General features: G+C 46.4%; 2 protein-coding genes and 1 long non-coding RNA gene across 4 annotated transcripts; 1 reads left to right on the forward strand and 2 right to left on the reverse strand.

Moving 5' to 3' along the window:
* Positions 1-1,574: 1,574 nt before the first annotated feature.
* Positions 1,575-4,954, reverse strand: LOC127301689 (uncharacterized). Its single transcript, XM_051331959.2, has 10 exons — positions 4,644-4,954; positions 4,425-4,513; positions 4,142-4,249; positions 3,936-4,018; positions 3,574-3,707; positions 2,733-2,782; positions 2,541-2,633; positions 2,310-2,401; positions 1,990-2,096; positions 1,575-1,708 (listed from the first exon to the last, which is right to left on the reverse strand). Exons 1-10 carry the CDS (start codon positions 4,911-4,913, stop codon positions 1,667-1,669), a joined length of 1,068 nt encoding a protein of 355 aa, XP_051187919.1. The 5' UTR covers positions 4,914-4,954; the 3' UTR covers positions 1,575-1,666.
* A 19,881-nt stretch (positions 4,955-24,835) lies between these two features.
* On the forward strand, positions 24,836-28,193 carry LOC127301690 (uncharacterized). 2 transcript variants are annotated; one of them, XR_007852333.1, is made up of 4 exons: positions 24,836-25,230; positions 25,340-25,569; positions 25,881-27,749; positions 27,829-28,193. It is a non-coding gene; the product is annotated as an uncharacterized lncRNA (long non-coding RNA). The 2 variants fall into 2 exon arrangements; XR_007852332.1 differs by having other exon boundaries at positions 25,340-27,749.
* A 1,923-nt stretch (positions 28,194-30,116) lies between these two features.
* On the reverse strand, positions 30,117-30,950 carry LOC127298181 (zinc finger A20 and AN1 domain-containing stress-associated protein 6). The gene has a single exon (XM_051328110.2). It carries the CDS (start codon positions 30,848-30,850, stop codon positions 30,293-30,295), a length of 558 nt encoding a protein of 185 aa, XP_051184070.1. The 5' UTR covers positions 30,851-30,950; the 3' UTR covers positions 30,117-30,292.
* Positions 30,951-72,089: the final 41,139 nt, after the last annotated feature.

The following is a 72,089-nucleotide window of genomic DNA, read 5'->3' on the forward strand; positions in this document are numbered from 1 at the left end:
TTATAGCGATAGAAAAGGGATCGCTAAGAAAGCAACACCTAACATCCAAAGATAGCATCACAAGCATTATTTTTCATTACCAATAGCGTTACCAGGTAAGACACCAGCTACAGCTGCTGATTAAATAATAATACAGTAATCAAGCCTCCCTGAGATTGAATCTTGATGTCACTGTCGCTTCAATTCTTTGCATCGATATTTGAAAGATTGACAGCCGGATAACTCCAAACAGTGCTCTTTTACATCAGCTCGCAAACATGTTGGTGTAATTCTGATATTTTAAGGAAATTTATAGCTATTAATCAGTAGACTTTCACCAGCAGCCCATCTTTTGATTACAAATTCCCTTTCGAGCATATAACAATCTCACAACTTGCAAGGCACTCTTACATATCATGTTCTTTATTTAGTGTTAGTTTGGATTCACACAAGCATGAAGGGTCAATGTCAGTGACAATATCACTGTCTAAGGAAAGAAGAGAACCTGAGTTCATATACTCATGGATAGACCATGCTAGACAAAATGTTGTAAAGTAGTTTATTTTCAAGTTTTGAGTTGATTAAAAGGAATTGAGTGATCCAAATTCTGAATTAAGTTCAGCAAACATCTCTCAAACTATTCTTTTTACACGATAGGAAAATTGTTATGGTATTCCTTTGACACAGTTCAAAATTATTTGTCTCAAATTAAACTTCGCTTGTAGCCCATCCAATATTTTCGTTTTTGAGATACCACATTTTTTGAACGATCACTATTTTCAGATATGCACCATATTTTAGGTTCCATACTAGCATGCAACCAAGAAACTCCAACATATTTTTTTCTCTAGTGTTACTTTAAATAGTTTTCTTTTTGCGTTTCTGTTTACCAAGTAGCCATGTTGTGCAATTCAAATATAGATATGGTATAATATTTGCTTTTTGCAAGCCATGAGTCAGGTGGGAGGGTTATATATTTTTGTATGAGCGTATAGAAAGATGGATGTTTTTTTTTTTTTTTGGAATAAAACACATTTTATTAAAGCATCAAGATGATACACATAATACCCAGCCTCTACAACAAGAAGGATGGATGTGCTAGGTTGATAATGTCCTATTTTTAGTGCAGTTAATTAGTGGCTAGATAGTTCCCTTAGCAAGCTTTCCAAAAATAGCCTTGTTGAATCGACGCCTCAGATTTAGACTTCCTCTCACCTCTAGAGAGGTTAGTTGGAGAATCTTAAAGGTGCTCAAAAGAAAAAAAAATCTGCCAGAATTACGGTTAAGATACTTGTAAGCCAGGCAAACATAGGACTATAGGCATCGATTAGAACAAATTGAGACCCCCATTTTTTAAATGTATGCTTTCTTGAACTAGCAACGTAACCTGCTATAAAATTCAAGTGCGGAATTAGTTATCTGAGTTTCCTTGTTTGCATTGCTTTGAAATAAGTCATCATATATAGTTCTGCTGCAAATTTATCTTTGACTTCATAGCCATAGGAGAGAAAAAAAAATGCAAATTGCTTGTTTGAAAAACAAAAAGGAAGCAACCAGATGGAATGGCACGTCAACTCTGAATGGTTAGAAGGGGATAATCTAAAACGTGCATTGTTCTTCTAAATATTTATTTATTTTATAATATTATACAAAATTTAGCGCGAGATAAGCTGACCAAATAAAACATTTAAGATGCCTGCAACAGCTCCTTGATATTGTATCCCTGCAGCTGAAACACAGTAACAAAGAACTTAAATTAGTATAAGTACTTTTATGGGTATTTTTTCCAAAAAAGGTAGGAGCACTACCAATCAGTATAAGATGACACGATTTTTGTACAAAAAAGTATCAAGAATCTGCAGGGGAAGGGGGAGGAAAAAATGTGCGACCCCAAAAAGCACCCTGAACGACAGAGCACAGTAGACTGGTGCACTGCATCTGGGTAATAAAGGACCAACTGCATATAACATATAAAATACAACAAAATGGTGATAGAAATATAATATATACCTGAAGAAAGGTTAGCAGCAATATTACTCCACTGTTCCATACAGCATGAATTGTGATAGGAGTAAGAAGATTGCGAGTTTGAGAATACGAGAATCCTAGTGCCACACCTGTGCACATTAGTTAGTGGAGAAGATAGTCATGTACACGCTGTTCAATCATGTACCATAACAATTCTACATGTCAATATATACTTCGCAATTGTGTTTGATTATGTTCGATTCTAGGAAACAATTAAATATTTACCATGCTGAGACCGATAGTAGGTTGCACACTGCAGCTTTTGTGCAGTGTCCTGCCTTATTATCAGTGTAGTCACTTACCAAGCACAAACAGTTGTGGAAACTCTCCTGGTGTAAGATGAGCCAAGGCAAACACCGCAGCAGTGATCAAAATAGATACTGGAGTAGAAAACCTGTATAATAAAGAGATTATATACTCCTTTATGGTACACATAGCAGAAGCACCAACCTATATTGCTACACTTCTGGGATAAGCACAAGAAGTCCATCAAAAGGGAGTTTATGGACTAACAAAATGGTATGCATATTTACCACATAGTCAATGATACCAGTAGAAATCCTCTAAACACAGTTTCCTCCAAAATTGGTGCAAGAACCCCAGTGATGCCCAGGAGACAGGCAGTGCTACAAATAAAGATAAATAATTAATTAGTCAAATAACTTTGTCAACTCTTGCCTTACCTATATCAAATGTAACTTGTGAGAAAAACACACAAGCTATACCTGATATTTGATGATCCAATCAGTGGCAATAGAAGGACTAGCGAGTCAGTCTGAAAGAAGATGTCACAGAAGTAGATCACTGCAGGTGAGATGTAAGATTTTTGTCCTTTGAGAAAAAGGTAAAAGTAAGACAACACCGTAAAATGGGAAATCGTCATCTGAACCTAGGTACATCGAAACCCAATTTGCAACTTAGATACAAATCATCTCTACAAGTTCCAAAATATTATGAAAAATTCCGTGCATGTAGATGTGGTGGAAATATATACATGTGAATTTCGCTAAAAATATATGATCCCTGTGCTTACTGTAAATTTCAGATGTAGCCATATTCAGAAAATGTGCTCTAGTACTACCATTCTAGGCGTTCACATTTATCTGAGACATAAACTAATTTAATCTACTCTGAAAGTTTATTTATCATGGATAGCATATTTCAATATACACATCATCTGATTCTTCTTAAGCTTCTTCAGTTATCCGTGTGAGTTGACATCGTTTCATCCAACAGATAGGGCTAAGCAGGAACATCAAACATATAATAACTAAGCACGAAATTCCCAGTTGTGGAATGGTGGATCCACAGTGCAAGAACTAAACACAGGAAACTAAGAGATGCCAAAACATGGCTAGTGTAACCATTTAGAAAATTGCAGTAACTTATTGTTGATAAGTTATATAAATTACTAAGAAAATCCAAGATAAAAAAACCAATAAACCTCTTATCTTTTCATAATAAAGTTGAAATAGAAAGGATGCAGGGATCAATTGTTAACTTATAAAGGTGCTCGATAAGACAACAGACGACTAGTTCCTTAAGCATAAAATAGTCTAGATCGACCTCTCTCTGTGTGTTTTCACCATTCAGAAAGGTCATTGCAGATCCAGCTAAAGCAATGGAGATTAGAGCAAAGAAGAGGCCAATTCCAGCCCACAGAAGCCAACCGTTTTGCAGCTTAAATGGTTCCTTAAAATCTGAAAAATTACAAATACAGTTGCATTTGCATCAATAGACAACCGGAGCAAGAAACCTAACGTCCAGAAAGCAGCACAATATTAGCTACTAGATAACTTCCATGCCATCATGATGTCACATAACAGTCCTAGTATTTATCAAGGTAATCTTTGAAAAGAAAGTAAACACGGTCTTATCATGGAAACACGAAATTCACTGAAAGGGGAATAACACGATCAGTCTCTGACCATAACGAAGTATGTCATCCGAGAATGGCCGAAAAGTATTGGTGATGCCAAATATAACTGCAATGGCTACGGTTGTCACATTACTGCATTTGCACACAAGAAAAGGCAAAGTAAATCACATGCCGATATATAGTCTTCACTATAAGCAGATGATCTATGAATTGAGTTGCAGAATCCATACGCAGGAGAAGAAGTTAGATCCATACAGTTGTTCCAAGAAGAGTACCCCGGCCTTCTCATCAATAGTGGCCTCTCCGGCTTGATAGCCTACATACTCCAAAACTGATTGCCCAACCTTTCCTGTCACAAGCGAACTGTCCAAAGAACATTCAGCAGATGTTTTCTAGCCATTTACGGCAACTCAAAAATCAAAGCTGCTGGCATTCACGTGCAATCGATAGAGTCAGGATTACATAAATGAAATTATTTTTTCAGAATGCTGTGGCTAGAGTGTTGAGTGCACAACACTAATCGACAAAAGTACAGTACCTAACTGCACAGGCCACCATTGTGAGGGACACGGTTGGCCACTGCCATGGCACATCCCATCGGCCAAGAACAGGCCACTCATCCACGCTCTGCCCTTACCAAAAATCAACACAACATCATCGCAAGGGAGCTAAATAAAATTAATCGCAGTTCACAACTGAACTCTTACTGACAAAGTGACACGCTCACAAGTTGGAAAGAATTTCTTGAGGCGCTCACCTCACCAGGAGGAGAAGGAGGAGGAGGAGGCCCGGGCAGCCCGTTTCCTGGATCGTAGGAGCAGCGGCACGCCAATCCGTCCGTCCACCCCAGACGGCCTGCCTCTGGCCGCCGCGTCGCGAGCTTGCTCACCACCGCGGCTCCTGGCGAACGTAATCGTTGCTGCAGCCTCTGCTTCGAGAGGAGGCGGATGGACCTTCTGCTGCTGCCGCCGCAGGGCAGCGCGCGGAGGCTGAGGAGGAGAGAGGGCGGAGCCGACGGCGAATCCATCGGAACAAACCGAGGCGCGGGGATAATGTCCAACAGCTATGTGTACTATACGAGGGTACAGTTGTAAATTTTGTATTTTTGCGAATATTTTTGTGTATTCGAAATTATAGCGCGTATCAGGATTTTTTTTGAAACTTTGGTGGACAGCAATACGGCAGGAAATTCGATGCAACCAACCAGAGTGCACTACTGTGGCAACAACCCTTTGCCCCGTCCTCAATATGACTTTTTTTTAAGGAAAATGCTTTGGATCTAGCAATCGGTCGTCCTGGCTCGCTCTCGCGTCGGCTTATATGAGTTGTATTTTTCGGTCCAACAATGATTTCACTGCAAAACACATGAGTTAGATGGTGAACTATTGTTGTAAACAACCAGTAATTTTTGTATAATTTGTGGTTAACAATTGTTGTAAAGAGACAACATTTTTTTATTTTTTGTTGATGCTAATAACCAAGTGACTTTTTATTTGTTGTAACCATTTGTGACTTTGGATAAAATAGTAGGTGATTTTTGTTGTAATTCAATCTGTAGCATACCATTTGTTGCTTGACCACTTTGCACTTTTTGTAAACATACATATTTTGTTGTAATAGACTACAACTTTTGATAAAACCGTTGGGGACTTTTGTTGCAAATAAATATGGAGCAAAAAAATATTTGTTTAACCACTTTATTGTAATTTTACATTTTAATAAATGTTCAATCATTTTTGTTGTAATGGTATATTTTTTTGTATACCGGGTGATTATTTTTGTTGTAATACCTTCAGGCATATTTGTTGTAAATATCGGGAAAGACATGGCCTAAAAGGTACACCCCTTGTTGAACCTTATCTTGTGTTTTATATTGTTTAAAACTCGGTTCTATGTGTGGTGGGCAAGACCATTTAGTGAGTGGCTTATTGCTATGGTTTTTCGGTATTCTATATGGTTGAGAGTATTGTCATGAAATGGTATGATCATCTTATATATCTCAACTTGTCTATGTATTTATCTCAAATTGATACTTGATATGATTATGGGACTCTGTTCATGAAATTGAGATTATTGTAATGAATTGTTGAGGATGTCATTCTGAAAGGGTATGATCTTCACATCTCAACTTTTATCATCTTCCATACATTATCTGTCATTTTTGTCTTATAAGCATTGTACTCTCTACCTTGAAAGTTAAAGTTGCTCTGTACCTAATGTGTGCATATATATTCAAGCACTAAATTTCTTGTATGTACACATCTAGGGGGAGTTTCTCTCTTATGTCAAACACAATGCTATTCTTGCTCCGTACTTTGCAAAATCCCGGTATTGTCATCAAACATCAAAAAGGGGGAGATTGAAAGAACATTTCATGATCTCTGAGGTTTTGTGTGTTTGTTAACAACACCGGTGACAATTTAACTATGTGCTAAGTGGATTATAGATAGAGAAAAGATACCACGGGTAAATCTCGACCCACTCAAAAAGGAAGAAAAGAAGAAGAAGCTGAAGGCTGTCCTTGGCCGGCACTGCCGGCGATACTGGGCCAGCACTGCCGGTGGGTGCACCCCGGCACTGCCGGTGGTTTCAGGCCGGCACTGCCGGTGGCTGCACCACGGCACTGCCGACGATTCTGGCCCGGCACTGCCGGCCTGCCTGTCGACCTGATGATTCAGAAAGTTGGTCGGCACTGCCGGCGTCTCAAGGCCGGCACTGCTGGCGATTCTCCTCCAACGGGCAGAAAAGTTGGTGGGGTATAAATACCCCCTTCCCCTACCTTGGAAAGGTGCTCAAACCCTAAGATCTTCATCCACCATTGCTGAGCCACCAAGAACACCAAAATAGCCAGATCTCCTCCCTCAACCACCCAAATCCCTTGTGCTTTGGAGAATCAAAGGAGAAGACCCCGATCTACATCCTCACCGAAGCGTTTTTCATTTCCCCCTCATATGCTTGAGGGCCCTCTTGCCAGTGTTCCTCTTTGGATCTCTAGTTGTTTGTTGTTGATGTATTGTTGTTGATTGTTGTGTTGTTACAGATTTGGGAGCCTCCAATTTGGTTGTGGATGTGTGCCCCAAGAACCTTGTAAAGGCCCGGTTTCCGCCTCGAGGAAATCCCTTAGTGGAAGTGGGCTAGGCCTTTGTGGCGTTGCTCACAGGAGACCTGAGTGAAGCCTTCATGGCTGTTGGTCTGGCTTTCGTAGCGACCACACTCCTCCGAACGTAGACGTACCTTCTTGCAAAGGAAGGGAACTACGGGAATCAACTCCGTGTCTCCGTGTGCTCCACTCTCGGTTACCTCTATCATTTATCTCCTCTATATATTGCGTAGCCATATCTTGCTTAGTCGTTGACCTTGTCATATAGGTAAATTCACATAGTTGCATATCTAGAGACTTTACCTTTGTGTCAAGCCTAAATTGAAAAAGAACTAAAAATTGGTTAGCACCTATTCACCCCCCTCTAGGTGCGGCATACGATCCTTTCAGCGATGCTCCTCGCAATCCAGAAAACGGCTGGCGCTCCGTCGACATCCACATCAGCCTCTAGTTCATGGCGACCCTAACCGATGAACTACATCGCCTTGTTCAAGGGCCCGACGGACTAGCATGCACCACATGGGCTCGTCTGCATCGTTTCTTACTCGACAACTAGTTCTCGTGGTACCTCTTCCTCAGGAAAGCCTTCTGCAACCCACCGCGGGGCGACATGTCCATCACCATGTACGCCATCGAACTGCAGTGCATCGCGGATGATCTGGATGCCATCGGGCGTCCTGTCGATGACCGTGACCTCGCCTGCAGTTTGTTGATGGGCTAGGTGATCGGTAGAAGCTCTAGGCGGAGATTCTAAAGAGGGTCATGGCATCTTTCACGGATGTGCGCTCACGCCTGCAGCTGGCGGAGATCTCCAGCGACATGGCGATGGTCGGGCCTTTGCCGTGCGCGGCGGAGGCCCATCTCACGCACCCGACATCAGCCCAAACTACCGTGTTCCAGCACGGGGGTAGGCAGGGCGGCCATCACCACAACGGCTTCCCCAGCGGGCAACAACAGGGTGGACGTGGCCATGGCAATGGCCCGTCAGGAGGCCACAACGGTGACTGCGGGGGCGCGAGGTGGTGACAGCGCCTCCCAACAGCCCTGGCTAGGCTATTTCGCGCACATGTGTGTTCTCTTCCCTCTAGCACGCTCATCCTGGGTGCTACTTAACGCCGCCGGCGTGCTCGGCCCATGGCCAGGCCCGCACTCCTAGGCCTACCCCGTCATGTACCCGGAGCACACGTTGCCAGCGGCATATCCATACTTTGCGCCTCCACATCATCCTTCGACCATGCCACCATGATCCAAGCTGCCATGAGTAATAGACAGTACCAGCCGCAGCCTGAATGGATCGTGGACTCGGGGGCCTCATCGCACATTACTGGTAAGACGGGTAACTTGACCACTTTTCACTCCAATTTAGGTAGTCATTCTTGTTGTAGGGCCTGACCAAATTTCTTCTCTTCCTTTTTTCTTACAAAATTTCCTAGTCTCCCCTAAAATAGTGAAAAGTTTTATTTTCAGTCCATAGCCACCCAGCCACTTCTTTTTCAGTCCAACGTCGATGATGATCTTTATCCCTTCTTCACCACCAGGGCACCCCACACATTGCTTTCATCACCAACTGGAGACCTATGGATTCAAAGGCTCGGGCACCCTAGCAAATCATCCTTGTCGCATTTACCATTTGATTTTCTTCCAACACATGTAATAATGTAGCCACCAGGAGTTCTCCCCTATGTGAGGCCTTCCAACTTGGCCGCCAACATAGAATTCCCTTTCCCACCTCCATGTCTCGCACTTCCGCTGCCTTTGGACTTCTTCAATGCGACTTGTGGACATCTGATGTTCTTAGTTTTTCAGGTTACAAATACTATTTGGTTGTATTAGATGATTTTACTCATTATTCAAGGACCTTTCCTTTGCGAAAAAAAATCTTATACTTGTGCCACTATTCAACGTTTCTTCCAATTTGTACTCACTCAATTTCATATTACAATCCAATGTATGCTATGTGATAATGGTGGTTACTTCCTTACTAGCTTCTTACGTGACCTTTTTGCGAACCAAACAGAGAGATATATCAAGCTACCATCAACAAATCGTAGTTCAGAGGTGGAATACTCCCTTCGCATCATAGTGATGATAAAAACATCGCAAGCCGAAGGAGCAACCGGGGATGGCTCCCATAGCGTTCCTCCCTCCAATTTTTTATGGTGCTGCATGTCTTTATTTTAGTGTTTCTGTCGTGGTGCCACCTCCCTTAGGAAGTCATGAAGGGGTCATATATATAATCGATTTCAGGAAAATCCCGAGGTGTAGAAGAAAGAATGAATGCAAACAAATCGTCGAGGTGGCAAGATGACATGTTCGCACGCCGAGGATTGGTCTCACCACCTTGAGCATTGTCTGATCTTCTGTTTGGTGTTCAAGTCCTTGTCCTTCCAAAATAACGATGTGGAATATATCCGGTGTTCATTTGAGTATGGAAAGGATCTTGAAAGTCAAAGTACACAAAATAATAATTTTTATTCTCTGAGTTATAACCCAAATAAAAGGATTTCTTGGAAAACCTCATAAACCGTTAAAATTCATGGTAGAAATTATTGTTACAATGAAAATATATGAGATAATGTTTGTTGCGGTCAGAAACCCACCGGCGAGCAGCGACGGGCAACACAGTAGAGCCGGGAGGCTCCCAGGACTGCGGCTGGCCCTGGTCCCTCCGAGCGACGGCCCGCAAAGACTCGGCACGCACGTCCGATGCTGGTGCAAGGGCGTGCCACCTGACCTATACCTGGTCAGGAAGGTGATGGATGTGCCTCGCTTAATTTCCTGCATGGCATACACGTAAACATTAAATACGAGCCTCGATCGGCTCTCAGGTTGTCCTGTGAATCGGCTCTTGTACGGGGTGTACGAATATATGGTGGTCCTGCTTGATCAAAATAAAGCTAAAACGACCTACTACGATTTAGGGTTTTCACCACATAATCGGAACATCCTACTCGTGATTGAGCCTGGCGGCCACGCACGGTGATCGTAAGCCGTCCCTAGACAAGGCCTAAAAACCAACACAAGGTTGATCCCCGGAACATCCTGTCTAGGGCTAGCAAACTACACCCTACGCGCCACTGGATCCTTCAACCCGTTTGTAAGGCCTAACTATGCAGATATCAAACTAATCCTTGGAGAACAAGGAGCAATCGTGACGGATCGGATCTACTAAATAATGATCAAGCGGGGTGCCGCCCTTACACCTAAGATAGGTGTAAGGGCGGCTAGACGTCTCAGGGTTGCACGACGACAGCATATGACACGAAGAACAATGCTAACCCTAACACATCTAAGATAACTACGTCGCTCGCCATCAAAAAGGCTTCAGTACGAGCAACGCATGAACAGCGAATAAACGTGTACTGCCTAGATCGCAAGATGCGATCTAGGCAGCATGATGCTTACCCGGAAGAAACCCTCGAGACAAGGGAGTTGGCGATGCGCCTAGATTGGTTTGTGGTGAACGTGATTGTTGTTTATTTCATAAACCCTAGATACATATTTATAGTCCGTAGACTTTCTAACGTGGGAATAATCCCAACCGTGCACGAGCCAAACTCTAACTAACCGACACGCATCCTACTATATTACAGATACACGGGCGAACTAGCCCAAACTTTGCATATAAGGCCGATTCATGTATTCCTTCCATGTATATTCTTCAAGCCCATCTTGATCGCGGCCCACCTCTGACTTGGTCAAATTCTGGTGATAACACATGCCCCCCTGGTTTTGGAATTGATAATTCCAAAATCACTCTGCTTTTTCTTCGTCGGGTCATGTCGTGGCAGAGCAGAACCGTCACAGTATTCTTCATCATGATGCCCTGCCTTCTCAACTTCTCTGCAAGATTTGATAGCTTTAGCATCACTTCCTCGGAAACTGCAATGGCATTAAATCTCCACTAGGCTCCCCCTTATTTAACTGTGCCGAACGGTTCGCCACTTCATCCCCTTGCTCTGCTCAGACCATCGGCACCTAAAAAACCCTCTTTCCCTGTAGCAATGTCTTCTTCTTCTTCCTCCATCTCCTCAGGCCTCTCTCTCCAATCTTCCTCCTCGAGCGAGCAGGAGTGGAACTTTGATCTCGTGCCAGATGGCCCACCCGAAGCACTCGTCGGGTCAGATGGTGACTTACCCCTGACCGATGGGGAAGACGACCTCGAGTTCCTCATCGAAGGGGAACTGAAGAGCGGGAGCGAAGACGACCTCCACTCCTGGGCGAACTCCACGTCCTCCGACGAGGAGGAGGAAGAAGAAGAAGCAGAGGAAGAAGAGGAAGAGGAGGAGGATGATTCCTCCTCCTCCGCTGGGTATCCGCCGGCGAAGCGCTTCCGCGCTTGGGCGGACAGCGAGGATGATGATGATGACGAGGAAGAAGAGGCTCCGGCCGAGGGCTGGGGCAGCAGCGACGAGGAACTCTCTGGAAGCAGCGCCGGCGGTAGCTACAATGGCGACGATGAGGACAGCGACGACCCCTAGAACAGGGGCCAACTAGTGTAGGACTAGTAGTAGCAGTGCACTAGGCATCGGATGACCCTTTTGAGAGCCATCGGCTCTTTCTTGTAAAGCCGTTCCTTTGAATCAATAAGAATTGTTCTTCTAATTTGACTCTCAATTAGTCCAATTTCAAGTCTTCCGTTTGCCGCACCAAGACCGATAACAACGTATCGGACTTTTCACCTCCGACGCCCATGAAGCCAGACTCTGATACCAATTAGACCGTCAGTCAAGCACTTCTCAAATTCAGACTGTAATTTGATGTCTGACCATAATACTTTGCAATCCTATAGCCGATGGCTGTTCATCGGTTGTTTTGAGAATCCACCAGACCCTGTAGATGACGACGGCTTCCCTTTCAGGCTCCTTTCCGCAGCTCTAGTAGTCTTCTTCTGCAACAACTCACCGCTTTCGAAGAAGGTTATGATGCAGGGTCAGCCGATGACACTCCAATCGGCTTCCAAAAACAGAGTGTCTACCAAATCAGCTGCCCCCCGAGCCTCAGTTAAGGTGAGAACAGTGGCGAGGACACACAGTTCAGTCCAAGGGCCTTGAACTCAGGCAATTGAGACAGCCACCATGCAGAAGTCCTAGCCATTCCTACGAGCGTAGCTGAGAAGGTGGCCAACTTAGCCAGGCCGACGGTAGATACACCGGAGCCGATCACCTTTTCTTCCTTTGAAAACCGATATTGCAGATGAAACACCAACGGCCTAATGAGTAAAAGGTTGGAGGTTGGCCTTGAGGCTGAACTGAAAACCGACTTGGTCGAAATCCGTGTCTTGAACACGCAGCTGGTAGATCTTGTGTAATTTGCACTAGAGTCGATGGCTGTGCATCGGCTTTGTTTCTTAGCTCTAAAGTCGATGTCCGTGCATCGGCTGTATACTATGAATTTTTTTTTTACTGGCCGATTTTTCTATCGGCCCCCACTATTTCACTGCACATGTATCGCACATGTTCCTCTGATTAGGTGCCCCCCCGAGCCGAATCTGTCAGGTAACTGCAGATATCGGCTCTGTAGTTAGCCAAGGCACTGTATTTGAACGTCGGCTCCGTTAGGACTAATGTTGACTCTCATCAGCCGACGTAACCGCTGCCCATTAGATCGACGTTGAACACAGGCAGAATGTGTGGTGAAGATAATTTTGGCCGATTGCTGGAATCGGCCTCCATGTTGATTGAATCGCTCAATGAAGGTTTTGCAACGTTCCTCCATAGATCTTTGGGGCCGATCCCAAGGATCGGCCTCGCCACGTTTGTCCATAGGTTTGGTTCTTGCTATACGGTCAGGCCGGTGGATAAGACCAGCCTAACCCCATCCTTTGTCACGTCGATGCGCTCGCAGTCGTCCAAATTGATGCCTGAGAGTGGCTCTTGGCCTGTTGTCTCCCAAGCGTTCATGCCAGCTGTCGAAATCTCGGCTGAGTCATCTGCATGGACAACCTCTACTTCATCTCCATCTCACTGTATTACGCATTGGTGCATCGTGGATGGAATGCAACAGTTGGCGTGGATCCAATCTCTTCCTAGCAGGACAGCATAGGTGCTCTTGCTATCGACAATAAAGAACGTCGTAGGGATGGTTTTCCTTCCTACGGTCAGATCCACGTTCAGAACACCTTGTGCGTCAGACGCTTGGCCGTTGAAATCGCTCAATGTCACGTTGGTCTTGATCAGATCCGAGCTAGAGCGTCCCAACCGACGTAGCATGGAGTATGGCATAATGTTGACTGCCGCTCCGGTGTCCACCAGCATCTTGTTGACATGCTGCTCATTGATATACCCTCGCAAGTACAGGGCCTTCAGATGTCTGTAGCTTCTTTCTCGTGGCTTCTCAAAGATAACTGGCCGTGGGCCGCAGTCAAGTTGTGCCACAGGTGCTTCGTCTACTCCTGGAGCACTAAACTCCGTCGGAAGGATGAACACCATGTTTGTGCCAGCCGATGTTTCATCATCGGCTTTCCTTTGTCTGGGGCGCCACTCTTTCCTTTGTGGCCGACCCTCTTCGTCCGGGGTTCGCTGAATTTTAGCGGCCAGATCAGGCCGCGCCTTCCTCAACGTGTGCAGGTATAACCTTTCGGCTTCCTCCAAACCACGTAGCCGCTGAACCCTACGCTTTTGGGAACGGCTGAGTCCATCAGGGCACCACCTTGGCCGGTGGTACTTATCTTCTTCTTCTTCATCGTCTTCCACTTCCTCGAGATCTTCCACCCGAGAGGACTCAGCGTGCTTGTTCCGAGGCGGGAGAGGCCCTAGACGTTTGAACACGGACACGTTAGCTGCATCCTTCCTCTTCTATCTACATTTTGGGCAGTTGCCGATTGTAGGCAATCGGCTCATTCCTGAATCCCAGCAGTGTCTGAAGAAGGGGCAGTCCCAGTGCCTATCCTCGTCGTCTTGCTCTCTTGACTTTCCCTTGGCGTGGCGCTCATATCTCTCCTCGTCGCGATCATGCCGACGATGTCTCCTGGCGTCCCTAGCCAGACGATCTCTTTCATCATCGTCGTTGGGTCGCCGGCGTTGGTCATATTGACTCACATACTTGTTGAGGAGGTGATCAGAGAGAGGTCGCTGATATCTCACGTTCCTCACTTCTCCCTCTGTGATGTAGCGCTTGCCATCGTGACGGAGCCGATCGCGTGGAACGGCTTCCTCTGTGTCCTTGCTACGAGAGCAGCTGCCCTCGTCTCCGTCCTTACCAGAGTGGTGTCCAGGTGCTACCATGTTGATGTTGAACGAGAATCCTGGCTGGCACCCTCCAGGGTAAGTGCACTCCACCATGTTAACGGCGGGGAAGGGGTGAGTGTCGACTTTCATGGCGTACTGGTTGAAAATTAGACGTCCTTGTTCTATCGCCATTTGGACCTGCTGACGCCACACCCTACAGTCGTTGGTGGTATGGGAGAACGAGTTATGCCATTTGCAGTATGGCTTTCCGTTCAGCTCCTGTACCGTGGGGATTTTGAGGCCTTCGGGTAACTTCAACTGCTTCTCCTTAAGTAAGAGGTCAAAAATTTGCTCAGTTTTAGTTACGTCAAAATCAAACCCTCTGGGCGGACCTGGTGGCTTAACCCATTTGAGGATACGGGGCTTGCCCCCCGAGTCCATTCAGCCACTGCTACCTCTTGATCTCCCGCAGAGCTTTCGTCTTCATCTGCCTCAACCAGGACCACCGCACGCTTGAATTTATCCTGGTATACATCTGGGTGGCGCCGTTTCATATGCGACAGCTCTTCGCACCATGTGCGCCAGTGAAGGGTAGTCTGCTTGGGAGGCCACGTCCTTGATCGGTGATGCGAGACCCACCACCGCCAACTCGACTGCTTCTTTTTCAGTCACACGAGCCGAATAGCATCGGTTCCTAACGGTCCTGAAGCGCTGGACGTATTCTGACACCGTTTCTCCGCGCTTCTGACGTACTTGTGCTAACTCGGCAATGCCAGCCTCGGAAGCCTCTGAGTGATACTGCATGTGGAACTGCTCTTCCAACTGCTTCCAAGTCCGGATTGAGTCTGGTGGCAGCGATGTGTACCACCCGAAAGCCGATCCTGTGAGGGACTGTGCGAAGAACCTCACATGCAGCTCATCTGATGCTGAGATCGTGCCCAGCTGTGCCAAATATCGGCTCACATGCTCGATGGAGCTGGAACCATCTGATCCATTAAACTTGGAGAAATCAGGGAGCCGATATTTGGGTGGCAGCGGGATCAACTCGTACTCGTTGGGGTACGGCTTGGAATAGCCGATTGTCCTTCTTTTCGGCACCATGCCGAACTGGTCTCTCAGGATGGTACTGATCTGATCCGCGGTGCTGGCTGCAGGAGTCGAACCACGAAGATTCGCCGGAGTGGCATACTTAGCCAGCCATGCTTGCTTTTCCAGCTCTGAGCCAAGCTGCAGGAGCTGAGCTCGGAGGTTTGTCGGAGTGGCATACTTAGCTAGCCACGTCGCTTCTCGAGATCTGTTCCCGAAGTTCCTCCTGTTGTTCCAAGTCCCTGCTGTTGCGATCTGGTTTTGTGAGTACCCGATTCTTGCTGCGATGCAGCACGTATGTGCACGTGTATCCGTGAGGGATCTCCTTAGGCGCCTCATGCAAGAACTGGTAGTCACTAGGGTCACCACCGATCTTGTAGACGACGTATGCCGGTGAATTCGGCACTTCTGGTGCTGCCAATGCGAATGGCAGCGGTGGACGGGACTGGAGTGGCATCTCTCCTTGGTAAGTCCCGAGAGCTGGTCCTGACGGAGAGTACTGGTGCCTCATGATTTCCTGGATCACCCGAAGAGCGACACGCTCCAAAGTGTTCACCAGGCTCTCAGAATGGCGGTGTAGCGAATGAGCTACCATGAAGTTAATCTCCTGACGCAGAGACCTGGTGCGTTCTTCGACGGGCGGACAGGTCCACTCCATCGAGCGCCTTCGGTGAGAACCCTTTCCACCTGACGCCATGTGAGCGGGTTCTGTGAAAAGAGCCGATGAGGTCGGCTTCGAGGATTGCTTTGACCTCGTCATGCTTCTTCTTGAGCTCCTCGGTCAGTTCCTCGCACGTGACTGGAGTGCCTTCCGCCATCTCAGATGTAGATGGCGATGCGGTTGATGTCGAAGATTGTCCCACCGGGCGTGCCAGAATGTGTTGCGGTCAGAAACCCACCGGCGAGCAGCGACGGGCAACACAGTAGAGCCGGGAGGCTCCCAGGACTGCGGCTGGCCCTGGTCCCTCCGAGCGATGGCCCGCAAAGACTCGGCACGCACGTCCGATGCTGGTGCAAGGGCGTGCCACCTGACCTATACCTGGTCAGGAAGGTGATGGATGTGCCTCGCTTAGTTTCCTGCATGGCATACACGTAAACATTAAATACGAGCCTCGATCGGCTCTCAGGTTGTCCTGTGAATCGGCTCAAAGAGCCGATCCACCCATGATCCGTACGGGGTGTACGAATATATGGTGGTCCTGCTTGATCAAAATAAAGCTAAAACGACCTACTACGATTTAGGGTTTTCACCACATAATCGGAACATCCTACTCGTGATTGAGCCTGGCGGCCACGCACGGTGATCGTAAGCCGTCCCTAGACAAGGCCTAAAAACCAACACAAGGTTGATCCCCGGAACATCCTGTCTAGGGCTAGCAAACTACACCCTACGCGCCACTGGATCCTTCAACCCGTTTGTAAGGCCTAACTATGCAGATATCAAACTAATCCTTGGAGAACAAGGAGCAATCGTGACGGATCGGATCTACTAAATAATGATCAAGCGGGGTGCCGCCCTTACACCTAAGATAGGTGTAAGGGCGGCTAGACGTCTCAGGGTTGCACGACGACAGCATATGACACGAAGAACAATGCTAACCCTAACACATCTAAGATAACTACGTCGCTCGCCATCAAAAAGGCTTCAGTACGAGCAACGCATGAACAGCGAATAAACGTGTACTGCCTAGATCGCAAGATGCGATCTAGGCAGCATGATGCTTACCCTGAAGAAACCCTCGAGACAAGGGAGTTGGCGATGCGCCTAGATTGGTTTGTGGTGAACATGATTGTTGTTTATTTCATAAACCCTAGATACATATTTATAGTCCGTAGACTTTCTAACGTGGGAATAATCCCAACCGTGCACGAGCCAAACTCTAACTAACCGACACGCATCCTACTATATTACAGATACACGGGCGAACTAGCCCAAACTTTGCATATAAGGCCGATTCATGTATTCCTTCCATGTATATTCTTCAAGCCCATCTTGATCGCGGCCCACCTCTGACTTGGTCAAATTCTGGTGATAACACATGCCCCCCTGGTTTTGGAATTGATAATTCCAAAATCACTCTGCTTTTTCTTCGTCGGGTCATGTCGTGGCAGAGCAGAACCGTCACAGTATTCTTCATCATGATGCCCTGCCTTCTCAACTTCTCTGCAAGATTTGATAGCTTTAGCATCACTTCCTCGGAAACTGCAATGGCATTAAATCTCCACTAGGCTCCCCCTTATTTAACTGTGCCGAACGGTTCGCCACTTCATCCGCTTGCTCTGCTCAGACCATCGGCACCTAAAAAACCCTCTTTCCCTGTAGCAATGTCTTCTTCTTCCTCCATCTCCTCAGGCCTCTCTCTCCAATCTTCCTCCTCGAGCGAGCAGGAGTGGAACTTTGATCCCGTGCCAGATGGCCCACCCGAAGCACTCGTCGGGTCAGATGGTGACTTACCCCTGACCGATGGGGAAGACGACCTCGAGTTCCTCATCGAAGGGGAACTGAAGAGCGAGAGCGAAGACGACCTCCACTCCTGGGCGAACTCCACCTCCTCCGACGAGGAGGAGGAAGAAGAAGAAGCAGAGGAAGAAGAGGAAGAGGAGGAGGATGATTCCTCCTCCTCCGCTGGGTATCCGCCGGCGAAGCGCTTCCGCGCTTGGGCGGACAGCAAGGATGATGATGATGACGAGGAAGAAGAGGCTCCGGCCGAGGGCTGGGGCAGCAGCGACGAGGAACTCTCTGGAAGCAGCGCCGGCGGCAGCTACAATGGCGACGATGAGGACAGCGACGACCCCTAGAACAGGGGCCAACTAGTGTAGGACTAGTAGTAGCAGTGCACTAGGCATCGGATGACCCTTTTGAGAGCCATCGGCTCTTTCTTGTAAAGCCGTTCCTTTGAATCAATAAGAATTGTTCTTCTAATTTGACTCTCAATTAGTCCAATTTCAAGTCTTCCGTTTGCCGCACCAAGACCGATAACAACGTATCGGACTTTTCACCTCCGACGCCCATGAAGCCAGACTCTGATACCAATTAGACCGTCAGTCAAGCACTTCTCAAATTCAGACTGTAATTTGATGTCTGACCATAATACTTTGCAATCCTATAGCCGATGGCTGTTCATCGGTTGTTTTGAGAATCCACCAGACCCTGTAGATGACGATGGCTTCCCTTTCAGGCTCCTTTCCGCAGCTCTAGTAGTCTTCTTCTGCAACAACTCACCGCTTTCGAAGAAGGTTATGATGTAGGGTCAGCCGATGACACTCCAATCGGCTTCCAAAAACAGAGTGTCTACCAAATCAGCTGGCCCCCGAGCCTCAGTTAAGGTGAGAACAGTAGCGTGGACACACAGTTCAGTCCAAGGGCCTTGAACTCAGGCAATTGAGACAGCCACCATGCAGAAGTCCTAGCCATTTCTACGAGCGTAGCTGAGAAGGTGGCCAACTTAGCCAGGCCGACGGTAGATACACCGGAGCCGATCACCTTTTCTTCCTTTGAAAACTGATATTGCAGATGAAACACCAACGGCCTAATGAGTAAAAGGTTGGAGGTTGGCCTTGAGGCTGAACTGAAAACCGACTTGGTCGAAATCCGTGTCTTGAACACGCAGCTGGTAGATCTTGTGTAATTTGCACTAGAGTCGATGGCTGTGCATCGGCTTTGTTTCTTAGCTCTAAAGTCGATGTCCGTGCATCGGCTGTATACTATGAATTTTTTTTTACTGGCCGATTTTTCTATCGGCCCCCACTATTTCACTGCACATGTATCGCACATGTTCCTCTGATTAGGTGCCCCCCCGAGCCGAATCTGTCAGGTAACTGCAGATATCGGCTCTGTAGTTAGCCAAGGCACTGTATTTGAACGTCGGCTCCGTTAGGACTAATGTTGACTCTCATCAGCCGACGTAACCGCTGCCCATTAGATCGACGTTGAACACAGGCAGAATGTGTGGTGAAGATAATTTTGGCCGATTGCTGGAATCGGCCTCCATGTTGATTGAATCGCTCAATGAAGGTTTTGCAACGTTCCTCCATAGATCTTTGGGGCCGATCCCAAGGATCGGCCTCACCACGTTTGTCCATAGGTTTGTTCTTGCTATACGGTCAGGCCGGTGGATAAGACCAGCCTAACCCCATCCTTTGTCACGTCGATGCGCTCGCAGTCGTCCAAATTGATGCCTGAGAGTGGCTCTTGGCCTGTTGTCTCCCAAGCGTTCATGCCAGCTGTTGAAATCTCGGCTGAGTCATCTGCATGGACGACCTCTACTTCATCTCCATCCCACTGTATTACGCATTGGTGCATCGTGGATGGAATGCAACAGTTGGCGTGGATCCAATCTCTTCCTAGCAGGACAGCATAGGTGCTCTTGCTATCGACAATAAAGAACGTCGTAGGGATGGTTTTCCTTCCTATGGTCAGATCCACGTTCAGAACACCTTGTGCGTCAGACGCTTGGCCGTTGAAATCGCTCAATGTCACGTTGGTCTTGATCAGATCCGAGCTAGAGCGTCCCAACCGACGTAGCATGGAGTATGGCATAATGTTGACTGCCGCTCCGGTGTCCACCAGCATCTTGTTGACATGCTGCTCATTGATATACCCTCACAAGTACAGGGCCTTCAGATGTCTGTAGCTTCTTTCTCGTGGCTTCTCAAAGATAACTGGCCGTGGGCCGCAGTCAAGTTGTGCCACAGGTGCTTCGTCTACTCCTGGAGCACTAAACTCCGTCGGAAGGATGAACACCATGTTTGTGCCAGCCGATGTTTCATCATCGGCTTTCCTTTGTCTGGGGCGCCACTCTTTCCTTTGTGGCCGACCCTCTTCGTCCGGGGTTCGCTGAATTTTAGCGGCCAGATCAGGCCGCGCCTTCCTCAACGTGTGCAGGTATAACCTTTCGGCTTCCTCCAAACCACGTAGCCGCTGAACCCTACGCTTTTGGGAACGGCTGAGTCCATCAGGGCACCACCTTGGCCGGTGGTACTTATCTTCTTCTTCTTCATCGTCTTCCACTTCCTCGAGATCTTCCACCCGAGAGGACTCAGCGTGCTTGTTCCGAGGCGGGAGAGGCCCTAGACGTTTGAACACGGACACGTTAGCTGCATCCTTCCTCTTCTGTCTACATTTTGGGCAGTTGCCGATTGTAGGCAATCGGCTCATTCCTGAATCCCAGCAGTGTCTGAAGAAGGGGCAGTCCCAGTGCCTATCCTCGTCGTCTTGCTCTCTTGACTTTCCCTTGACGTGGCACTCATATCTCTCCTCGTCGCGATCATGCCGACGATGTCTCCTGGCGTCCCTAGCCAGACGATCTCTTTCATCATCGTCGTTGGGTCGCCGGCGTTGGTCTCACATACTTGTTGAGGAGGTGATCAGAGAGAGGTCGCTGATATCTCACGTTCCTCACTTCTCCCTCTGTGATGTAGCGCTTGCCATCGTGACGGAGCCGATCGCGTGGAACGGCTTCCTCTGTGTCCTTGCTACGAGAGCACCTGCCCTCGTCTCCGTCCTTACCAGAGTGGTGTCCAGGTGCTACCATGTTGATGTTGAACGAGAATCCTGGCTGGCACCCTCCAGGGTAAGTGCACTCCACCATGTTAACGGCGGGGAAGGGGTGAGTGTCGACTTTCATGGCGTACTGGTTGAAAATTAGACGTCCTTGTTCTATCGCCATTTGGACCTGCTGACGCCACACCCTACAGTCGTTGGTGGTATGGGAGAACGAGTTATGCCATTTGCAGTATGGCTTTCCGTTCAGCTCCTGTACCGTGGGGATTTTGAGGCCTTCGGGTAACTTCAACTGCTTCTCCTTAAGTAAGAGGTCAAAAATTTGCTCAGTTTTAGTTACGTCAAAATCAAACCCTCTGGGCGGACCTGGTGGCTTAACCCATTTGAGGATACGGGGCTTGCCCCCCGAGTCCATTCAGCCACTGCTACCTCTTGATCTCCCGCAGAGCTTTCGTCTTCATCTGCCTCAACCAGGACCACCGCACGCTTGAATTTATCCTGGTATACATCTGGGTGGCGCTGTTCATATATCGATGCCTTCGCACCATGTGCGCCAGTGAAGGGTAGTCTGCTTGGGAGGCCACGTCCTTGATCGGTGATGCGAGACCCACCACCGCCAACTCGACTGCTTCTTTTTCAGTCACACGAGCCGAATAGCATCGGTTCCTAACGGTCCTGAAGCGCTGGACGTATTCTGACACCGTTTCTCCGTGCTTCTGACGTACTTGTGCTAACTCGGCAATGCCAGCCTCGGAAGCCTCTGAGTGATACTGCATGTGGAACTGCTCTTCCAACTGCTTCCAAGTCCGGATTGAGTCTGGTGGCAGCGATGTGTACCACCCGAAAGCCGATCCTGTGAGGGACTGTGCGAAGAACCTCACACGCAGCTCATCTGATGCTGAGATCGTGCCCAGCTGTGCCAAATATCGGCTCACATGCTCGATGGAGCTGGAACCATCTGATCCATTAAACTTGGAGAAATCAGGGAGCCGATATTTGGGTGGCAGCGGGATCAACTCGTACTCGTTGGGGTACGGCTTGGAATAGCCGATTGTCCTCCTTTTCGGCACCATGCCGAACTGGTCTCTCAGGATGGTACTGATCTGATCCGCGGTGCTGCCTGCAGGAGTCGAACCCTGAAGATTCGCCGGAGTGGCATACTTAGCCAGCCATGCTTGCTTTTCCAGCTCTGAGCCAACTGCAGGAGCCGAGCTCTGGAGGTTTGTCGGAGTGGCATACTTAGCTAGCCACGTCTGCTTCTCGAGATCTGTTCCCGAAGTTCCTCCTGTTGTTCCAGAAGTCCCTGCTGTTGCAGTCTGGTTTGTGAGTACCCAGTTGCTGCAGTCTGGCACGTATGTGCACGTGTATCCGTGAGGGATCTCCTTAGGCGCCTCATGCAAGAACTGGTAGTCACTAGGGTCACCACCGATCTTGTAGACGACGTATGCCGGTGAATTCGGCACTTCTGGTGCTGCCAATGCGAATGGCAGCGGTGGACGGGACTGGAGTGGCATCTCTCCTTGGTAAGTCCCGAGAGCTGGTCCTGACGGAGAGTACTGATGCCTCATGATTTCCTGGATCACCCGAAGAGCGACACGCTCCAAAGTGTTCACCAGGCTCTCAGAATGGCGGTGTAGCGAATGAGCTACCATGAAGTTAATCTCCTGACGCAGAGACCTGGTGCGTTCTTCTGACGGGGCGGACAGGTCCACTCCATAGAGCGCGCCTTCAGGTGAGAACCCTTTCCACCTGACGCCATGTGAGCGGGTTCTGTGAAAAGAGCCGATGAGGTCGGCTTCGAGGATTGCTTTGACCTCGTCATGCTTCTTCTTGAGCTCCTCGGTCAGTTCCTCGCACGTGACTGGAGTGCCTTCCGCCATCTCAAATGTAGATGGCGATGCGGTTGATGTCGAAGATTGTCCCACCGGGCGTGCCAGAATGTGTTGCGGTCAGAAACCCACCGGCGAGCAGCGACGGGCAACACAGTAGAGCCGGGAGGCTCCCAGGACTGCGGCTGGCCCTGGTCCCTCCGAGCGATGGCCCGCAAAGACTCGGCACGCACGTCCGATGCTGGTGCAAGGGCGTGCCACCTGACCTATACCTGGTCAGGAAGGTGATGGATGTGCCTCGCTTAGTTTCCTGCATGGCATACACGTAAACATTAAATACGAGCCTCGATCGGCTCTCAGGTTGTCCTGTGAATCGGCTCAAAGAGCCGATCCACCCATGATCCGTACGGGGTGTACGAATATATGGTGGTCCTGCTTGATCAAAATAAAGCTAAAACGACCTACTACGATTTAGGGTTTTCACCACATAATCGGAACATCCTACTCGTGATTGAGCCTGACGGCCACGCACGGTGATCGTAAGCCGTCCCTAGACAAGGCCTAAAAACCAACACAAGGTTGATCCCCGGAACATCCTGTCTAGGGCTAGCAAACTACACCCTACGCGCCACTGGATCCTTCAACCCGTTTGTAAGGCCTAACTATGCAGATATCAAACTAATCCTTGGAGAACAAGGAGCAATCGTGACGGATCGGATCTACTAAATAATGATCAAGCGGGGTGCCGCCCTTACACCTAAGATAGGTGTAAGGGCGGCTAGACGTCTCAGGGTTGCACGACGACAGCATATGACATGAAGAACAATGCTAACCCTAACACATCTAAGATAACTACGTCGCTCGCCATCAAAAAGGCTTCAGTACGAGCAACGCATGAACATCGAATAAACGTGTACTGCCTAGATCGCAAGATGCGATCTAGGCAGCATGATGCTTACCCGGAAGAAACCCTCGAGACAAGGGAGTTGGCGATGCGCCTAGATTGGTTTGTGGTGAACGTGATTGTTGTTTATTTCATAAACCCTAGATACATATTTATAGTCCGTAGACTTTCTAACGTGGGAATAATCCCAACCGTGCACGAGCCAAACTCTAACTAACCGACACGCATCCTACTATATTACAGATATACGGGCGAACTAGCCCAAACTTTGCATATAAGACCGATTCATATATTCCTTCCATGTATATTCTTCAAGCCCATCTTGATCGCGGCCCACCTCTGACTTGATCAAATTCTGGTGATAACAATGTTAAAATAAACTATGGATTTCTTAGATACGTGTCTGACTTATCAACATCCTCATGCTTATTATATACTTGTTCCTGAGGATGTAGATAATAAAAAAGTCTTAGATACTTAGAAACTATTGCTACGGTAAAATCTATACTTTAGAGTTTGTTATCATAGATACAAAGTTCAGCTTCATCGGAACTACTCAAAGTATAAGAAATTCATTGTTAAGTAAATTGCAGCAAGCAACAATCATCATGTGAAGTAAAAATAACCTTTAATAATGTAAAATAATAACGAATTATGCACTATATTAATTTTTGAAAGCACTATGAACAATGAGGCACACTTATGTGTGTGAAAGATGTGCATGTGTAAAACATATGCAAAGCTCATGCATAAAATCATTGCTTCCGAAGCATTGGCCGACAAAGATCTTTAAGAGACTTGCATCTCTTGACTCAATAGTCTCTTCACTGAGAGAAGTAAGTAAGGGTAAACACGTGCTAGAGCTTACTTGATTAACTGAATATAAAACATTCCCCGCAAAAAAAACTGAATATAAAACATTTTAAGGGGGTATACTTCATGTTAACGGTTTATCATATATAGTGTTGAGTTCCATCGCACATATCATTAGCATTTTTACGGTCTATTTTTTCTTGTTTCTACAATATCACAATCATTAAGTGTTAGTACATAATGAACAAATGTGAACTTGAGGTTAATATTAGACTTGAATTGGGGCATACCCCCTTGAATAATCCAGCCATTAGAAGAAGGGCATGATGTGAATATCAACAAGATTTTTTGATCAATTGGACGCTTCCACATATTAGCATAGATTCAGAAGCAATTCAATCTCAATATCACTCCCAATTTCACACAAATTTACTACGTAGCCTCTAAGAAAAAGCATTGTTTTCATACATTATCTAAACAGTTTAAGGCTGTTGCAATCGCTGGCTTCTCAGCGTTTAGACGGTGCTCGCATGGTCGGTGGGACAGTAGATGTAGGTGGCGGCAGTTCCGGACTTGGCCGGTTCCGTGTGGTGGGCCCGATTCAGTCTCCTTCGTTCCCACGGAAGGCAGTCTTGATCCCAAACAAGCGAGGATGCCCGCCGTCGTCGCCGCTCAGTCCGGCCGTCCCCCATCTCTGCGGGTCATCGCCTCCGTCCCGTCCGAGGCCTGCGAGATCGGGCGCCTGCCTGAGGAGTGAGGAGCTCCTCTCGGAGACGCTCGCCCGCACCTCCACGCGCGACGCCTGCCGCGCCGCGGCCGACTCCGACTCCGTCTGGCCTGCTTCCTGCCCCGCGTCCTCCCGCCGCTCGCCGCCGCGCAAGAAGGACCTCTTCCTCCGCCTCACCGACTGCCCCGTTCTCCTCCCGGACAAACGTGTGTGGTACGTATACGTCGATCCCCCAACACAACAAGCCGTGCCTCTGTAGGACATGCTTGGTTTCTCTATTGATCGCTGATCGCTCGCGGTTTCTCCTGTTAATCGGCATCAGGATCAGGCCTGATCTCGCCTCGGTCTCTCTTCCCTGCCCTTCCGTAGCGGTGCCGCCATAATCCTCGATGCAGCTGGATTGGCTGTGGTCGTCTTTGGGCCATGGATCCTCACCAGGGTCGTCATCATCTTCTTTCGCCTCAGGACGCGGCAAGTGCTTCTCCTCCTCCATGAACGGCTAGTGTAGAAGCTCGCCTCTGTATCCAGAACTCCTCATCTGTCGTCATTCAGGTATGCAAGTTCAATAACCATTTCTCAAATCAACAACACTGAGATATCTTACCACTGATTGATTTACATCATGTCGCTAAATCAAAGATTATATGCCTTCTAAAAGACAGCATTCAGATTTTCACACATAGAAAACCAAATAGCTGAGACATGTGTTTCAAATGTTGCGGATCGATGAATGTTTGCAATGTGACAAATCATTGGAGTAGAAGTTGGAATGCGAGAAATTATTTGTATGCTAGGTAATGATATTTTATATCGATGTTCAAGCTCCAAGGACTGATTCTATTGTTGATGTTTATCTACCGCAGATTTTGTCCACGAGTTTGGAGAATCATGATCAGGATGAAATTTGAATATTTGTATCAATTTAGGATGTTGGTAAAATGATCTTACCAGATACAAGTAGTAGTTTTTCCTACTAAAGTTAAAAATTTCCATTTTGTATAGCTTGCATTAAGTATATTTGTGACACACTTTCATTCGTGGCATAACAAAATATCAATGTAAGGAAGTAAACCAAGAAACTAAATGTGAATATCAAAAGCAAGTACAATACTGAGGATGATGTTGGTGGAGAATTTGATTACACTTTTAGTTTCCTCCATCTGGACAAGTTTAAAAAAGATTACTCAAATTTTGGCTGCATGATTGACCTTATTAGGGAATTCCACTATTTAGTACATAATATACTGTTTAATATGCCGATTGGTGTATGTAAACTGCTTGGGCATTTATGATTGTTTACCATCGTAGTATTGCCGACCATGGCACAGAGTTTCAGTAACAAAGATGCATAGATTCATAATTTCAGTAGCAGTATTGTACTCATGTTAAGATTGTTGTCTCTCCGCTCTTAATATGTCTGATCCATATATACTTCTATTCATGGTATATCCACTACGTTTCAGTAACAAAGACGCATAGATTCATAATTTCAGTAGCAGTATGTAATTTTGTGGCTTAATTATTTCTGGACTAATTAACGATTAATAATTTCATTGTGAAACATTCCTCTTCTCATATTCCTGCCATATCTGCACCTTCTCTGTGTCATGTGTCAGTACCAAAAGATGTTGCTTCCATGTTAATAAGCTCTTATCTTGCGATTGAATCTGTGTCAGTTTACACATTCTGTCACATGAGATCAGTTATTTAGTTTATTCAGTTAGATATAAATATTTATCATTGCACTATTATTTAACAGTCTATACTAAGGGAAATAGAAGTACTAACTACTTACTTGGATTAACTATGCAAATCGCTGAAATGGCACCATTTCTTTCTTAGTAGAATCACTTAAATGCCTCCTCCAGTTGTAAGGAGGTTCTTGCTTTTTTATTATTCACACAATCTATCCCACCAAGATTAATACTATTCATGCTAGCAGGCCTTACAAGATTAAAGTGAAATCTCTTATATTATTCAGAACATTTATGTATGATTGTTGGTTGTTAATCACTATATGAAACTATTATATTGTTTAGTATTTTCGCGGCCAAAGAGACACACATGCTACAGTAGAAATAATTTTGATACTTTTATGTACTTACAGGTTAGTGGGGAATGGAACATGCCCTGAAGTTTGCATTTCCAGCTAGTCATACATCATTATTAAATTTGCATGTGCATAGTTTTACCTCATCTATAAATCTGTGACTGATGATATGCGGTAATTGTTGTATATTTTTTCATAATAGCATGCTACAGCCATAATATCTTTGTAAGGCACATATAGTTTTTATTTCCATATGCAAATACCGTTCAAAGCAATATATATATTTCTATTCTTTTATTGATCGTATAACCATCTGACAAGCATATAACTCAATTAAAAGATGTAATTTAAGGAAATTTATAGAAAAAAGATGATAATTGAATAAAATGAGTGATTTACTGTATATCAAATGTTACCATGAATATATTATATTCAATAATTTACTAAAATATATAGAAGCATAAAGAAAAGTAAGAGATAAAAAGAATGAAATGCAAAAATGGCATGGTCTCCTGACATAGGCTTGCACACTCCGCCGCCTCTGCCTACCTCGGTATGTGTGCATGTGATGGATCTCATGTTGGTTTGGTCTGCTAAGTGCCGGTGCTGAAAGCTTTTTTTTTGCTGCAGGTCCATGTAGTAATGATCCAGATTTTCATTCGGGAAATCATTCTGAGAAAAAGTACGTTCTCTGTCTGCTTTTGTTTCTTCTTGCTTTTTATTAGGTGATGAGCATAGCTAAGTTGCCTTCTTTCTTGCAGTGAAGAGGCAGTTATTCCCATATGGTGCTGAGAAGTTAGGGAAGAAGGTGTGGTGAATTTGTGATACATGCCTTTGTAGTATCACTATATGCGTTTTTTCCCCAGTTGTGCGATTCCTGACTTGGTCATAACTGTATTATCAAAATGTGTGGAACTCCAAGTAGCTGCTCTTTCATTTTTTTTTTTCGAAACAGCTGCTCTTTCATTGGAGCAAGTTGCATCAGAAAGACGTTTGCTGCATCCTCAGGATGGGTGTGCTCTTGTGTTTTGTCTGTGCGTCATCGTCATATCGTCATGTAGTATATATGAAGCCGAACCTGATATGTTGTTTAGGTCGATGTGCAAGTATGCTACCTGAACACTCTTGAACTTTGGCCATGTACTACCTACGTTTGTGTGATGTTTTTGAGTATGTTGTGCGTTAAGACGTGTCCTCCAAATGGATTGACAATACGTTCTGAACACTGGCGGCTGGTCGAGAAGCTTGCTTGGACTTTGTTTTGCATCTTTGGTTGTGATGGATCATGATTAATATGCTGTATCTACCAGAAAAAAATTAGCCTGTGTTTCCCGCAATGTTAGCTAGGTAAATATTATTTTTTAGCAAATTTGCGAGGTTAGTCGTTAAGCTATTTCATTAGTTCTTTGTTTGTTTCAGATTTTCTTTGTTGACATATGTTCGTTTCTGTTGTGGACAATGTTGTTGCTAGCCGATGCCCATTGATAGATTTATCAGTATGGGCTTCATGTCTGCGCGTATTATTATATAATTATTCTTTTTTTTTCATGTATATGCGTCAGCCTAGGCTGATCTTTCCATGCAGAATGTAGAGGTGACAACTATCTCTTTCTCTGGGGGAATTATGCACGTCCTGACGATGTTTCGTCAGCAACCTAGATTACTTTCGACCGGGCAGAAAGAACCATCAACATTCTCGGTGGCAACGGCAAGCTGTGGCTAAGACAGGGACCTCTTGATCCGTCCTACAACTATGGCTGCTCCACGACCTAGCATATACGACTACGACAACACACAAGAATCTGGGTCATGCAAGAACGACTGGCATCCTGCGCGGCGAAGCGCGCATGACCATCTAGTATTATATACTCACCACTGCTGCTTGGATCATTGGAGGCCCCCGCGAAGGTCAGCCTATGCGGTTCTCGCCTGACGTGCCGACGGTCTGGCCGTCGGCGTATCGCCAACACCGTCAGGCGGTCGTCTCCGTGAAAATGCGACGCCGACGGTTGAGCTAGGCCTACGGCCGAAGAAAAACCGTCAGCGCCGACGGTTGAGCTAGGCCTACGGCCGAAGAAAAACCGTCGGCATGGAGTAGACGCCGAAGGTTGGAGATGCGTCGACGGCTGGATCCGCTACGCCGACCGGAGATACGCCGACGGCGGTATGCCAACGGTCACCTTCGGCACAACTATACGCCGACGGCTGGTGGCCGTCGGCACATTACCGATTTCCTGTAGTGAAGTACAAGGAGATCGCCTCTAGGAAGGTCGCGCCGCGCTCACCAGATGCATCCCGGCGTGCCTGCGTGCGTAAGTGACGCCTGCTCTCCATCGGCGTGAGCCGAACGATCATGTCAAGAAAGCCACCGGGGAGGGCTTGTGCTAGGCGCGTGGTGCGACTATTGCAAAGAAGCCGGATGTCTTGACAACGTTTCCGCTCAAGACTCGCAGTTTGCCATTTCCGGTTTCCTTTGAGATGTACCGACTCCATTACTTATTGAGTGAGGAATTTACGATCCACACAATTGCTTAGATTGTTATATATCTAATACTAAAACATGTCTAGATACATGTGTATCTAGATAATTCTGCAACACTTAATATGAAATTAAGTGAGAATTTATGATTCGTAGTACTACTATGTATATTAAAGCACGTCTGGATATGTAGGATAAAACGTGCGACCGTTAATATGGAATAGAGGGAGGACTTTACGACCTGTATGAGCTTGTAACAATCTCTGGATACCATCGAATTTACGACCTATGTATGAGCTTGTAACAATCTCTGCACATACCATGGCCTATGTATGTACATACAATACGGAGTATTGCCAGTAATTCAACTTGGAGTGGTTGGCAAACGCAAGTTGATCTTGATTAAGAAACGCGACTGATTGACTACCTGACGGATTGAGAGGTCTATGTTAAAACTTCTGCAAAAAAGAAGCCAGGGGAATCTATGGTACCATGACGTTGGTAACATTGGATCCTAAATTAGCATCACACAAACATGTAAGAGAAGATCAACTCAGATGTGGTCATGGATTCATCGGGAAACAGAGATAACTAATCGATTATTTACAAAAGAGAAAATATCAACATCGACTATTCGATCGACCTGACGAGCTAGTTCTTGAAAGATCTAAAACGAGACTGATACTAGAAAAGACAACGATCGAGCAAACTAAAACCCTGCATCTGTTTTCCAGCTCCCTCTGCCTTCAAATCTTGTCGAGCTTGGACGCCACAACCAGAGGGTTCTGCTGGGCGATCTTCTCCCTGTCGGCCTTCTTGTAGTCGAAGCTGCACGCATGCCCGTCCGCGTAGCGGTGCATCGAGCAGAACGTGCCACCGCAGCGGCAGGCGAACCCCAGCAGCCGGACCTTCTTATTGCATGACATACACCTGGTTGGCGCCGCCTTCTTCGCCGGCGCCTCGGCCGCCGGAGCCTCGGCGGCAGCAGAGCCATGCACGTTAGCCGGCGTCTTTAACGCGAGGGTGACCTCGTTGGCATTGATCTTCCCCTCGACGACCGTGGCTGCTGCCACTTCGGTGGCCTTGATCTTCCCCTCGACGACGGGGGCTGCTGCCGCTACGGTGGCCTTGATCTTCTCATCGACGACGGGGGCTGCTGTCGCTTTGACGGTCTTGAGGTGGACGAGGTAGCACTGGGAGCACATATTCTTGGTCGCCGGGCTGCCGAAGAACCCGCAGCCGGTCGTGCACTGCGCAGGTCCGCTGGCGGCGGCCTGAGTGGACGACTCCTGCCCGTGCGCCATCGGTCGACGTTGATCTGATCGAACAGAGGGTCCGATGGAGGATCAATCGCTCGCGTACTACGGGATCTCGCGCTCGCCTATTACGTGGTCTCGAGCTCGTGTGTGGATTCTTTCTTGGCGAGGCCCTGAGGGCATCCCTCTCGCCTTTTATTAAGGTTCGCCGGTACGCGTGACAGCTAAATTCCGTGTCCTGTTTCGACTTTGACTCCGGACCGTGCCGTCCGCAAGTTCGGACTCGGTGACACGATATTCACCAAAACTCTTATTTTACGGAGACCAAGTTTCTTTTAGGAAGGTAAATATGTTATTAGCGAGAAGATAGCAATTATACATGGATACTGCAACAACACAATACTGTATCAAGATCTAATCGAATTTACATAGCTAAAAAGGCAAAAGATATGAATAACAAATATAAAATAAAACATGGAAACAAACAGGGTCTCGTAGCAGCATCAAATAACCACCATGATTAGCAACACTTGTACTTTTGAGAAGTCCTTCGCCAACAACGCCTTTAGGAAGGAAACAATACACTAGTGTTGTTCTCGTCCGATCTGACCATGGAAGATAGATCATGGATTTTCGCCTCAGTTTTATCAATTTTTAAACAATGCCTTTAATAAGAAACCGGATAGAAGTGCATCTTTACCGGATACAACAAATGAAGGTTAGACCTAGGGTTCAAACCCTGGAGATCAAACTCAGTACTCAAAGAGCACCACCAAACCTGAAGTCACCATGTATTCCTACCCCCACTTGCCGAGAATATTGCTACAAAGCATTGGTCGACAACTCACGGTCCCCTCGTGCACGGTTTGGCATGGTCATCATCACAAAAATGAAACCGTGTTGGCAAACATGCTACAAAAGCATCCTCTTTCTTCCCATCTATTTTACACATACACGTAGATGGCCGTGCATGCCCACGGTCCTAAACCATGACCATGGAAGGCGAGATGTCGGGCATCATCGATCATTCCCCACCTCCACCAACACTTAGCATTGTAGGATTCGATATGAGTTGTCAAGTTTGTGATTTCACCTTCGGATCCTTGGCAATCCCTTCAAACACGCCGGATTTACATTCCCCTATTGTCGCTAGCGCTTTGATAATCGCAACGATGTTCTTGTCGTGGCAACATGCTTGAAGGTGCTGACAAAAAAAAGTGACTTGCGGATATTGGTCGCTTGACCAAGCCTACACCAGCAACCATTATCAACGACACGTAGGAGTGTATACAAATAGGATAATTTCAGCAACGAAATCGGTCCTGAATCTATTTTAAGGTATTCATATCCGATTTTAAAGAATTCAGCTGATAAGGATATCCGATTTCGAAGTTATGCTCCGGAAACGGTATAGGATATGATATAACAGATAACATACGGATATGGACTATCCGAAATTTAATTAGGATAATTCGAACGTTTTGAACCGAATAATCCAATTTTTGAGTCAAAAGCAAAGGCCGATCTCACAAGGTTAGTAGTTAATGAATTACCAAATTCATTTGGCGTTTTCATCAATGCTTGAGTTTAGCGTATTGTGTCCCTATTTTGTTGATTGCATAAAACTAAAAGTTTAAATCCGTCTCAAGATTTACAATAACTATAACTATAAATACGCATTGGTGTGTCGGCTTTGTGCTGGTCAATATGGAGGCGCCGTAATAATATTGTGTTTAACAAATCAACTTCTTTCAATATTTTGCAGGTTATTCATATGGTCGTCCACTGGGTGCAACTATGGGCGTTACTCCTTTCTCAGGACCAACGGGTGTTTATGGATACTGGATGCAACTATCTTCAGACGGTCGCTCAGGATATCTTGTCACAGACTGGATGGTGTCACACCCTAGTGTAGTGTCCTCTAATCTTCTTGACCTCAGCAGCATCAGTTCATGGTCAACACGATCTGGAAGTCGTCTCCAACCCATCTATTGGTCAGCCTGCTCCAAGCTGTGAGGAGCGTCCACCTTTTGGTGGTGGGGAACTACCCTGGACACGTAGTCACAGCTGCTCAATGGCCCCCGCCTTGTTGCTTCGAGGTGGCTTCCAACGATGTGTAAATGGATTGGATCGGATTCTGTTTTGCTCGTACCATATTCTTTACCATATTTTTTTTCAAATTCGAATCAGAGCGGATTTTGATCGGTTTTGAATTCGAATGCGGATATAACGGATTACAGATTCGAATAAAAAATGGGACAAACTCGGACCAGAAACAAAAATTGTCGGATATATACTCTCATTGTAGAATATCACCCCAGCCTCTGCATCATGATTATGCACACGTCCTTTATTAATAAAACTCAAAACAAAGTAGTACTTGATACAAGATTCACGGATCATTTATAGTCGATACATAAATCAACCAGCCAAACATCAAAACTCGAAAACTAAACCAACTAAGCATCATGTAGTCGACTAGAATATAGAGCTTCAGTCCGGTTTGTAAGGGACTTTAGTCGCGGTTTTGCAATCGGGACTACGTAATTGGGACTAAAGCCCCCCCACCCCTCCTCCCTTAGTCTCGGTTGCGGTTGTGCTGCGAACCGGGACTAAAGGGCATCCACGTGGGCTGCGGACGCGCGCCGGGTTGAGGGACCTTTTGTCCCAGTTTGTAACACAAATCAGGACTAAACGCTGTTTAGTCTATTTTTATCCATTTTTTCCCTAACTCTTTTTCACTCCCTCTTTTTTTTTTCTATTTTTTCAGAATTTCTAGTATTTTATTTGATACGTTTAGTTTTAAACTACACTTAATCTCTAGTCAAATTACTTACTCGTGATCAAACTTCCCGCTCGGTCACACATCCTCTCACTACTCTAGCACTAGCACGCTTAACTTTCGAGTTTCTTTCCGTCCCGCTTTCAAGTGCTTCACGCGCATGTTATTGATACTAGTACCATATCAATCCTATTAATCTCTCCTTCACGATGTCACACTTCTTTATTATTTGAATTCTACTTTAATAAACAAAAGTAATGAAGTAATAATAATCTTGAGTAAATAAATAATTTTTTTTTTTGTAAAACCCAAAACCTGAAAATTTTCATAATTCCCTTTGGCAGTTTGAGAATCTAAAACTTGGATAACCAGGTAAACCCAGGTGAAATCGAATGGGAAATTTCACGTAGATATATTTTCATATATTAAATGTTTTTTTCTCAAATTCATATGCAACTACAAATCCTGTTATATCGATACATGACGTAGTTTTGCAAAAAAAAATCGAAATTCATGTTTGTTAATTTCTCTTGCAACTAGATGACATAACAAATGGACAGCTCAAAAGATTTATTTTTTGAATTTTCTATCATTTTATTTTGTGTTTTATAAAGCCAAAAAAGACGATCCACAAGAGGGTGGGGTGCGTGGAGAGCAAAAAATCCTAGAAAGCTTAGTCCCAGTTCGTATTACTAACCGGGACTAAATGGTAGACCTGCCGCAACCCCTTTAGTCTCGGTTGGAGGGAGGTTCCAAACTAATGCTCACATTAGTTCCGGTTCCTAATGCGACTAGGATTAAAGCTTCCAGGGTTTCAGACGAAAGCACTGTTTTCTACAAATGCTAGTAGGAAAAACAGTATTAGCAGCGTGTGAAAATCCACTATTGCTAGTGCACGCCCACGTGCTACCGCTATCACGCCACTGGTACTAAGTATTGGTAGCGTAGTTTAGATACATGTAGTGTGCCCTCCCTCCCCACATGCTACCAATAGGTGGGAGCTGGGCCCACCACCCACACGCTATATTTTGAAATGTATCTTACACATATTTTGTAATTTCGAAAATTGAAACAGAAAATTCGCACACATACTTTCACGTGCTACAGGCTCACAAAGTCGTTTCATAAAGAATCGACTTATCATGTAACGTGTGTAAAAAAGACAAAATTCAATGCTAAAAATATGTTTTTCACAAGATATTTTTTCTTTTTTAGATAGACCATACAAAATATTGATTTTTCATGAAACTTGATGAATTCGCCTATATTATGGAGATGTACATGTAAAAAACATTGTAAAAAAGTTTCAACACTTCGAGCTATAATTTTCTGGCAGAGGAAGCATATACATCCGGAACCAAATTAAATTTGCGCAACAAAAGGCCTGCCTGACGAGACTCGCTTGAGGGAAATGTACACTCAATCCACCGTTCCAATACGCACAGATCACAAGACAGAAAGAGCTCCAAATCTATTACGAGTAGTCCGATTCAGGTTACAGAACACCCCAAAACAAAGGAACTACACCCAGTTCCCTAGGACACCACTCCACCCCAACGCCGACGTCATTGTACCGCCGCACTCCCCAAGAGCCGGCCGATCCTTGACACACTACAGCTTGAACGCAGACTGGAAGTCGTCATCTTTGGTCTTCCGACCGGCATGACAATGCAGATGAGAAAAGGGAAATCGAGTTGCTTATGTTTGAACGAGACATGGCCACGAAGACGTAAGTCTGCGTTCTTGAATCTGTCAAACCGAGTCGATTCGCTCGGCTCAGAACATTGATGTCTGCAAGGTTACAGATCGCATGTAGCTCGTTTTTAATAGTAAGATCGAATCCACGAAGAGACGATTGGCAATGGTTTTATTGCCTCCTGTTACCTTCACCTAACGATATTTGCCAGTTATCTTTACTAGTTAAATTTCCGTGTATTGCTATGGAATAAAAAAAAAGTTACTAATTTCAATTTAGCAATGTGTCTCAACCATAAGGCATGTGGTTTCCCTTCATACATGGACAATATCTCTACGAGCAAGTGATGAGTCCAAAACGTGACATGTTTTCATTACATAAACATTTTTTTTGTCTCATTAAATGCTCTATCTAGCTCGGACTATGTCTTAAATGCATGATTACAAGTTATGATTCATTTTCATGACAGATTTGCACAACTATTATTTCTTGTAGAATTTTATCAATTTTCCTTATATTTGGCTTTTGCGTAGGTGTACTTGAGATTTAGGAACAAACCACGAAAAAGAAGCCAAAAGGAAGAAATATGGAGGAGTTAGAGGCACCAAAACTTAGCCATTTCAAGGTGGAAAAAGTGAGATTTTTCCATCACAATATAATAAAGATTCAATACCATGATGTTTTATCCCTCGTCCATACGAATCCAACGAGCCGAAGAACACTTCAATCGGAGTTCGTATGAAAAATGGTGCCCAAATTACTAGAGGAGTCCAAAATATTTAACTGCCCGTATGCCCATACCACCCTCCGTCGGACTGTTTCATAAAACTAAACAATATTTGTGAAGGCACGAATGCCATATCTGGTGCGGGAATTACCCAGAACGCGAAACCATCCTCAGAGAGGCTATAAAAGGAGAGGAAAACTCTAACCGTCAAGAGAATCATCAATCTTCAACTCCACCTCCATCAGCCGCCACACCTCCATCATGGCGGAGCCCTACTGCCGTGACACTGGATCTTCACCAACCTTGAAGGAAGTCCGGGAAGAAGACCATCAAGGAGCCACCACCGGGTCTTGGCCAAGCATGATATAGATAGGTATTTTGTTGTGAATAATTTGGTCCAGTATTGACAATCTAGATATCTTATGAGGAGCACATATTGCCTAGGAGCATGGTTGTCCATAGAACTAAATGCCTTTGGTTCTGTATTTATGATCTTAATATCTTCTAATGTTTTGTGTCATACAAGCAAAGGGAGTGGATAACTGATGCATGTAAAATGCATACATGAGCTTTGCATTTTATTGCAACATATTACCACATATTTACATCTTATAAAATGTTATTTCCATGTTTTATGATGTTTTAGGAGATTTTTCTAAACAATCCCCCTTCCTCCGGTTCTAATTCTGTTTAGCAGAAAACACCTCTTTTTAGTATTTTTGACATTACAGGAGCTACGGGACTCCAAAAAGGGCAAGATCAGTGGCCATGTCGTCGTGGCGAACGAGCAGATGCCATGAGATGGCTTAAGTTGGGGCCGAATGGGCGCAAGAGGATTCGGGGGAGGGTTTGTGATTAGATGGGATGAACTTTCGGATGCTTTCCTCAAGAACTCAGCCAAAGGCAGTGATACAATAAGAAACACACAAGGAAGAACTCTGCTCTAGATCACGACCTTCATTGATTTCAACATGGTACAGGTTTCTGGTTACAAAGTTCCTCTATTCCTCTATCATCTAATCTCTGTGTAATCGACTGTGCAACCGTGCCTGCAAGGGCTATGCCCCCTCTCCTTATATAGGGGAGAGGGTGGCTTACAGGGCAAGAAACCCTAATAGCATCTTTGACTGGACAAACTACTTTACAAAGCTATTTTAATCATAGATGACGCCGGGGTCTTCTTTAATCAGGAAGGCTGACGTCCTCCGGCTTCTTTCAGCGTCATCCCTCTCTTTGGCGCCAGGGCTTCGTTTAAAGCCACTTTGCTTAGCTCATCCTTGTCCTCTAGCTCTGAAGAGAATCTTTGACCAGTCTTGCCGACATGCTCTTCTTACTGGTAGCCCAGTGTCTTCTTCATCCGGTTCCGGTATACCCCTCTTGGGGAAACCGGCCTGGCTTTACTTAACCGAAGTCTTATCTTTGTGCTCCGGTATAAACATTAAACCGGTATATTGATGGCTCAAACCATCCGGTTTGGCATGCCTTTGGCATACCGGGGGTCATCCCCCCAACATTAGTCCCCAAAGCTGGTATAGTGTGGTGGATTCTATCCAACAGACCATGCCAGGTTCTCATATCTTAGGATATCGGTTTAATCTTTCCGGCGGTTAGCTTGGATCCGGCATCTTTGCCCGGACTCATGTTTTCTCTCTTTGCAAGGCATTTTCCGGTATCTTATTCTCCGGTATCTTAGTCATTAAACATCTCCTCGGCGAAGTCGAGAATTTCTCGGGTCCCGCGCCTGTCAGTGACATGCGCACTGTAACTGACGCGCCAGTGTCAGGGGTCACCTCCCTTCGGCTTCTGCGCCCGCATTAACTGCTGCACAGCGGATCCTGGCTGCTGTTCCGGATCCGTGTGGCCTTTCTGTGGCTTTCTTTTTTCTACGCGTGTATCGCTGCGCCACGTGGCGGCCCGCGGCGCGAACCGTCGCGGCCCAGCGGTTTTTGGCCCACTTCTTCCTCTTCCTTTATAAGGAGAAAACCGCCCCTTCTTCTTCCTTCTTCGCATTCCCCACTTCCTCGCGCACAGAGCTCTTTGCCCTCTGCGCCTCCGTCGCTCCCGTTCGTCGCTTGCACTTCGCCGCCCGGCGAACCTCCGCTGCTGCTCCGCCGGCCCTCGCCGAACTTCACCGCGCGGAGAATCTTCGTGGTGCTCCTCTCGCGGCCGCGGCATTAGTGCTTCCTCAAGCTCTTCTCCACCTCGCCATCGGCGGACCTCCTCGTCAACCGCTAGTTCGCCGCTCCACCGGCGAACTTCCTCCTCATCGACGCCGCTGCCTCAGGTTAGGCTCAATCTGCTTTTGCCCCTCTTTTGCTTGCTTTCTAGATCTTGGGTCGGTAGTATATTTACTTCCTCTTTTCTTTTGCTTTTTCTCTTACTCGTAGATCTTCGCGCGGGGGTAAATCTTGGGGATTGTGTTTTTCCGAGTCTATTCTCATGTCTAGCGAAGAGTCCTCCTCCGCTTCATCTTCTAGTAGCCACCACAGCCAATCTTCCGACGGTTTAACCGCCGATCTTGTCCAGATGGACGTCGATGCCGGTAGCGACCAAGAGGCCGGCAGATCTAGCCAAGCTTCCGGCGTAGATCTTGCCGGTATCACACGCGGAGCCTGGATGGGCTCTAACGTTAGCCAGTACGAGATTGACTGGCTTTACCGGTCCAGAAGGATTCCGGAGGGAGTATCCTGCCGGCTTCCTGGCGACGAGATCGAACCGGTGCCTCGGCCCGGTGAACACGTCGTTTTTCTCGCTCACTTCGAGCGCGGCTTCGGCCTCCCCGCCTCCGATTTCTTCCGGAGTTTCCTTGATTTTTACCAACTCCAACCTCACCATCTTCCCGGCAACACCGTTTTTTACCTCTCTTGTTATGCCACCTTTATGGAGGCTTATATCGGCATTCCTCCCACTCACGAGACGTTTGCCCGTTTCTTTGCTCTTCGGATCAATTCCGTTCAGGGCAAGGAAATTCCTAAACCCAAACCCCCCGTGCAATGCGGGTCTTGCATCATCGGCTCCCGCCAAGGGAGCCCTTTCTTCAAGTTTTCCGGTCTCGAGTCATGCCGGTTATGGCAAGGGACCTTCTTCTACGTGAAGAACGACGGCGCCGCAGATCTCATCAATCTGCCACCTTTCAATCCGTCGCCGCCCAGAAAAGTCAACTGGGGCTTCAACCCGAAGACAAATCATGTCGAAACAAACCGGGTGGTACGCTTCATGGAGCAGCTGATGAAGGAGACCAACATCTGCTCCGACGATATCATCCGCGCCTTCATCTCACGCCAGGTGCTTCCTCTTAAGCGCCGGGCTCACAAGATGAGCGAGATGTACGGTCCCGGTGATCCTACCAAGATCACCGGCCTTCCTCTCAGCAAGAAGGACATTGTCCTCAAGGCTAGGCAGATCTGCCAGACTGCCATGCCGGATGATTGGGAATGGGGCTTCCGGCCTCTCAGTTCCACCAACCCTCCGACCCAAGAAGTAAGAGTTTACGCAACTCGGGTTGTTTTACCGGTAACTTTTATACTATGACTAATCTTCTTTTCATTGTTTTCAGGCCAAGGACCGCTTCCCCCGCATTGACGCAGATCGGCGAGGCCCTTGCCGGAAGCGCGCTCTGGACGTGGTCGACCCGGACCCCTACATCCATTGGCAAGATCTGAAGATGGGCCGGACGCCAGCCTCGCGCCTCGGTAAATCTCCACCTGAAGCATCCGGTTCATCCGACGACCTGACCTTGCTTGAGGTAGCTCTTCTTTTTGATCTCTTATATTCTTCTGTTATTGTTCCTCTGTAGATGTTCCCTCAGCCAACACCAACCCGCAGGTCCACGAGCATGTTCCTCCCCTGCGGGCCGAGGCAGGCCAAGAGTTTGTGGAGAAGCTCATGGCCCAAGGCCAGAAGAACAAAGCTCCGGCGTCTGACGCCGGTTCGAGCCAGGCCCCTCCTTCCAAGCGCTTTCGGACGGAACCCTTTGCGGGGAAGGTCGCAGGCGTGAGGCGCTACAAGGGCAAACAGATGCCGACCTCTTCTGGGTAAGCCCCCGTTTCTCTGCTTGTCTTGTTTTTACCAAGTTCTTTTCTGGTTGCTTTTTTCCAACCCTTTCTTTTTCTCTTGTTCAGCCCTGCGCTCAAGCTCGGCCCCAGGACCGAGAGCTCTGATGGACCCCCAAGGGCCTCACCTCCTCCTCATCCAAGCCCGGCACCATCTGGTGCCGGCAATGCTTCAGCCTCCCCTTTGGGAGGCACCTCAAGTGCGGGGCGCGCGGCCCCTACACCGCCAGATCACCGCGCGGAGGAGGAACTTATCTCCCCTCCAGAGAAAGAAGACACCGGCGCCAGCAACATCGGCGCCGAAGAAGAAGCTGCCGGGCGGGCGGAACCTTTGGTTCCTCCCGTCCAGAAAAGAAAGAAGAAGAAGACCAAGGAGTCTTCCCCCTCCAGAGCCGCGCCGGAAACTTCCGCGCCGGCAAGCTCCAACCCGGGTGACGCGCCTGACGCTCCCCCTTCTCCCAAGACCACGCCAACACCACCACCGGAAGCTCCTCGCGCCGAGCCAGCCGGGGCCACGCCCACGCCGCCGCCGCCCAAAACCTTGAAGATCGTCAAGGGGAAGGCGACGGCTTCCGGTACCTCCTCCGGCGGCCAGCAGCCCTTGGTGCTGCACACCGCCCGCGCTGCTATCGCTGCCGGCGAAAAGGCCACCGGCCTGCTTGGCCGGATTACGGAGTTCCAGCGCGAAGGCCGAGAGCTGGGGCACCTGCTGCCCTACGCCGAAAAGTGGAACGCCGCGGACGTGTCTGAGGCGACCCGCGGCCTGGGCAAGGACCGGCTACCGGCGCCTGACCCTGCTGGTACTCGGTGCTCAGAGGAGCACTTTATGCGGCTGCGTCGGGCCGTCAAGGAGCTGGACATCGCATGGTTCGATGCCACGAACAATATGATGGTAAGTCTCACCAACCTTTTCCGTTTTTCGATTCACACCGGTTTCTTTTTTTCCGGATCTTTTCTATTTTCCCTTCAACTTTTAAAATCTATGCCGGTTTCTCTTTTGCTGAATCTTGTCTATCTTCCCAGTCCCCGAGTTTCGTGTTGAGAGCGTAGCTCTTAGCGCGAAACTTAGGTAGAAACACGCGAAACCGGCATAGCCAGTCCCCGAGTTTCGGGTTAAGATCATTGCTCTTAGCGCGAAACTTAGCTAGAAACGCGCGAAATCGGCATAGCCAGTCCCCGAGTTTCGGGTTAAGAACTTTACTCTTAACGCGAAACTTAGCTAGAAACGCGCGAAACCGGCATAGCCAGTCCCCGAGTTTCGGGTTAAGAACTTTGCTCTTAGCGCGAAACTTAGCTAACATCTTTTTCTTGAACAGACCACGGCTGACGCTCGGAAGATCCTCTTTGAGGAGCTTCTTTGGGAGCACCGGGATCTCGCTGACGCACACAGCAAGTGCCAAGGTAAACTTCTGTGCCTCCGGCATCCTCTTACCGGAAGGTTTTCTTTCTGTCAGTACTTATGATTTTCTGCTTCAACAGCCACCCCGGAAGCTTCTATTGAGGCCCTCAGGACCCAGCTTGCCGCCGCCCAAGGTACTGCTTCCTCTTTTCCGGTTGACTTGCTCCCTCTTCATTTTACCAGCTCAACTTTTGCTAACATCTTCTTTCCAGGTTCCAGAGGAAAAGGACCAGCTCATCCGGCAGCACCAGGAGGACCTGAGCGCCCAGAAGGCCATCTTCAAGGAGCTTAAGGACCAGCTCATCCAGCTTGGGCTCAAGCACAACGAGGAGATGAAGGCCGCCCAAGCCGCTGCGGAGACCAAGCTGAATGAGACACTGGAAGATGCCAGCAACTCCAATGTGGTGTTGCAGGCTGAGCTGGAGGAGGCCGCCAAGGCGCGGAAAGCAGCCGAGGACAAGGCCGCGTGGCTAGAGGCGGAGCAGAAGGAATATGACCTTCTGGTCACGTAGACTGACGCGCTTGCCTTCCGTAAGTTTCCATTTTTTCTTTTCCGGTTTCTGCTTATACGCTTATCTTTTCCGGTAGCATGTGCTTAGCTTCTTTTCTTTGTCTTGTAGGGCTCTTCCCGGACTCCCAGGCGTACGCCGTGAAGAAGGTTGGAGAGCGCCGGGTTGCACAGGCATACCAGAACCTGGATGCGCCCTGGGACCCCTATGACCACTTGGTCGCGCTGAACGCGCGGGTTTCCCACATGAGCGCCGTGGACCGGAACCTCTCCGACATCCCGCAGGTGGCCACCCAGCTCTTCCGGACTCTCTGGCCTGGAGAAGAGGTGCCAGACACCTTCTCGCTCATCAGCGACCGCCTGAAGGGTGCCGGTCGAAGGATCCGTGAGTGGCAGTGTTCAGCTGCCCGTGCCGGAGCGGACTCAGCGCTTCGCGTTGCCTGCTCCTGGTATCTGGACCTGGACTTGGACGCCCTCATCGGCGTGCGCGAGCAAGCTCCCACTGACTTGGACCCGGTCCTCACCGTGAAGCGGCAGGATCGAGTGTACCACATCGCGGAGTACGCCGAGATGCGCACCTTCATCCCCCCTCCTCCAGACGTCAAGGACTATCTGAGCGACGAGGAGGAAGGTGAAGACGATGAGGAGGCCGGAGCTGGTGATGCGCCTCTAGAAGGTCCCGACGCTGACGACGCTCCTCCTGAAGCCCCTGTTGCTTAAGTACTGCCTGTTATCTGCCTGTCTGCCCTGTTTAACTTCAAAACAATGTCCGTTAAATCTACCCCGGTATGCCGGGGTCTATGATGTAAGATAAACTTAATCACTCTTCTGGTTGTGCTACAACATTTTATGCCGGTACGCTATACCGGTAGTTAATTAACTTATGTTTGCCTTAGCATATTTGCTTATCATGTTGCTTTTTTCTTGCACTGCAAAGATTTCGGAATTGTTTCCGCATCCAATTCGATGCACACTTGGCTCTTTTGCTTTGGCTCTGCCTGCCTTCTCTGGGCGTTCTTTAGCGTATGAGCACAAAGTTCTTTTACCAAGCAAGCACTTTCTTGAACTTAGAAATAACTCGAAATTTTCACAAAAAACTGGTTTAACCAGGGTTAGTTAAGCTTTTCCGGATTGTTCGTTCCCACTCTCTCTTTTCGCAGTTCGCGTGCTTAATTGCTACCGGTTTATCTTGGTTGCCATGAAGCCGGGTTGCGGACAGCAGCAGAGTCGAAGATTCCGGTAGGTTTAGCACGCTACTAAACCGGAAAGAAAAAATGTTCACTAAGCAACCGGTGAACTTAAAAAATAAACATATTGCATGCAACTCTAGGGGTAGTCCCCGAGATTCATTCGAGGTTCCGACATCTTTTATTCATAGCATATAAGGTACAAAAAGGAACTTCTTACACCACAACTTCAAGAGTAGAATGGACGCAACGGGGCTATGTTCCATGGACGCTTGCTCTCCTCTCCGGACCTGTCCGCCTTTCCTTTTTTCCATTCCTGTGCATCGATCAAGTAATAGGCATCATTGTGGAGAGCTTTGCTCACAATGAAGGGACCTTCCCATGGAGGTGAAAGCTTATGCCGGACTTCAGTGCGCTGCACTAGGCGTAGCACCAGATCTCCTTCCCGGAATACTCTCGGGTTAACCTTCCGGGTATGATAGCGTCTGAGCTTTTGCTGGTAAATGGCTGTTCTTGCCAATGCCAACTCTCTTGCTTCTTCTAGCAAGTACACATCATTTTCTCTGGCATCTTTTACCTCTTGCTCGGTATAGAGCTGCACTCTATGTGAGTCATGGATGATGTCGGTTGGTATGACCGCTTCTGCTCCGTAAACCATGAAGAATGGAGTGTATCCGGTGGACCGGTTTGGAGTTGTTCTTATGCTCCACAACACTGATGGTAGCTCATCGAGCCAACACCCCGGTGATTTTTCCACCACTTCGATTAGTCTCGGTTTGATACCGGAAAGCACCAAAGCATTCGTTCTTTCCACTTGGCCATTGCCTTGTGGGTGTGCCACTGAGCACAAATCCAACCGGATGTTGTTATCCTCACAAAATCTTTTGAACCCACCTTGAGCAAAGTTGGTTCCATTGTCAGTGATAATGCTATGCGGGTATCCATACCGCAAGATAACATCTTTTAAGAATTTCACCGCTGTGCGCCCATCACATTTTGCCATAGGTTTCACTTCTAGCCACTTGGTGAATTTATCCACCATAACCAAGATGTGGGTCATATTCCCTCTTGCAGTTTTGAATGGGCCAACCATGTCAAGGCACCAAACAGCAAACGGCCAAGTTAGTGGTATGGTTTTTAAACCGGATGCTGGGGTATGATTTTGCTTGGCGTACCTCTGGCACCCATTGCATTTTCTTACCAAATCCTCAGCATTTTCCAAAGCAGTAGGCCAATAAAACCCATGCTGGAACACCTTTGCTACCAGCGCCCTTGATGAAGCGTGGTGCCCACATTCTCCCTGGTGAATCTCCTCAAGCATTTGTTTTCCTTCTTCCGGTTCCACACACCTTTGAAGGATACCGGTTACACTTCTCTTGTACACCTCGCCATTGATGATGGTGTATGCTTTGGACCTCCTCTGGATCCTTCTGGATTCGTTTTCGTCATCCGGCAAGGTGCCGTTGATCAGGAATTCCTTAATAGGTTTAACCCATGATGGTGCCTCCCAAACCAGAAACACCGGTGCGTCTATCTCCATGTTATCCACCAGCGTTGTTTCTTCCGGTATAGCCGCAGCAATCCCCGAGCTTGCCGGTGCAGTCCCCGGGTTCCCTTCATCAATATCCATGGGTACTATGTGCGATTCCGGTACGAAAATCGATTCCGACTCCGGGCTTGGTTTGATCGATGGTACCCTCAAGTGTGCCAAGGCTATTCCGGGAGGAATTTCTTGCCTAGATGAGCCCAACTTGGACAAAGCATCCGCGGCCTCATTTTCCGCTCGTGGCACATGGTGAAACTCACAGCCCTCGAAGAAGTCGGCAATCTTTTGCACGTGAAACCGGTACGAGGCCATGTTTGCATCTTTTGCGTCCCAATCTCCGGAACACTGTTGCACCACGAGATCTGAATCCCCATAGCAAATGATCCGGTGCACACCGATTTCTGTTGCGACTTTAAGCCCATGAATCAGAGCCTCGTACTTAGCAACATTGTTTGATGCCCTGAAATGTACTTGCAGAACATACCGGAGATGATCTCCCTTAGGTGAGGCAAGCACCACACCGGCACCTAGACCCTCTTTGAGTTTGGATCCGTCAAAGTGCATCTTCCAGTACTCTATTTTTTGATCCGGCGGCTTGTATTGCATCTCCGCCCAATCAACAAGGAAATCTGCCAAAGCTTGCGATTTTATGGCATCTCTCCTTTCGTACACCGGTACATAGGGTGATATCTGAATTGCCCACTTTGCAATCCTTCTGCTAGCATCTTTGTTGCACATGATATCGGAAATGGGCGCCTCGCTCACCACTTTCATGGGGTGCTCCTCAAAGTAATGCTTGAGCTTTGTGGCGGCCATGAACACGCCATAAGTCATTTTCTGGAAGTGAGGGTAGTTCTGTTTTGAGAGGGAGAGCACCTCGCTCAGGTAGTATACCGGCCTCTGGACGGTTTTTCCTTCCTCTTCTCTTTCAACCACAACCACTACACTCACAACCCGGTTTGTTGCTGCTATGTATAATAGCATAGGCTCTCTTTCTAGAGGTGAAGTCAGTATTGGTGCTGTGGCCAGCATTGTTTTTAGCTCTTTAAACGCCGCGTCTGCCTGAGGGGTCCAGACGAACGTATCGGACTTCTTCATGAGAGCATAGAGTGGCAGAGCTTTTTCTCCCAACCTGCTTATGAACCGGCTTAGCGATGCCAAGCTACCGGAGAACTTTTGCACGTCCTTGAGATCGCGCGGTATAGTCATTCTTTCAATTGCCCGGATTTTTACCGGATTGACCTCAATGCCCCGGCTTGATACGAGAAAGCCAAGCAGCTTGCCGGCAGGGACACCGAAGGTGCATTTTGCCAGATTGAGTTTCATCCGGAATCTTCTCAAGTTATCAAATGTTTGCCGGAGGTCATCGATTAAGGTTTCTTTTACTTTGGTTTTTACCACAACATCGTCCACATAGACTTGCACGTTTTTTCCGATCTGATCAAACAAGCATTTTTGCATACAGCGCTGGTACGTTGCACCAGCGTTGCGCAAACCAAAAGGCATAGTGACATAGCAATAAGCCCCGTGCGGGGTAATGAACGCAGTTTTTATTTGATCTTCCTTTTTCAAGGGGATTTGGTGGAAACCGGAATAAGCATCCAAGAAAGACAATAGCTCACACCCTGCAGTAGAATCAATCACTTGATCGATCCGAGGTAAAGGGAAAGGGTCTTTCGGGCAAGCCTTGTTCAGGTTGGTGTAGTCGATGCACATGCGCCACACCTTTGGAGCTTTTGCTTCCAGGTTCTCTTCTTTCTTCTTCTCGACCAGCGCCGGATTGGCTAGCCACTCAGTGTGCAATACTTCCACGATGAAACCGGCAACCAGTAACTTTGTCACCTCCTCTCCAATGATCTTTCTCCTGTCTTCAGCAAACCGGCGTAGCGGCTGCCTTACCGGCTTTGCATCTTTCCGGACATTTAATGAGTGCTCAGCCAGCTCCCTCGGAACACCTACCAAGTCATCAGTAGACCAGGCAAAAATATTCCGATTCTCACGGAGGAAGCTGACGAGCGCGCTTTCCTATGCTTCATTCATACCGGCACGGATACGAACGGTGCGCTCAGGGTAAGCCGGGTCCAGCACAATGTCCTTTGTTTCTTTTGTCGGCTTGAATGCCGGTGTGCCCAGGTTTGCACTCATTGCTGCTAAGCTCAGCTGTGAAGACTGAGCCAGCGCAACCGCAGTTTGCATCCTCCTCTTTTCCTCTGCGATCACCAGCGATTCTGCCAGGTTTGATCCGGCGGAAGCAGTTTCCAGTGAGACTTTGTAATTTCCCACCACAGTTAAGGGTCCACGAGGTGCCGGCATCTTCATCTTGAGATAGGCCGTGTGAGTTGAGGCCATGAAAGCAGCCAACGCCGGTCTCCCCAGCAATGCATGGTAAGGACTTTCTAAGTCCACCACCTCGAACTCAAGGTTTTCAACCCGGCAGTTGTCACGTCCTCCAAACGACACATCCACCCGGACTTTTCCAACCGGTGCACAGGACAAGCCCGGAACGATTCCATGGAAAGTTGTACGAGTTGGCTGAAGCATGTTTTCTGTTATGCCCAGCATATTCATTGTGTGCCGGTACATGATGTTTATGCTGCTCCCATTGTCTATCAGCACCTTGCTGAACTTGACTCGAGCATTTGGCCCCTGCATGATTGGGTCCAAGACAAGAGCATAGCCACCCGGGTTAGGCATTATCTTGGGGTGATCCTTGAACGACCACGAGATCTCTTGATCAGACCACAACATGTATTTTGGCACTGCCGGCATCACCGCGTTCACTTCCATAGAACGGCGATGTAAGCTCTGTCTGTCGGTTGGCTCAGTGACGAACACAACGCATCACATATCTGGGTCATGGTAAACATTCCGGCCCAAAGGTGCCGGTGGAGGCGGTTGACCATTGCCTTCTCCCACCTGGTTAACTTGCTGATACTGCTGCCGGTTTGGCTGTACCGGTAAAGCGTTTGCCCCGGTAAGTGGTGGTGGTGGTGGTAGCTGCTGTTGCCGTAGCATATCTTGGGGTGGTGGTTGCATGGTAGAGCACCCTTGTGCTTGTGCATCCTTCGCTGCTCCCTTTAGCATCAAGTACTTGGTCCAGGTACAATCCTTCGTCAGATGATTTGACGGGTGAGCCAGATTCGGTGTGTGCCGCCGGCAAGGTTGGTCCATGGCAGCTTCCATGGTGTACTTAGCGGGTTCTTGCTAGTTCTTTTTCTGGCCCCAGGGTTTCTTTTCGACCCATTGTTTCTTTGGACCCGCCCATGGCTGCGATCCGGTTCTTTGCCTCTGACTGCCGCTGGCCTCAGAGTTTTCTTGTACAGCAGCAACTTGCTGCGGACCGTACCTTCGATCCGGGAAATCTTCCCTTTTTTTGTTATTCCGGTTATCCCGGTGTTGCTCTTGGCGTTGCTGAGGCGGGTTTGATTGTTCCGGCTCAGGTTACACTGCCGGTTGCATTGGGTCTCCCAACGCATAGTTATCCGCCACGCGTATCATTTCCGCCAGCGTTGTCGGCATGTTCCGCTGCAGCTTTTGCCACAACGGCGAACCTCTTCTGCACCCACTGCTAAACCAAGCAATGGCTTGCGCCTCTATCACCCCTTCACAGGATTTCCTTGTGGTGTTCCACCGGGCCAGGTAGTCCCGGTCTGTTTCATTCGGGCGCTGTATGCACAGAGCGAGCTGCTGCGGCCTGTTTGGCCTTCGGTAGGTGCTGCTGAAGTTACTCACAAAAGCTTCCTCAAAGTCCAACCAACCGTTTATGCTTTCTGTCGGCAAGTTGTTCAGCCAGATTCTTGCCGGTCCCACCAAGAATGACGGTATGATTCTCACGGCCCAACGCCGGTTTCCTCCTCCTGCTACGGTTCCTCCGCCACCAGCGACGTATACCGCGGTCACGTAATCCGCGAGCCAGTCTTCCGGCTTCGTGGTGCCATCGTATGTTTTTGTGTCACGGGGCAACTGGAAGTTGCGAACCGGTGGACCCTCTTTCATGATCCTTGGACCAAAACACTTTGGGCCCGGAGGACCTTCTGCCTCGATCATTTCCGACAAATATACTCTGTCCAGACGGTGCCTCGCATCCCGTTCTGGCAGGTATCTTTCTCCCAAGCGTTCTCCCAACGGGTTCCGGTATGCTGCCGGTCTTGTGGAATCAGCCTCATCATAACATTCCGGTACCGCGGCCCTTTCCTGCCGGTACCTTGGGGGATCCATTTCTTCCTCATCATACGCTGCCCTTGCAGCTCGATAATTTTGCCCGGTTTCGTGTCTACCGGCATGATTGTTTCCGGCATAGCCTTCTTTGGCGTAGCCTCTGTTTGCCCCTTGGCTTTTCCTACCGGCATCGTGTTGCCCAGCTTGTTGTTTTCCGACAAGAACCGGATCGTACACAGTCATCTGCTGCGCATTCATCTCTTTTTCTCTTCTTCTGTCCGGATGGGGGGACGAGGCCTGCCCATGGGACTTGCTACCGGCATTCCTTGTTGAACGCGCGGATTTTGAAGCCACAGCCTTGTTCAGTTTATCAAGCTGCTCAGCGTTCTACTGCTCGATAGTTTCAAGTAGCTCCCGGACACGCTCTTGTTGTTTTGCCAGAGCGTCCCCGGAAAGCGATTCACACAGCTGTACTGCAGCTTTAGCAGCTTTTATAGTTTTATCCGGGCTACTGTACTTAGGCTTCTCTACAATGCTCACAGATGCAGAGGTGCTTTTGCCGGCATGAATTTCCTTACGCAGATCCTGATCTAGATTGCGAGCCTTAAGCCGGTTCTCCGGTATCCTAGAAGCATGAGCGCTAACAGAAGCAAAGCCATGGGCTGCGTTATACTCACGTATGGTTAGGTTCAGCTCGCGCTGCGCCCTGACGACGTCCTTGCCGCTCTCGAGCATCTTCTGGCGCTGCGCCTCCAGCTCCGCCTGAGCCGCTGCCGGGTCGATGTTTTGCGCGATGGGCGTGGCGAGGACGCTCATCGCCGCTTGGAGCGGTGTCTCCGGTAGCGCGGACGATGCTCCCGCAGTGCCTACGTCGCGCTCGAGCGGTGGCTTGGCCGCACGGGTTGAAGCCGCACGCCCAACTCCTTCTTCCATAGCTTCTTTGTCGGCGCCGACCACGCCTGCCATCATCACCTCCACGCTGCCGGGTGCGCGGCCAGCATGTAGCCACCTTGGCGGATCCGGCGCCACCAGCACCGGCGAGGGGCACTGGCGCACAGGAACAGTGCCGAAGTAGATGCGGTGGCTGCCGAACTCGATGATGCGGCCGTTCTTGGGGAAGATGCCGCCGTTGGCGAAGCAGCCCGCGTTGTCGTTGATGAAGTCCATGTCATAGAAGCGCTGCACTAGCGCGGACACCGTACGCTGGCCGGCGACGTCGAGGATGCCTGCCCGAATGTGAACTCCAGCAAGCGCCACTTCATGCCCCACGGTGGGCGCCAACTGTCGTCGTGGCGAACGAGCAGATGCCATGGGATGGGTTAAGTTGGGGCCGAATGGGCGCAAGAGGATTCGGGGGAGGGTTTGTGATTAGATGGGATGAACTTCCGGATGCTTTCCTCAAGAACTCAACCAAAGGCAGTGATACAAGAAGAAACACACAAGGAAGAACTCTGCTCTAGATCACGATCTTCATTGATTTCAACATGGTACAGGTTTCTGGTTACAGAGTTCCTCTATTCCTCTATCATCTAATCTCTGTGTAATCGACTGTGCAACCGTGCCCGCAAGGGCTATGCCCCCTCTCCTTATATAGGGGAGAGGGTGGCTTACAGGGCAAGAAACCCTAATGGCATCTTTGACTGGACAAACTACTTTACAAAGCTACTTTAATCATAGATGACGCCGGGGTCTTCTTTAATCAGGAAGGCTGACGTCCTCTGGCTTCTTTCAGCGTCATCCCTCTCTTTGGCGCCAGGGCTTCGTTTAAAGCCACTTTGCTTAGCTCATCCTTGTCCTCTAGCTCTGAAGAGAATCTTTGACCAGTCTTGCCGACATGCTCTTCTTACCGGTAGCCCGGTGTCTTCTTCATCCGGTTCCGGTATACCCCTCTTGGGGAAACCGGCCTGGCTTTACTTAACCAAAGTCTTATCTTTGTGCTCCGGTATAAACATTAAACCGGTATCTTGATGGCTCAAACCATCCGGTTTGGCATGCCTTTGGCATACCGGGGGTCATCCCCCCAACAGGCCACGCCTCGGAATATTCGAGACGAACAAGATGGGCTGAAGAGGGACACCAGGAAACCAATAGGCCGGGAAAGAGGCCTGGTGGCGCGCCCTCCCCTTCTAGGAGCGCCACATGTGCCCTTTCTCGCCTCGAGCATCCGTTTCGCCTCATCTTTTTGCTAACTGACTTCTTTTGACCTAAAAAATACTATATATACGACCCCGTGGGTTTCGTCGAGGCTATGGTGGCGTAGATCAAAAACACATAAACGGAGAGTTAAGAGGTCGTCGCCGACGGAGATTGGAGGGGGAAACGCTGGCAGAATCGCCTTCGGTGGACTCCACCCCCTCCGGTGAAGGCATCAGCACCATCTTCATCATATTTATCAACATCTACATCAACTCTTCATCACCCCCTCTGTAATCTCTTAGCGAACATGATGTATGATGTAATACATTGTTTTCCCACGATCTATTGTATCTCTATGTTGATGTTTGAGTAGTGAATTGTGCATGGAAATTGATATATAGTTTTTGGATGGTTGCATACAAGTATTTGTTATCTTCTATGATGATCTTTTGTACTGATATATAAGTGCACACTTATATCAGGGGATGCATAAGGTTGTCACCGTTGCATGTTGATAGGGAGAGTGACATTGGGAGTCACAGAAACCTTGTCCTAATTCTTAGATGCATATTGTATTAATCATGGTTAATCAAGCGGGGGATCCAATTATGGGAACCTTTAAACTTACAACGGTGGTTGGACTTCATCTCTTAATAATTCCTTTGTTTTCTCATACTAATAGCCTTAGGATCAATCACTAGGGGTGTATTTGCGCATATCCATGGCTACACCTATCTATGGATTCTCTGTAGAAGAAACACTAACACTACAAGAAAAGTTGCCATGGCCGACGAAGTTGAAGCCGCGCCGCGGTTGCTGGAGTACCATGGCCGACGATTTTGGGTCTGTCCGTTGTGCATGTCAAAACGTTTTTTTTCTCGTTTTTGAGGCCACCTAGCCCAACGAAACCGGCCAAAACGTTGCGTATGGTGGCCCGGGACGTGGTGCATCTCGAATTCTCGGGTTCGCCGGCCGAGTCAACGCAAATCCGCACCGCCGAGGGATGTAGGGCCCAGATGGCAGCCTCTCTGGCATTATTTTTTTTCTCGATCGCGCCATCTCGTTCAACGCTCTCCGATCGAGCCGTTTACGATGCAGGATCATGGGTCCCGCATGTCATCCTCTATGAACCAAAATTCTTTCTATTCTTGGATTTTTTTTGACACCCTGATTTCTGGCTACTTCCTTTTTCTTTTGATCCCTTGCCGCCTTGGAAACGTTGACACCGCTGCTGCTAAATGGGACCCGCATGTCATCCTCTATGTGCAATCAACTTTCTTTTCTTGGAGTTTTTTTTGGCACCTCATATTTGGTCACTTGCCTTTTTCTTTCGATCCCCTGCCGCCTCTCAAACGGTGATACCGCTGCTGCTAAATGGGACCCGCATGTCATCCTCTATGTACTATAAAACTTTCTTTTCCTGGATTTTTTTTGGCACCTCATATTTGGTCACTTGCCTTTTTCTTTCGATCCCGTGCAGCCTCTCAAACGGTGATACCGCTGCTGCTAAATGGGACCCGCATGTCATCCTCTATGTACTATAAAACTTTCTTTTCTTGGATTTTTTTGGCACCTTATATTTGGTCACTTGCCTTTTTCTTTCGATCCCTTGCCGCCTCTCAAACGGTGATACCGCTGCTGCTAAATGGGACCCGCATGTCATCCTCTATGTACTATAAAACTTTCTTTTCTTGGATTTTTTTGGAACCTCATATTTGGTCACTTGCCTTTTTCTTTCGATCCCGTGCAGCCTCTCAAACGGTGATACCGCTGCTGCTAAATGGGGCCCGCATGTCATCCTCTATGTACAATCAAGTTTCTTTTCTTGAATTATTTTTGGCTCCTGATATTTGGTCACTTGCATTTTTCTTTCGATCTCATGCCACGTTGAGGACCCTGCAGGCTCATGGGACCCGCATGTCATCCTCTATGTACTATAAAACTTTCTTTTCTTGGATTTTTTTGGCACCTCATATTTGGTCACTTGCCTTTTTCTTTCGATCCCCTGCCGCTTCTCAAACGGTGATACCACTGCTGCTAAATGGGACCCGCATGTCATCCTCTATGTACACTCAAGTTTCTTTTCTTGAATTATTTTTGGCTCCTGATATTTGGTCACTTGCATTTTTCTTTCGATCTCATGCCACGTTTGAAACGTTGAGGAACCTGCTGGCTGATGGGACCCGCATGTCATCCTCTATGTGCTATAAAAGTTTATTTTCTTGTGTTTTTTTTCACCCTCTGATTTTTGGCTATTTCCTTTCCTTTTGATCCCCTGCCGCCTTGGAAACGTTGAGTAAGCTGCTGACTCATGGGACCCGCATGTCATCCTCTATGTACAATCAACTTTGTTTTTCTTTTGATCTCAAGCCGCATTTGAAACGTTGAGACCGCTGCTGCTAATTGGGACCCGCATGTCATCCTCTATGTACAATAAAGTTTTTTTCTTGGATTATCTTTGGCTCCTGATATTTTGTCACTTGCCTTTTTCTTTCGATCTCATGCCGCCTTTGAAATGTTGAGTAAGCTGCTGGCTCATGGGTCCCGCATGTCATCCTCTACGAACAATAAAAGTTTCCTTTCTTGGAGTTATTTTTTACCCCTAATTTCTGGCTATTTGCCTTTTTCTTTTGATCTCCTGCCCCCTTTGAAACGATGAGGACGCTGTTGGCAGGTCGGTCCCACATGTCATCCTCTGTGAACAATAAAAGTTTCCTTTGATGGATTTATTTTGAACCCCTAATTAATTTCGGGATATTTCCTTTTTTTTTCTTTGATCCCCTGCCGCCTTGGAATCGTTGAGGATGCTGCTGCCTCATGGGTCCCGCATGTCATCCTCTCAGAACGGTAAATGTTTTTTTTCTTGGATTTTGTTTACCAAATAATTTTTGGCTAATTTTTCTTTCGATCTCCTGCCGCCTTTAAAACGTTGAGGACGCTGCTGGCTCACGGGTCCCACATGTCAGCCTCTATGAACAATAAACACTGAGGATGCTGCTGCCTCATGGGTCCCGCATGTCATCCTCTTAGAACGAAAATGTTTCTTTTCTTGGATTTTGTACCAACATATTTTTCGTTTATTTTTTCTTTCCATCCCCTGCCGCCTTTAAAACGTTGACGACGCTGCTGGCTCATGGGTCCCCGATGTTAGCCTCCCCGTGCAAGAAACATATGATATCTTGATTATTTTGTAGACAATAAACAGTGTATTGCGCTCTGAGCTATTTCAAACGGAAAATTAAATCTTTATTTTTACATAAACAAACTTATATGTTGAATCTCCTTTTTTTTTGTCTTTGCAAAGCATAGGACTTTCCTGTTTTTTTTTAGAAAATTCGGAACTTTCCTGTTTTGGAGTGGGCTGAAATTGTACGAGTCAAAAGGCCAAGCAGGATAGTTCGAAGGCCCAGATGTCCAGATGCAGCCCAATTGAAATCTTTCTTCTTGGATTTTTTTCACCCCTTGATTTCTGGCTACTTCATTTTTCTTTTGGTTCTGTGCCGCCTTGGAAACGTTGAGACCGCTGCTGCAAAATGGGACTCGCATGTCATCCTCTACGTACAATAAAATTTCTTTTCTTGGATTTTTTTGTCTCCTGATATTTGGTCACTTGCCTTTTTCTTTCGATCCCGTGCAGCCTCTCAAACGGTGATACCGCTGCTGCTAAATGGGACCCGCATGTCATCCTCTATGTAAAATCAAGTTTCTTTTCTTGAATTATTTTTGGCTCCTGATATTTGGTGACTTGCCTTTTTCTTTCGATCTCATGCCACGTTTGAAACGTTGAGGAACCTGCAGGATCATGGGACCTGCATGTCATCCTCTATGTACTATAAAACTTTCTTTTCTTGAATTATTTTTGGCTCCTCATATTTGGTCACTTGCCTTTTTCTTTCGATCTCATGCCACGTTTGAAACGTTGAGGAACCTGCTGGCTCATGGGACCCGCATGTCATCCTCTATGTACTATAAAAGTTCATTTACTTTGTTTTTTTCACCCTCTGATTTTTGGCTATTTCCTTTTTCTTTTGATCCCCTGCCGCCTTGGAAACGTTGAGTAAGCTGCTAGCTCATGGGACCCGCATGTCATCCTCTATGTCCATCAACTTTATTTTCTTGGATTTTTTTGACCCCCTAATTTCTGGCTACTTTCTTTTTGTTTTGATCTCAAGCCGCATTTGAAACGTTGGGACCGCTGCTGCAAAATGGGACCCGCATGTCATCCTCTATGTAAATAAAGTTTCTTTTCTTGGATTATCTTTGGCTCCTGATATTTTGTCACTTGCCTTTTTCTTTCGATCTCATGCCGCCTTTGAAACTTTAAGTAAGCTGCTGGCTCATGGGTCCCGCATGTCATCCTATATGAACAATAAAAGTTTCCTTTCTTGGAGTTATCTTTTACCCCTAATTTCTGGCTACTTGCCTTTTTCTTTTGATCTCATGCCCCCTTTGAAACGATGAGAACGTTGTTGGCATGTCGGTCCCACATGCCATCCTCTATGAACAATAAAACTTTCCTTTGATGGATTTATTTTGAACCCCTAATTAATTTCTGGATATTTCCTTTTTTTTCTTTTGATCCCCTGCAGCCTTGGAATCGTTGAGGATGCTGCTGCCTCATGGGTCCCGCATATCATCCTCTCAGAACGGTAAATGTTTATTTTCTTGGATTTTGAATAGCAAATGATTTTTGGCTAATTTTTTCTTTCGATCTCCTGCCGCCTTTAAAACGTCGAGGACGCTGCTGGCTCACAGGTCCCACATGTCAGCCTCTAACATTAAACGCTGAGGATGCTGCTGCCTCATGGGTCCCGCATGTTATCCTCTCAGAATGAAATTTTTTCTTTTCTTGGATTTTGTACCAACAGATTTTTGGTTTATTTTTTCTTTCCATCCCTGTCGCCTTTAAAACGTTGACGACGCTGCTGGCGCATGGGTCCCCGATATCAGCCTCCCCGTATAAGAAACATGTGATATGTTGATTATTTTGCAGACAATAAACAGTGTATTTTGCTCTGAGCTATTGCAAAGGGATAAATTAAATCTTTATTTTTACATAAACAAACTTATATGTTGAACTCCTTGTTTTTTTTGTTTTTGCGAGGCATAGGACTTTCCTTTTTTGGAATGGGCTGAAATTGTACGAATCAAAAGGCGTCCAGCGGGATAGTTTGAAGGCCCAGATGGCCAGAAGCAGCCCAATTGAAATATTCCTTTTCTTGGATTTTTTGACACCCTTATTTCTGGCTACTTCCTTTTTCTTTTGGTCATGTGCCGCCTTGGAAACATTGAGACCGCGGCTGCAAAATGGGACCCGCATGTCATCCTCTATGTACAATAGAAGTTTCTTTTCTTGGATTATTTTTCGCTCCTGATATTTGGCACTTGTCTTTTTCTTTCGATCTAATGCCGACTTTGAAACCTTCAGACCGGTGCTGCAAAATGGGACCCGCATGTCATTCTCTATGCACAATAAAGTTTCTTTCCTTAGATTATTTTTGGCTCCTGATATTTGGTCACTTTCCTTTTCATTTCGATCTCATGCCACCTTAGAAACGTTGAGGAAGCTACTGGCTCATGGGTCCCGCATGTCATACTCTATGAACAATAAAAGTGTCCTAAATTGGATTTATTTTTTACCCCTAATTTCTGGCTATTTGCCGTTTTCTTTTGATCCCCTGCCCCCTTTGAAATGATGAGGACGCTACTGGCTGGTCGGTCCCACATCCTCTATGAACAATAAAAGTTTCCTATGATGGATTTATTTTTGACCCCTTTTGATCCCCTGCCGCCTTGGAATCGTTGAGGATGCTGCTGCCTCATGGGTCCCGCATGTCAGCCTCTCAGAACGGTAAATGTTTCTTTTCTTGGATTTTTTTACCAACTGATTTTTGGCCTTTGTCTTTCGATCTCCTGCCGCCTTTAACACGTTGGGGACGCTGCCGGCTCATGGGTCCCGCATGTCAGCCTCTATGAACGATAAATAATTCTTTTCTTGGAGTTATTTTGACCCCTAATTTCTGGCTATTTTGCCTTTTTTTTGGATCCCGTGCCACCTTGGAAACGTTGAGGATGCTGCTGCCACATGGGTCCCGCATGTCAATCCCCTCAGAACGATAAATGTTTCTTTTCTTCGATTTTTTTACCAAATGATTTTTGATTTATTTTTTCTTTCGATCCCCTGCCGCCTTTAAAACTTTGACGACGCTGCTGGTTCATGGGTCCCGATGTCAGCCTCCCCGTACAAGAAACATGTGATATCTTGTTTATTTTGCAGACAATAAAAAGTGTATTTCGCTCTGAGCTATTGCAAACGGATAAATTATATCTTTATTTTTACGTAAACAAACTAATATGTTGAATCTCCTTGTTTTTGTTTTGTTTTTGCGAAGCATAGAACTTTCCTGTTTTTGGAGTGGGCTGAAATTGTACGAGTCAAAAGGCATCCAGCAGGTTAGAAAGCCCAGATGGCCATGCAGCCCCGCAGGGATACATTCTTTTTTCTTTTGGTCCTGTGCCGCCTTGGAAACGTTGAGGACGATGCTGCCTCGTGGGACCCGCATGTCATCCTCTATGAACTATAAAAGTTTCTTTTCTTGGATTTTTTTTTCACCCTCTGATTTTTGGCTATTTCCTTTTTCTTTTGTTCCCCTGCCGTCTTGGAAACGTTGAGTAAGCTGCCGCCTTGGGACCCGCATGTCATCCTCTATGTACAATAAACTTTCTTTTCTTGGAGTTTCCCCCCCTAATTTCTGGCTACTTTATGTTTGACCCCTAATTTCTGGCTATTTGCCTTTTTTCGATCGCCTGCCGCCTTAGAAACGTTGAGGACGCTGCTGGTTCATGGGTCCCACATGTCAGCCTCTTTGTACGATAAAAGTTTCTTTTGCTGGATTTATTTTTGACCCCTAATTTCTGGCTATTTGCCTTTTTCTTTCGAGCTCCACCGCCTTTGAAACGTTGATGACGCTGCTGCAAATTGGGTCCAATATGTCAGCATCTATGTGCGATAAACCTTTCCTTTCTTGGATTTTTTTTGGACACCTGATTTCGAGCTACTTGCCTTTTTCTTTCGATCTCCTGCCCCTTTGAGAAACGTCGAGAACGATGCTGGTTCGTGGGTCCCACATGTCATCTTCTCTGAATGATAAATGTTGTGGCCGCGGCTGCAAGATAGGTCCCACATGTCAGCCTGACTGTTGAATAAACGTTTCCTTTCTCGAATTTATATTTGACCCCTGATTTCGGGCTACTTTGCCGTTTCTTTCGATCCCCTGCCGCCTTGTCAACGTTGAGGACACTGCTGCAAAATAGGTCCCACATGTCATCCTCTATGTAGAATAAATGTTTCCTTTCTTGGATTTTTTTTTTCTTTCGATCTCTGGCCGCATTTCAATGATGAGGACGCAGGTATTGGGCCGTTATCTCCTGAGCTAGTAGGCCCACGTAAATTACCATGTAGATTGCCGTACAGTACGAGTACTTTTTTTCTATCCTGAAATCTAACCGGCGGGCGCGTGCCAGACGTACGTCCCGGGCACAACTGATGCGTAAGCTATCTGATATCAGGTGCCGTTTTCTGAAAAAATGTAACTTTTAAACCGTGCGGCGGAATTACAATCCGTTTTCACTTCTACAATCCCCACGACGAGAGCTTCGAAACTAGACCACATTTTCATATGTTTCGACGAATTTTTTAAACAAGCAACTTTGATGCGCGACAAAGCAATTTTGTTATGCAGCAAAATAACTTTGGTATGTGACAAAGCAACTTTGATATGCAACTAACATATGCACTTTTGGGTACACGAAGTCACAACTTTGATGCCCGACAACAATTTTGGTGTCAATCGGAGCATTTTCAATGTGTGACGAAGGAACTTAAGTGTCCTGCATAGCAACTTTGGCGCCCGGCGACGTAGGTTTTTAACCTTGCAGAGCAACTTTGGCGTACGACCGAGCAAATTTAGTGTCCTGCAGAGCAACTTTGGTACTCGAGAGAGCAAATTTGGTTTGTGATGGTCTAATTTTGGCGTCCATCAAAGCAACTTTGGTGTCCACCGAATAAATTTTGATGTATGGATGAGCAACTTTGGCATCCAGTGATGCAACTTTCATTGTGAATATAGATTTACGCTGTGCAACAAAGTTACTTCGTCCCGCACTAAAGTTGCATCGTCTTGCATTATAATTGCTTTGTCGCACGTAGAAGTTGCTTTAGAAAAAACTTTATCAAAATACATAGAAATGAGATCTAGTTTTGAAGAGCTCACCGCAAGAAATTCAAAAGTGAAAGCGGATCTTAATTTCGACATCTTGTGCAAAATTATACGATTTTGAACATTTTCACGCCTTTCCTTCTGGTACACTTACCACCGTGTACATAATCTTTTCTTTTATATCTTTTGGAGGATGGGGCATGAATTTTCCTTATTTAAGGGTGTGCCAAGATTAACCAACGAGCACGCGCGTGCTCGCTAGACGTGCCCTTTTTCTATTGGTAAGGTTTTTTTTGAGAACTTTTTATTGGTAAGGTGGTACATAGGGGTACCCTTACCAAAAAAAATATGTGGTACATGGAGCAGCGCTGGAACCCTGATCGTTACTGAAGTCATTTGCGCCTAATAGCGCGAGCTTAGCTAATTTTTGAAGAAAAAAAAGATGTCCGGCGTGGTATTCAAAACAATGATCTTCATGTCTGCTACTCCACCAAAAAACAGACCAGCATGTATTCATCACAATACGGGTAGCTAATTTAGGAAAAATGTGTTCATCACGGGATTCAAACAAAGATCTTCATCTCTGCTAAATTTTGATTTCACCAAAAACCGAACAGCGTGTGTTCATGACGTTAACTTCATGAACACTATGGTTTCTCTATAAAATAAGGTCACCATCCGTTCCTTTACTGAAGGCATTTGCGAAAAGTGTCTTTGGCTCATGGGCACCAGTGCTCCTGCTGTTTAAAAAAAATCAAAAATCATACATATTTGTTTCAAAAAAATCTGGAAATAAATTTAGACATAATAAATAAAGTAACCTACAAGCGTGTAAAATTTTAACATGAAATTCTTTATATTGTAGACTACACAAAAAAGACAAAATCTGTTGAAATTTGGAGATCTGAAATATGCATACCCAGATCCACACGTTTGTTATTTTTGGGTAGCCCAGAATTTTTTGTATTTGAAACTGAAATTTTGCACGCTTATGGGACAATTCATTAGCTACACCATGATTTTTTTTCTAATTTTTTTTAAACACATAAATATGTTTTTTATTTTTTCTAAAATAGCAGGAGCACTGGTGCCCAAGAGCACCAAATCTCTTAGGCATTTGCGCCTAATAGCGCGAGCTTAGCTAATTTTTGAAGAAAAAAGATGTCCATTGTGGTATTCAGGACAAAGATCTTCATGTCTGCTACTCCACCAAACAATAGACCAGCATGTATTTATCACAATACGGGTAGCTAATTTGTGAAAAATATGTTCAGCACGGGATTCAAACAAAGATCTTCATCTCTGCAAAATTTTGATTTCACCAAAAACTGAACAGCGAATGTTCATGAGGTTAAGCTCACGAACACTATGTTTTCTCTATAAAATAAGGTCACCATCCGTCTCTTATTTCTCAAGGAAAAACAGGTGGAAGTGTTGGGACGAACCACATGGGTGCTTCAGCTCTATGTTCAATCTTCTCTTTTTTGTACTGCAATCTTGAGCCTATGGCAGGACCTCCATTGACGTGCATTCTGCACCAATTTGGCCTTGGACGTATCCATGTATCACGGGCGCGATTGTGGGTAGCAAAGACACAGTCAGGTTTGAACAATTGGAAATCTGGTTCTGCAGCCTCTGCGTCGATTGGCGGGGGTAGCGTGAAAATTGGGTGATTGAGTCCAAGAAATAAAGAATGCCCCTTCAAATTGTTCAATCTTTCCCACCTTGCCTCTTCTACAGTGTCCAAGGTATGGGCAGATCTCAAGAAAACGTAGCACCGTACCAAAGGATAAGACCTCAGCTTGTTACCCATATGTAATATTGGAGGACCGAGGATGGGCCGATAACCCTTAACCTGAATCCACGCGAGATCAGATTCACCAGTAATGGACTCTGCTCTCATTGGTGCCAGGAACCAAGTGCGCTGGTCAGAAAATCCAAGAAATACATCTTCATCTTCATCATTATGATTATCACCATCATTATCTAATTCTTCATCATCTAATTCTTCTTCATCTAATTCGTCTTCTTCTAATTCTTCTTCTTCTAATTCTTCTACATCAGCATCATTATCTTCATCGGCACCTCCATCGCCTTGAGCCACATTTTCTTCATCATCTTCCATGACAGCATCTCCCTCGATTTGAGCCAAAATTGCAGCCGCTTCTGCTTCTTCATCTTCAATGACAGGGGTGTCAATGAGACGCGGGGCTGCATGTGTCCCTGCAATGCACAAAGATCAACCACAATGCAGCAAGTAGGAACTACACTGTAAATTATCTCTTCTCTTCTATCTTCTATCTTCTACTATTATAAGGCACCAGTTTTGAACAAGACATGTAGCAGCAATTCCAACTGTTGGTGTCCAAAATCTAACGGTTGGGATTAGAGGTATTCGCGTGAAAAAAATACCACACCAGTGTCCACGTGTTTCTAGATCCGTCATGTTTCCATTATGAAGAAAAATCAGAGCAGTCTCACACCGATATCACACGTCCCACTTGATAGTGATTAAGAAAGGTTCCATTTTTTTGTTCATATTTCTAAACTGTATGCTCACACTTATTTTGATGGTATAACCAAATTACTAGTTGTATTTAAAGTTTGAACAACATTTAGAACGCAACTTACATCAGTATTGTGAATCGTAATTGGTCCAACATGTGCAGCATGCCATTTACTAGTTAAGACATAAAACAAAGACTCACCCCAGGTATATGGATCCCAAACCAGAACATCTCCATACGGATATGTAACTGCGTATACACGATGCAGGTGTGAACTTGTACCATATCCAGGAATGCCCATGGCATCGACATAGCTGGTTCCTTCAAAGAATTTGGGGTTTCCCAGGATCTTCCACTCCTTTTCTAGGGGCGCTTGTAGGATAGCGATCAAGTAGTAAAATACAACGATTACCTCGTAATGCCATGGCCCTGCTAGATCATCTTTGTACGGCCTCTTGACGATCTGTACTTTGAGCAGTTCCAAACTTTTATCTATTTTGTATTTGAAGATGAATGGTGGGCTGGCATTCCACCATTCACGAGTAGGGCCCAAAGAAATTCCTGCATCTTGCAGAGATGGAAGAGGTATAATAGTATCTGATATGTATATGTTGCGGATCGTCAAGTGCCCGTCCTGCTGGACAAATGCCACCCAGTCGCCGTCACAACCCACCCAGTGCATGGGTCCATGTCCATCCAGTTCCTCCTTGGTATGGATAAATGCTGGAACTATCGGCTTGTCTAATGGCATCAGCAACGCGTGAATGCCCTGCAAATAGGATTTGTTTTAAAATTGTCTATGCATGCAAGGTATTCGACAGAATGAAGAGCGGATTGTGCAGAACTGACGCACAGATGCAATGGATAAATAAAGCAATTCCGAAGAGTACATGTGCATAGTGAAGGCAGCAAACCTTACAGTACTCCCAAATTAGGTGATGATGTTGAGTCTAAATATATGCATGATGTTTGGCAGTAAGAAAAATTGATTGAAAAAACACAAGCTGAAACGAGATGAGTAAATAAATAAATACTCTTACAGTATTGTCGCGGTCGTCTGGCCATGTCTCGGGGTCGCAGTGGAGCAGGCTCGGTACACCGAACGGAACCTTATGCGCTCCGCGGATGGCATGCCGCATGCCGATCATGCCTCGAGCGAGGCGACCAGTGCTGAGGATATCCGCCCGCTCGGCTATGTTCTCCACCAGTGGGTAGTGGAGGTTGCCCCACCCCATGGACTGGTGGTAGCAATCAGGAATCTCCTCAACCTTACGCTTCTGCTTCATTGGAGTCGGTAATCTAATGCAAGGGAGAGAGGGGTGAATGGGAGAAAGAGACAGAAGAGGGTTTTTTGGAGAAGATGCAGTAGTACTACGATACTAGGAGGTGGAGATGCGGGGCATATGTTTCCGGGGGAGAGGAACCACTATTTCCCTTCTACGGAGTAAAAAAAATAACCGCACTTGCTCATTAGAACTTGGGGCGGGGATATAGTGGTAACAGATTCCGAGGTATTGACCAACTTTCCCTCACCTTGACCCCACGTGGTTGTGACCCGAGATAATTTTCTTTTTGATGAACCCGATATACTTATTATAGTACTAAAATAGTACAAGTATATACATTGTATATACCAATATTATTATTTTAAGGACTTTTGTTCCATGAGCAATAACTTCCCCCACTCCGCTCATCCGAAATCCTAGCCCCTCCAACTTCAAGGACCAATCGACATAGCTATGGCCTTCTAATTTGGCTCAAGTCGCCGCACACATAGCCCTCCCGCCGACAAGGAATAGGAGCATCAGGCCTTTCGTCACTTGTTGCTATACATAATCATATGCAGTACCATATATATTTCAAATTTCCATATCAAAAAATAGTTCAAATCTGACTTTTAACATCTCAAGCTAAACCCTCGCTTGGTCTTAAACATAAGCATACCATAGTTCTACTTTTGTATTCACCAAACAACAGAACACAATGTGTTCATCACAACATAGCCAACCGGAGTACCTAGTAGTGTAACTAGAGAAGTGAACCTATAGTTGATCAAGCCTTCAACTTTAACACAATAATACCTCCACATTATGTGTTGAGGAGCCACACCCATATATTTAAGAGTACCATCATGTAGACCACAAATGCATCAATGAAGAGAGGGGTATTACTTATAGACCACCTATTTACAAAACAGTTGTAATTAGTAGACCACAAGTGCCTCGTTCATTAGCTATGAAATTACATACTATCAGTAGCTACAATGGCTGCAGGACCTGTTTCATAATTAAACATCACACTTGTTCCAATCCGGGGCGTTGGTGAAGTTTGGGATGAACCAAAGCGGTGTCTTTACCAGGTACCTATCTTTTTTTGTTTTGCATGTTTTCTCCAAGGCGTTGGTTTGGAAACCAACGGCGCAATCATCATGATTCAGACTGAATCGGCATATTTCAGGCAGCTGCGAATTGCGAAGCCATGCTTCATTCGGCAAGGTGTAGACACAATTTCTTCTCGTCAGACATCCTGGGACAACATCTGCACCGCCTAATGGCAGCATAATCGGATAGTTCACTCCAAGGAAAAGAGAATATTCTCCAAGGTCATCCATCTTTTCCCATGGAATACCTTCATTTAACTTACTAGTGTCCTTCGTGAACACCAGGCAACCAAACCCAGAAGCATAGTTGCCAACAGTGCGACCATGATGAACATGACGATCAGAAGCAGTATGGCACACTTTACATGAATATTCCCTTTCATCAGCAATGCCCAGTGTATGGATCAGAAGAAGTCTAGAACCATCTATAGATCTTGCTAACCACCACACACCATAATCGACCTTGTGATCATGGCCAAGAGCATCATCAAGTGCACACCGCCATTCAAACACAATGGATGGTGGCTCTACGATCAGCGGAGGACCTGCTTGAAAACGAAATTACTGTTAAGAAGGGCATGTTTGGTTTGCACAAATCTGAAAACGTAAGAATTGGGAAAACGCATTAGGATTCAGATGGGATGATATAATGTCATTTCCATTCAATAATACAGCATATTGGTGTATTTGAGTACATCACATGGGAACCCAAAGGATTCATTTCAAGAAGTTCAAGTAGAGGTCAAAATCCAACATAATTCAATATGAGAATAAAACTCCTAATTATACAATCCTCAAATTTTTCTATGGTAATCATCTCGAATAAAAAGTCTAAATACCAATGAAATTTCATCTGAAGCAAATATGCCCCAAGTCAGATCAGTCAGGTTCGAAAATTAATAAGTTTGTGCATTAAAATTATCTTTACAGCCATGAATAATGAAGCTCATCATACACCACGTCCGGAGGAAAATTACTAGCTTGCTGAGGTTTCCATGCGTGAACAGTGCCAGTATGAGTTGTGGCAAACACAAGCCCATTGTGGAGAATTGCATCGCTGTAACTGTAAAAGATGTGGGACTTGGGCTCTGTAAGAACTGTCCATTCAGAATCAGCGCCGTAAAGGAGGGCAACTCTGATGTCAAAAACAGCAACAAGAGAGAAATTTGTGTACCCCCAGCAGCTGTGGGAACTTGGCAAATATATATCTTGTGAAATATAATAGCACGAAGGTTGTGGTGGTATATATTTGGAATGTGGGTGGTTTCAAACGGCACAGGGAGAGGAATTTCACGGCGAGTGTAGACGTTGACAAGTTTCCATTTGCAAGCAGGAAAGCCAGTGTCAACCATGGCAACCCAATCTCCATTGGCACCTACCCACTGCTTACCCGTACCGTCTGGCATCACAGCATCGCAGGAGAACCTGTCGAGCGGCGTGAGCTTGCAATCCCATGCTACCTTTGTCGGGTGAGAATGAAGAACACATGGGAGCCCAAACGGGAGAGAAACAGATAGAGTTGCACTATCATTTGCAGAGTCGAAAAATAGTTTGGACGAACCGACGAGGCTCGCGGCGGTGATGACGTCGCATCTTGTTACGAGTTCTTCAAGGGGACCTTCGGAAAAGACCTTCTGAAACTGTTCAGAGTCATCATTTTCCTTGTTCGATGCCGCCATCGCAGGGCAGGGGGTGGGTCTATGAGGTTTGGGTTCAACTGATTGAAGTTTAATTTGGGTTCGATGGCGGCAGGTGGGGGGGGGGGGGCGGGAAGATGAAGAACGGAGGCTCTCAAACTGGGCGGTGGAATTGATTCTAAAGCTGCATGGCGGCGGCACTGGCGCGTGCTATGGAAGGTGGTCGATTGGAGAGTGGGTGCGGGCGGGGGCGGAGGTAGACGATGGAGGTGAACCGAAATAGGGCAGGTGGGGGCGGGGCGCTTGACTTCGCTCCTCTACACTCTACAGCATCTCCTCCTGTTTCTTGGAAAGTGTATAGACCCATAATAAAAAGTCACTGTTCCCTCTGAAAAGGTGAAGAACAAGTCACTGGTCTAACGTGCAAATTTGGACATCCCAAGCTCTGTGTTGTCATGTCAATTCAATGTCCATGGCAGTATTTTGAATTTTGCGTGACCAAAAGAAGTACGCCTTGGCCTTTCACAATCGGGGTTTCTTAGAGCATCCACAACGTGTAGCCAAAAATGGGGTGCGGGCGCAACTAGTTGCGGAATATCCCCTCTCGATGGTTAGCTGAATGGATTCTTTATCAAATGTGGGCTCACTTCCTTTCTGACAAGCGATGCTCTACGCTGTGACCTTGGTGCCTCAAAACTTTTATTTGGGATCGGTGGTGACGTGTTAGCTTTTTCAGCAATTGGGCACCGGCTACATTGTGGAAGGCAGAGCAAGAACAATAGAAGAGCCAACAGCTGGCAAAAGTGCCACGTAGGCGGGCTATACTATACATTGTGGATGCTCAAGCGCCCACTATTGTCCTACTTCCTCTTGGCGTGATACTCCCTCCGTCCACAAATAAGTGGACGTGCGGGATTTTCAAGGTAAATTAGTAAAAGGAAAGAAAAAATGCATTGGAGCACTCGTATCTTAAGAAACACATGTACTCAACCACGGTTGTAGATTTTCTCGGCGCAAGACTTTTCCCCAGCAGTTGTGGCTTTCAGTTGTTCGTGGGTGTGGGGAGGAGCTCCGCCGCATTGGTAGAAAGCAAAGAGGAACGGCGACTCTCGATCGTGCGGTGCACTCGTAAATCACGTGCGACCCGGATTGAGCTTCAGTGACTTTGCCAGCCCACAAAGTCACTGACTTTGTGTCACTTACAAGTGGGGCAATGTGGAACCCTTCATTATATGTGCCCCACATTGTCCCACTTGTAAGTGACACAAAGTCAGTGACTTTGTGGGCTGGCAAAGTCACTGAAGCTCAATCCGTGCGACCCATGCCCTAATAATTAACAATGCATTGATGAGGGCTATCACTTCATCATCCAATAAAATGTAGTAACTATCATAATAATATTGTCTCTTAAGCCATGTAGTACAGTGCAAGATGCTTTAGAGAAATAAACATCTATTTTATTGCTAATACACATGGTTATTTATTCTAGGCAAATGCCTACCGAAAGATGTAGGAATAGGAAAAATGTAGGATTGCAATGTCATGTCCACTCCAATCCTATAGGAATTCATAGAAACCAAACTTTGTTTGATTCCACCATAGGAAAAGTAAAGGATTCTTAAAAAGAGGCATGAGTAGATGTTTCATTTCCTATGGAATCTGTGCAAAGGAATCCTTAGGAAAAATTCCTATCGGAAACAATCCTACAAATCAAACAGCCAAGGATTCAATTCTACCAATTTCCTATGCAAATCCTTGGTGTTCACCCAATCCTCTCAAATACTCATCCAAAAAATGCACTAATACTTTGATGGGGAGTTTTTTTATTCTAGGCAAGAATAGAGGGTTTGCTTGAGAAGTGTATTAACCAAAGAAGGCATAAGTAATACACCAACACACACTAACATGCCCTTAATGGATGTATCTCCATAAACTCCCTCTGTTCTTTATTACTACTACTAGTTTATGTACTTCTTAACTAATATGGGATAATCATGAAATATATTTTCTAACATTCAGCCAAAATATAGTGCTTCGACTTTCTAAAATACTGAAAAAGCTATTAATTAAAAATATTTGAGCTAACAAATCTATGAAGTTTGAAATATTTTGTATTCCGTCTGAAAGTTGTGTCACTTGGTGTGAGATTCACACAAAAATGATGAAAATATCAAACCTTCAAAATAATTGTAGTAATTCGACCGTTAAGTGCGTTTCATAATTTTGGAAAATCGATTCTATTTGCAATTAAAACTAGTAGTTGGTGATCCCCGATCATCTGATTTGCTCTTAAACAGCTCAATCCTAAATTTGAACCTCCCTGCAACAGAACACGATAGTTGGTGGTTTGTGCGAAAAAAATAACAGTTTAAATAAGTGTTTACGCAACGAAGGCATCAATAAGCGGTAGTTTGAGCAATTTCCTCGTGTAAACAACATGTAGCGTCGAAGTAGTAGTACTAGGAGTACATAAATCTTGTGTAATTTCTAGTTCTACACATTACTAGTGTCCACTGTTTGAGAGTTGATGGATCTTTTTTGTGTAATTCCAAATGTGAAGCAAGTCTCCGTATCTGTGAATGGGTCTAATTTCCAATCGAATGAGAATTAGCAAATTGATTTCTATGACAAAAGCATACAAAGCGATTAAAACCAACATACCCGCATTCGCCGCTGCTACCAGCATGCGATGCCTCCACGAGTGCATTGACGGCTGCTGCAAATCCTCGGAGGGCATCTAGGTCTTGCAGATCGTCGATTGCCGCTGTCCGGCTAAGCTTAACCAGCATAGCTGCCGCCAAAATATCTCGGATTTGGACCACAGGCAGAAGCTGATTGGGGTCAAAGGATTGCCTGATTCGGAATTTGAAGTACCAAGCCCTCGGCTCCGATGGTGGAAGTTTGGAACTCGGCCCAGCCAGAACCTCCCAAATCTGTGTGTGGCAGTGGATGCCCATCGGCATCCCCAATGCTGCCGACGCCGTGATGTGGTCGGTCGCACTTTGGTCCCCACTAAAGGCTGGGGCTGCAGCACGTCGCCGCCGCCCCCGACGTCCCCACGACGGCATCGCCATGGAACGAGGCGCTGAGTTTGTTGGCGAACCCGAAGCCCTGGATGGCACGTGCTTCTTCACAATGGAAGCATCCTCACCCGGCGAGGTTCGCCCCCGGCGCATGCCTCTGCTCCGACCAGCCCACTTTGCCGCTGCTGCCTGGGCTGCCGCCGATACCTGGGCCACCTACGCTTCATGGGACCCCCCTCCCTCCTCTCCCTCTCCTAGATCAAAGGGCGCCAGGAGTCTAGCCACAGCAAGACACAGAGCCGCCTGCTTCATCGCACACCAGTGGCACACAGATATTTGCGAGCTTTTAGCACACACCCCTCCGAGGCTGAGTCGTGGAGCCTGGGTGCACGGGGCTAAGGCTGGAGGAGTCGCCATGGGACGAGGGGTGTCGAGTGCTCGGGCAAGTACGGGAAAGGGGAAGTTTTGCATTCTCAAGGAGCCAAATACTGTATGAGAAACCGGAAAAGTTTGAATGTTTGAAAACTTTGCCGGCATAATGCATCCTTCCAATGCACGCCTACGTACCCAACGTATACGCCAGCTAAGGTAGAAAGCCAACTCAGTTGCTACTTTGTTGGCAAAATGTACCATGGCTCAATCTCAGGTCACACACCCATGAAGCCAAGTTAACTCATCTATCAATTGTCACCCTCTTCATCCCACTATAGGTATAGTAAGGTTGCTTCGAGTTTGATCTTTTGTACAGTATTGTTTCTTGTAAGGTTCATGAATAATCTAATAAAAAAAGTCGTGTGCATCCTTTGGATGCAGAAGCTCGGGCGATTTTCCCCCATTTCGAAAAAAATCAATTGGTATATTTTGGTTATATTCAAAATTTTACTTTGTAGGTCATGCCATTCTACTACTCGCCTAACACTTTTTCTACGCGGGAAGGATACGAGCGATGCAACAAAAAGTAACACATTCGTCCCCCTCCCCCAGTGATTTCTCCTAGATATGAAATCAAACTACAAGTGGTTCAAAAAGGCAATCGAAAAACATGGATTGTTCATCAGTTTGTACATAGCTAGGGAAAATACCAGAATGTCATATTAGTGTTTTAGAGAAGAGCCCTTCAAGTAGTTTGGCACCATGTTGGACACCGTCCAGCTTAATTCCACCCAAACATGATTTTTTTTGTTTGAATATGTCTAGACTTTGTTTATCATCTTCAATGCGTATTGTATGACATAAGAAGACTATGTGCTTTGGTTTTAATTTTTTGAATTTTTAATGCCCAATTGAATCTTGGTCAAATCCTAGGTTTGACCAAGATTTATACAAGTTCAAAACATGAAAATGAAAAAGTAAGCCTGGATCCTTCTTAGTCACTCCAAAATGAATCTTTTGGAAGGTTTTTTAAATTTCCATGTTTGAAACCCAAAACCACTTCCCTTCATGCTTGACTTCATAAGACAGAGTTTAGGGTTAGGGTACGTAGATACATGATTTTTGTGGTTTGAATATGTCTAAAACTTGTTTAATTTATCAACTTGAATACTTATATGACATACGAAGACTATGTGCTTTGGTTTTTCATTTTCTTTATTTTTTCGATTTTTTATGCCGATTTGTATCTTGGTCAAATCCGAGATTTGACAAAGATTTAAAAAAGTTTAAAACATGGAAATGAAAAAGTAAGCATGGGTCCTTTTTAGTCACTCCAAAATGAAGCTTTTGGGAGGTTTTTTTTGAAATTTCCATGTTTGAAACCCAAAACCACTTCTCTTCATCCTTGACTTCCTAAGACAGAGTTTAGGGTTGTTAGGGGGTACGTAGATACATGCTTTTCTGCTATGAATATATATGTGTGGACCTTGTTAATCAACCTGAATGCTTACTATATGACATAAGAAGACTATGTGCTTTGGTTTTTCATTATTTTAATTTTTTTGAATTTTTATGCCCATTTGTACGTATCTCTTGGTGAAATCCTAGGTTTGACCAAGATTTAAAACATGAAAACGAAAAAGTAAGCTTGGATCCTTCTTAATTAGTAACTTCAAAGTGATGCTTTAGGAAGGTTTTTGAAATTTCCATGTTTGAAACCCAAAACACCCTCTTCATGATTGACTTCATAAGACAAATCGAGTTTAGGGTTACCGGTAGATACATGATTTTCTAGTTTGAATATGTCTAGACCTTTGCTTTTATCAACTTGAATGCTTAAATAGTATATGACATAAGAAGATGTACTATGTGCATTGGATTTTCATTTTTTTGATTTGTTTTGAATTTTTATGCCCATTCGAATTTTGGTCAAATCATAGGTTTAACCAAGATTTAAACAAGTTTAAAACTTGAAAATGAAAAATTGTTGGGTGTTGAGGCTCCCGTTGAGAGCTTGAACGCACCTGTTTGATAGCTCGACGTTTTCTTCGTGAAGAAAGCCGCACTCGATCTTAAGCATCAAATTCTCGCCCTTGAGCTTCTTGATGACAGAGTTCGTTTCCTCACTTGATGGAATGCTCACATCATGCAGCTTGCCCCGGCCGGTGACCTCGTCCTTCAAAGTATCAACATCATCGCGAAAGTTGGAGGCGAGTTCCACGAGAGTTTTAAGCTCATCTCTGAAACACGCCGATGCTTCCTGCATGGCAATATCATCAGTACCGAAACAAAGTGACGAGAGGAAGACGAAAATGTCCAATCAGTGGTAACCTCTAAGCGCAGGAGACAGGGGTTGAAGTCGTCACGAGAAGATGTCAGGGTGCGTCGTGGGGCACTGAGATATGTATAAAAAGGATTAATACGGAATAAAGAGTTGGGACCTCCGGGCCAGGAAGAATCAAGAAACATGGCGATGGAAACCAACCAGGAATCTTCGACCGCACGACTGACGCCGTTCCGAGACGAGCGCGAAGCAGGGCCTTCGTTTTCTGGCGGGCCCTTTCTCGCGGCCAGCATCTGGATAGACCGCCGGCGGGAACTCTTCGCGTCCTTGGTCAACACTAGATGGTGCTTCTTCAAGCGAGATGGTGGCCTTGACTTCGGAGGCATCGCTGGAAGTGGAAGGAGACTGGAAGTGAAGCAAGAAGGGGATGGAAGAAGTACTCCCCCCTATTAAAACCAGACAACCGTCTACTGCCCTCGCTTCGAGCAACCTGGTCCGCCCATCCTAAATCAACGGCCGAGAGGGGGCTCCCTTGCGAACTGAGATCCAGTGACTTTACCCAACAGAAGTTACGATGAACTTTACCTATACGAGCCATCAGGTTAAGATCCAACGAACATGGTCGATCTAAAATTTGAAATTAAAATTTATGTAGCTCAGAAAAAAACAGAAAA

Source organism: Lolium perenne, chromosome 7, assembly GCF_019359855.2.
Source record: "Lolium perenne isolate Kyuss_39 chromosome 7, Kyuss_2.0, whole genome shotgun sequence".
Classification (NCBI taxonomy): domain Eukaryota; kingdom Viridiplantae; phylum Streptophyta; class Magnoliopsida; order Poales; family Poaceae; genus Lolium; species Lolium perenne.

What these genes read in the sequence shown, in the direction of transcription:
- LOC127301689 (XM_051331959.2), bottom strand. Translation starts at nt 4,913, where the DNA reads ATGGATTCGCCGTCGGCTCCGCCCTCTCTCCTCCTCAGCCTCCGCGCG. An exon ending in ATGGTGGCCTGTGCAGTTAG is followed by an intron (nt 4,250 to 4,424) that starts GTACTGTACTTT and finishes TTCTTTGGACAG; the next exon opens with TTCGCTTGTGACAGGAAAGG. An exon ending in GGATGACATACTTCGTTATG is followed by an intron (nt 3,708 to 3,935) that starts GTCAGAGACTGA and finishes GTAATTTTTCAG; the next exon opens with ATTTTAAGGAACCATTTAAG.
- LOC127298181 (XM_051328110.2), bottom strand. Translation starts at nt 30,850, where the DNA reads ATGGCGCACGGGCAGGAGTCGTCCACTCAGGCCGCCGCCAGCGGACCT.